Source organism: Amblyomma mixtum, chromosome 1, assembly GCF_055824585.1.
Source record: "Amblyomma mixtum isolate Tamu chromosome 1, ASM5582458v1, whole genome shotgun sequence".
NCBI lineage: Eukaryota > Metazoa > Arthropoda > Arachnida > Ixodida > Ixodidae > Amblyomma > Amblyomma mixtum.
In genome coordinates, this window is record NC_143012.1 from 81,620,762 (window position 1) to 81,692,385 (window position 71,624).

Here is a 71,624-nt window from a genome sequence, read left to right on the forward strand (position 1 = left end):
TCCCGGGTTGGGTTGGGGATGGGGGGAATAGCGGGGTTGGAGGGGCAGGCCCACACCATGTGATAGGTGTCAGAAGACACTGCACTACAGTGTGGGCAGCTGCCGCTAAAGGAGGGGTCAAAATGTTTTAGCGCTGCCGGGCACAGCAATGTATTGGTGAGAAGGCGGAGAAGGAGCCGCTCATCCGCCTTCTTCAGGCCTTTACATGGGCTAGGGTAAAGGCGATGACAATTTTGATAATATGTTGTAATACCTTTGAATGTATAGACCGGATTAAAATCGGGTTCCTGATCGGTCGAGGAGGAGAAAACAGCCCGGTGAGAGAGCGCGCGGGCGGCTGCGTCTGCTGCCTCGTTTCCTGCCAACCCCTGATGAGCAGGGGCCCATATGAGGTAACGGTGTGCGTGGTCCGACTGAGGTGACCACTGTCCCAGGGGGCCAGTTGCGCGCCTCTCCTTTGCTTTCGAAGCTCAAGGTCATCTGAATGTCAAATTTTCATGTTCCGCTTGCACTGATGCCCGAAGTCCCGCTTTCTGTACGAAAAGAAAATTTTGAGCCCTTCGTGGTGGGCAGTTCTTTTCAAAACAGTTCGAGAAAGAATTGCGATAAATATAACACACGCAAAGAGGTTTATTGTGTACCGTCAGAGCGCTCTCCCCCCCCCCCCCCCACTTGGAAGGGGTTGATACAAAAGCACTGATAAAAAATTACCGACGATTACGTTACTTCCTAATGCGAAATTTGAGCGCAGCAAATAAGCTGTTTCACCTTTTCGATAGATTGAGGCAAAGAAATCGAGCAACACATGTATGCGCTATCACAGAATTTTTTTTTTTTAGCAGACGGAGGACTTCCATCGGTCGTCTCGCTCATGGCTCAGAAAGAACTGGCAGATAATTTCGCAGTGGCGAACGGCAGCGGCAATTTCGGCTCGGGCGGTGCACATATACAGATCCGCCGCCACCGATCTGGCTCTCTGATTGCCACCGCACAGGGCGAACGGCAGCGGCAATTTCGGCTCGGGCGGTGCACATATACAGATCCGCCGCCACCGATCTGGCTCTCTGATTGCCACCGCACAGGGGTTGCATTGGAGGAGGAGCGAAGAAAGGAATTAAGTTCGAGCCGGCGCTTTGACAACCGGAGACTCGCAGGAAGAGGGGGGAGGGGGGCGGCGTGTACACCCAGCGGCAAACGATGGGGGCAGAAGCGCGCGCAGCAAGCGGACAACACGATAAAGGGAGGAGGTAAGAGATAGCAGCGACTGACTGATGCCGCTGACGCCGATAGTGAGTCAACCCCAGCTGCGGATGAAAGGGGGGCGGAGCTGGTTACGAGGCCGACGCCGACGACAACGCCGATGACGACGACGACGCGAAACCCAGGAACGGACGCCAAAGAGCTGCGCTCTAAAACAGATAGGTACTGCAGATACACAAATCTGGCCTATACACTATACACAATACACTACATATGGCCTATACACAATATGCACGGTAGCACCCAAAGGCTAACAACAACGCAAAGCTGCTAAAAACAAAACAAAAAAATGGAATGCAGCACTCAAAGGCGCAGTTCACACGTCCTGACACAAACTTCAACAAACTAACACATCAAAAAAAGTGTAATTGCTTCACGATTTTGCGTGTCATCCTTATACAACACCACACCAATGGGAGAATTACAGGTCAATGAATGAGAAGAGAAGTTCGACTTAGAGAAAAGCAGTAAAGTAACACACGCTTGTGCCGCAGTGAAGACTACGAAAATGCACGTTTCCTCGGAATACACCCAGGATCAGCAGAGCACTTTAATGCTGTCACGAAGGCAGCAGAATTACGCGCAGTCTTGTTAGTTAATCCGCGAAGAAAGCGCTATTGAAGCTCTTAGCGCACCATGTAGCAGATGGTCATCAAAAAAAAATTGGCTGTGGCTTAGCTAAGGTTAAGCCTGGATATCTCGAAACTAAAAGCTGCGGTAAGGCGGAGGAGGAGCCGCGCGTGTAGTGAATACGGTGCTGTCTTAGAAGGTTGCTTTAGAGACATGTACTGTGGTGTGCATTCCTTTCGGGTGTACACCAAGATATGAGAGACAGGCATTTCCTTTCCTTAACAAAATTTTTCATTTCATTTCACTTGACTTAAGGCCCTTACGGCGCGGTTCAAGGTATCCACCGAGATATGAGAGAGACAGGCGTCGTTTTCTTTACTTAAAACCAATTTTCTTTTCGTTTTCCTTCCCTTACGGCGTGGTTCGGGTATCCACCGTGACGTCACGCAGTTCGCGCATGCGCACCTGTGGCTTTTTCTGACGACGGGGCCCACGCCAGCCTCAGTGTTGACTAGCCTAGTGAAGCTTTTCGCTTCAAAAGCGTTGACCGGTGGACGGTCCTTTCGGACGCGTAGGGCGACGTTCCTACTATTGCGGAATTTTGCGAGTTTGTTTTTGTTGCGAAGATTGGCCGCTAGGGGGCCGTGTAGTACAGACGCACCCCACATCGGCTCCGCACAAAGACAGCGGCATTCGCCAATCGCCAGCATCATGCCAAAATTTCACCACCCACGGATCTGCGAATGTGAGCGCTGCACGCCATCAATTTTTGGCCTGCCTACGCCATTTTTCGGGCACCCACGGCCCTTTCTTCTCTGTGACCTCTCCGCCTGAGCGAGGCCTCGCTCCGCTGGGAGCTAGGCCTACTCCGACGGACGCTTCCGCCACCAACGCCATCATGGAGGTGCAGGTGCAGGGAGAGGTTCTTAACCCCAACGACTACGACCCAAGGGACTGGACGCACATTCTAGTGTGCCTGCCCGCTCCAAGGACGTCCTTTCAACAACCCGACGCCAGGAGGGCGCAGCCTCTGCTACCGGTACCCCCAAGTGTCCATGCGGCCCCATACCTCCACCGCACTACACAGGACAAGCAAATCCAACACTCGACACCGACATCACGGAGACGGAAGTCAGAGCGGCCCTCCTGACTCTCCGCGCCAACTCCGCACCTGGTGCAGACCAAATCACAAACTCCATGCTCCGTAATCTGGATGATCAATCGATCACCCACATTACGAAATACTTCAACCAGTGCTGGAGGGAGGGTAACCTCCCGCAGTCCTGGCGCCACGCGAAGGTAATATTCATACCTAAACCCAACAAACCACTTACACTTCAAAACCTTCGCCCTATTTCGCTAACCTCATGCCTTGGGAAGCTCTTAGAGCATGTTGTGTTAGCGAGGCTCACAAGTCACATGGCGGACAACAATCTTTACCCGCATAGCATGGTAGGATTTCGCCCCCATCTATCCGCACAGGACGCTATGCTGCAACTGTCACACGACATTTTCGACCCGCTTCTTCCGGGTCACACCAAGGCAGTCTTAGCTTTGGATCTCTCCAAAGCTTTTGATCGCATTGAACATCAGGCGATCATGACTGCTCTATCCCCCTTGAATGTGGGTGTGCGCACGTATGCCTACATTCAAGTATTCCTCACTGACCGCACAGCTGAGATACACTTCGGCCCTCTGTCTTCCCCCTCCTACACTCTTCAGAGTATCGGCACCCCTCAAGGGTCCGTCCTTTCCCCCTTTCTCTTTAACATTACCCTCATCCCCCTTGCCCGAAAATTGGCCACTATTCCCCACCTGAAGCACACTCTTTATGCCGACGATATCACCCTGTGGACCACTCACGGCAGTGACGGAGACATAGAGAACACCTTACAGGAAGCAGCCACCCTCACCCAAAATTACGCACGGACCATCGGACTGTCTTGCTCCCCAGAGAAGTCCGAACTCTTCCTCATCCGGCCTAAGAACCACCGCTGCCCCCGCTCCCCCATTGCCATTGAACTGAATGGTGACCCGGTACCTGAGGTTGGAACCCTCCGTGTATTGGGCCTGCACATCCAGAACGATGGCAAAAACACCACCACCCTCAAGAAACTCAAGCAGGTTGTAGGCGCGATATCGCACCTCATCCGCAGGGTTTCTGGACGTCATAGAGGCATGAAGGAGCGCGACCTATGTCCACAATACGATCTGGGAACTGGTGGAGGCCCACCGACAGGCCCAATATATCAGGCTCACACAAACCTCCACAGGTCGGTATATCCTGGACACCCTCGGAATCATAATACCGGCCAACGACCCAACCCTCCTCGCCATCCCACGATCCCTTCACCGAGAGCTCCTCATCAGGCCGCTCCCGAGGAATATGCACCCGTCCCACAATGAGCAGCGCCGCAGAGCCCGTGCGAAGGCACTCCATCGAGCGTACGGCCCCCAGCCGGACGCCGTGTGGGTGGACGCTGCCTGCGCGGGTGATGAAGCGACAGCAGCTGTGGTGGATTCCTCTTTATCCGCCCTCCTCACACTACCTCTCCCTCCAGACACGTCCCCAGAGGCTGCAGAGGAAGCCGCCATTCCCCTTGCTATAACCCGCACGGAAGCCCGGTACATTTTAAGCGATTCTAAAACTGCGATTCTAAATTTTGCTCGAGGCCGAGTCCATGTTCCTGCTTTTCGCATACTGGACTCGCCCGATGCCCCCCCGCCCCGCCAAGTGGAGCTGATATGGGTGCCCGCGCACTCCGGGAATCCCGGAAACGAGGCCGCCAACCTTTTAGCCCGAGGTTCTTTAAACCGGGCTCAGGTGGCCTCGGATCGGGGATTCACGAAGGATCGCATGCACTCATTCAGTGAGCTGACCCAGGCATACAGAGCCTCTCGCCAGCTCTACCCCCCGCCCCACCCCTCAAAAGATAACAGACACGCAACACTCTGGCGCAGATTGCAAACGCATACTCTCCCCTCGCCCCTTACCCTAACCCACTATCATCCCTCCTTCCCCACTCCTGCTTGCGCCCTATGCCCAGAACCCTTCGCTTCTTCCCTCCACATCCTTTCCCTCTGCCTGGCGGACCCTCCCCCGCGGGACCTAGAGAACCTCAAGACCTGGGAGGACTGGGAGACCCTGCTGCGCTCGGAGGACCCGGCCGTACAGACCATCGCCACCGGCCGTGTGCCAGTGTTATGGACCTTCGGAACCTAAACACTTGAGTGCAGTGGGGTCGTGCGGGGACCCTGGGGCGTGCCCCGAATTCCTCTGTAAATAAAGTTTTCTCTCTCTCTCTCTCTCTCTTTTTGTTGCGAAGGAAACACTACGCTAGTCGCGGAGCCATTTCGCGGAGCTCTGGAAAGGCCAAGCTGCGCATCCGCGAGGAGCAGGTGACGTATTTACGTCTCACGCTCACGGAGAAGCATCGCCTGGATTGCCTTATCCGCAGCGGCGTCAAAACAGCCCTTGGTCTTCCTCTCTCTACTCCCAACGACAAGCTCCTCGCCCTTGGTGTCTCCAACACGGTTGACGAGCTCATTGAGGCGGCACTCCTGGCCCAGCGCCAACGCCTCTCCCTAACTTCCGCAGGCCGCTCTATCCTCGAACGACTTCGCATCACTCCCTTCCGTCCGCCATCCTCGGTGGTCAATCTCCCACCTGCCATCAGGGCCAGCATCAACACTCTCCCTCTCCCCCGCAACATGCATCCAACTCATCATCAAGATTTTGATTTGATTTGATTTGATTTATTTGTTTCCTTTCTGATACAGAAAGAGGAGCAAGAGCAAAAGGCGGAACGCCTGACGGTGGCTCTTGCCCCGCATACAGTTTGGCACAAACAGTCATTTAACATAGTTTTACACACAAAAATTACCGACGATTACGTTACTTCCTAATGCGAAATTTGAGCGCAGCAAATAAGCTATTTCACCTTTTCGATAGATTGAGGCAAAGAAACCGAGCAACACATGTATGCGCTATCACAGAATTTTTTTTTTAGCAGACGGAGGACTTCCATCGGTCGTCTCGCTCATGGCTCAGAAAGAACTGGCAGATAATTTCGCAGTGGCGAACGGCAGCGGCAATTTCGGCTCGGGCGGTGCACATATACAGATCCGCCGCCACCGATCTGGCTCTCTAATTGCCACCGCACAGGGCGAACGGCAGCGGCAATTTCGGCTCGGGCGGTGCACATATACAGATCCGCCGCCACCGATCTGGCTCTCTGATTGCCACCGCACAGGGGTTGCATTGGAGGAGGAGCGAAGAAAGGAATTAAGTTCGAGCCGGCGCTTTGACAACCGGAGACTCGCAGGAAGAGGGGGGAGGGGGGCGGCGTGTACACCCAGCGGCAAACGATGGGGGCAGAAGCGCGCGCAGCAAGCGGACAACACGATAAAGGGAGGAGGGAAGAGATAGCAGCGACTGACTGATGCCGCTGACGCCGATAGTGAGTCAACTCCACCTGCGGATGAAAGGGGGGCGGAGCTGGTTACGAGGCCGACGCCGACGACAACGCCGACGACGACGACGACGCGAAACCCAGGAACGGACGCCAAAGAGCTGCGCTCTAAAAGTCCCACAGCAAGGTCTTCGGGGGGAAGCTCGCAGAGAAGCTCGGGCCGCGTCACTCCAGCAGCGATATGCTGGCCGACTTGACGTGCTTTACACAGACGCGGCAGACCATCCTACTCGGACTGCTGCAACAGCGGTTGCAACAGATGAGAACATGACTCTTCATGCCTCCTGCTCCGTACGCACTTCACATATCACTACAGCGGAGGAAGTAGCTATTGCTCTCGCGCTCTCCACTTCTAAAGCTAGAGTAGTCATAAGTGACTCACAGCGCGCCATTCTTAATTTTACTCATGGCCGTATTTCAGTCGAAGCGTTTCGCGTACTCGTATCAAATCCTCCTAAACACGTGACCCTATTGATATGGGCTCCAGCCCACGTGGGTCTGAAGGGTAATGAGGGAGCACATGAGCTAGCTCGAGGGCTCACTTTCCGAGCAGCTAATCACCCCGCCAATCACCCCGCCCCCAACATGCCCGCCTTGGTCAGGAAAGACACCATAATCACTTCACGCGATCTGCTCCAGCACTATCGTCTTTCTCGCCAACTCTATCCAGGTCCGCACCAAGAACTTACAAAGACAGAGGCCGTCACATGGCGCCAACTCCAGACGGACACTTTCCCCAATCCCAAAAGATTCCATAATATATTTCCTGAACGGTATATGCCGATGTGTAAACACTGCAATATCCACGCAGACCTCCTTCATATGGTCTGCGCTTGTCCACGACAACACATGCCAACACCCACACAACATACCTGGGAGGCTCGTCTACGCAGCTCTACCCTAGACGACCAACGAACGCTCATCGGTCTCGCTCTAGAGGCTGCCAGATTCCAAGGAGTCTTGGCCGACCCCTAGATCTGGGCCTTCGGCCCCTTGACTGTTTTAATAAATGTTTACCAACCAACCAACCTCCCACGGCTGTGACAACCTCGCGAAATACTTGCACAGACCTCGTCTTTGAGAAACAGGCATGGGTGCAGCAATTCGATCATATATCCTTCTATTTCTCTGACCACGAAGCTTCCTTAAAGACAATCAAGAACTGTTAGTGGAGTGTTTTTCGACGAAGGAATATGTGTGAAAATTAACAAGTTGTCTGTAATTGTACATACATGCCTTGCTCTAATTCTTTGCCTCAATCTATCGAGAAGCTGAAAGAGCTGACTGATTGAAGCCACGTTTATTCCACATTAGAATGCTCCGAAGGGGCTCCGGTGATGAGCTACGCTCAAATTTTGCATTAGGAAGTAACGTAATAGACTCCAATTTCTTTTAAGCGAAAAGCTTCACTAGGCTAGTCAACACCCTGTCTGGCGTATGCTCCGTGATCAGAATTAGCCACAGCTGCACGTGCGCAGAACCTAGTGACGTCACAGAAGAGGCGCAGGTGGTCGGAGCGGCCGCCGCCGCAACCGCCGCCGCGACTCCACCGCCTGACTTTTCGGCGCAGGCGCGCGCTACTGCGCATGTGCGCCGCCTCCTCACCGCCGCTACTACTGCGCGCTCGCCTCCTCGCCACCGTTTGACCTTTCGTGGCATTTGCGTGTTTACCACAGTTACTACTGTTTACCACAGTTACTACGCATGCATTTGGGACGTTAAACCCCATAAAACAAACAACAAACAAGAATGCCGAAGGAGGGCTACATAACGCGCTTGCCTACCGCTATCGTGGTGCTTCCGGTGAATTGTGCGCGAACTGCGACAGCCATGACGTCAAACAAAGCATAACTGCAGCTTTTCGCTTGTATATCCAGGCTTAACCAGAGCTAAGCCACTGCCAATTTTTTATGCGAAACATACTACTTTAGCCACCACTTCAGCCCTTCACCGTTATGCGCCTCCAAATCACGTGATACATGACGTCACACCACGTGACACGATGACGTCACGACAGTAGAGAAACGAGGGCCCACCTCGCGCCGTCGTTGTGGTTGTGCGCCTCCAAATCACGTTATACATGACGTCACACCACGTGACACGATGACGTCGCGGCAGTGGAGAAACGGGGGCCCACCTCGCGCCGTCGCTGTGGTTGTGCGCCTCCAAATCACGTGATACATGACGTCACACCACGTGACACGATGATGTCACGACAGTGGAGAAACGGGGGCCCACCTCGCGCCGTCGCTGTGGTTGTGCGCCTCCAAATCACGTGATACATGATGTCGCACCACGTGACTTGATGACGTCACGACAGTGGAGAAACGGGGGCCCACCTCGCGCCGTCGCTGTGGTTGTGCGCCTCCAAATTACGCGACACGATGATGCTTCGCATTCTCCAGGCTTAACCAAGTTAAGCCTCAGCCATTTTTTTTGTGACCGTCTGCTACATGGTGTGCGTTTCACGAGCTTCAACAGCGCCTTCGTCGTGAATTAATTAACATAATTACGCGTAATTCTGCTGCCTTAGACAGCATTCAAGTGCTCTGCTGCATCCAAGACGAATCCGGAGAAAACAAGCATTTTCTTTGTCTTCACTGCGGCACAAGCTTGTGTTCGTGTACTACTTCCCATTTGCCTGGTTTCGCGCTTTTCTATTCCTTTGTAACGCTAGGATTGAGTTCACGACCCGGGTTGTTATCATATTTATCGCAATTTTCTCGAAGTGTTTTTTTTTTCTCGCCAGAAGCGCCGTTTCGCGGTGGCTCAAAGAAACACCCACCGCGAAGGGCTGAAAATTTTCTTTTTGTTGTACCCGGGCTCGAACCCGGCCGCGCTTCGCTGGAGGCGAAACGCAAAATAAAAGTGCCCGCGCACTCCGGGCATCCCGGAAACGAGGCCGCCAACCTTTTAGCCCGAGGTTCTTTAAACCAGGCTCAGGTGGCCTCGGATCGGGGATTCACGAAGGTGGTGGTGGTGGTGGTGAAAAACATTTATAATGCAATAAATATTTACAGAGAGGTGATTGGGGTAGGCCCTATTGGCCCTTTCCCCTAACAATACTAGGTGGAGCCCCTATTCCGGGGCCCCATTGGCAAGCAACACCGCCCGCGTCCGGTGAACCAAGGCCTTTTGGGTCTTTAGGTCCTGACAGCCGAGCAGGGCCGCCTCCCAGTCCTCTCTGGTGGGGTTGGGGTTGGGGGGGATAGATGGGTTTGATTGACACGCCCAAACCATGTGGAAGGTGGCAGCTACCTCCCCACAGAACTGGCACGTGCCATCAAAGGATGCGTTGAAATGTTTCAGTACCGCCGGGCACAGTACAGTGTTAGTAAGAATTTTGATGAGGAGGCGCTCGTCAGCGCGATCCAGTCCCTTACAAGGGGCCGGGTAGCGCCGGTGCTCCTCCTTGTAGTAATCGGTGATGTGTTTGAATGTAAGGGCCAGATTGTCTGATTGGGAGTAGGCGCCCAAGGACAGGGAGATAGCCCGGGGAGAGAGTGCGCGGGCGGCCTGATCGGCCTGTTCGTTTCCCTGGAGGCCCTGGTGACCGGGGGCCCAAATCAGGTTGCGTGGAGTTGGATCTTCGCATCGGCAGCTATATTCCAATATGCGCCAGGCAAGCGGGGGAGCCCAGCCCAACTCATAGTTCCGACAGGCCCCTCGCGAGTCGGTGATGATGCGTTTCGACTTGGGAGTAGTGAGAGCAAGAGCAATGGCAATCTCCTCCGCGTGTGTTGCGCTGTAGGCTTTGAAAGATGAGCACGTTGACTGTGTTTGTGTTGTGTACGACTGCGGCCGTGTACCACACCCTGTGGTGTGGGTGGTGGTGGTGAAAACTTTTAATTACTGGAATAGAGTTTGGGAGCCACAGAGTGGCCACGCTACATGGTCGGCGTCCCTAGTCCGGGACACCGCATGACAATGCCCCGTCTCTAGCCCGTTTCACCAGAGCCCTTTGGGACTCAAGCGAGGAGCAGTTGAGAAGGGCAGTCTCCCATGCCTCTCTGGAAGGGGTAGGGGAAGGGGGGAGGTGAGGATTTTGAGTACATGCCCACACCATGTGGAAGATATCACAGGGTCTTCTCTGGACATGTTGCGGGGAAGGGGTCGGACCCGGAGGGCGCGTCTCCAGGGTTCTGGCACTCTCTCCCTTTCCTCAATATGGTAGTCATGTTTGATGTGTAGCCGGTCCAAGAGGCGGCGACCGGACGTGGTCTGTGCAAGACGCGTGTATTGGTTAACTAAGTGGGCTTCTCGAAGCTCCCGGAATGTGTTTACCACGCCCAAGGCCAGAAGTCGCTGGTTGGACGTGGTGACCGGGAGGTCGAGAGCCCGCTTGATGACTTTCCGGTGGATGACCTCCAGTTGGTCATCATCATGTTTGCGCAGGTGCAAGTAGGGGGTTGAGTAGAGGATTCTACTCCTTACGAAAGCATGGGCAAGCCGCAGTGCATCCTTGCTTCGTAATCCGCCCCGCTTGTTGGACACCCGGCGGACCATGCGGCCCACCTGGTCTCCCACCGTGCGAAGTTTGGCTAGGGTGGTGTCGACTCTGCGTTGGTGGTGTATGAAGAGACCAAGGACGCGGATCTCCTTGGACTCCCGGATCGGTCCCGAGGGGAGACTGATGCAAAGCGGAGTTGTGTCCCGAGGGGAGGGACGTATGTGCACAAATTCTGATTTAGATGGGGCGCACTGGAGTCCGCAGTAGGCCGCGTAGTCGTCGACTAGGGTCGCCGCTGCTTGCAGGCAGGATTCCATGTGGCCCAGGTTACCTTGCGTGGCCCAGATTGTAATGTCATCCGCATAAAGAGCGTGATGTATCCCGGGCAAAGAGGACAATTTGGAGGGAAGATGAAGCATTGCCAAATTGAAGAGGAGGGGAGACAGGACCGCGCCTTGAGGTGTTCCCCTCGAGCCGATGGTGTATGGCCCGTGTTCCGCATCTTGTATGCGTATGTAGGCTTGATGGTCTGTAAGAAATTGTTTTATGTAGTTGAATGTTTTGTGGCCACAGTTGGTGTTACTGAGGTGGTCCAGGATTACTTCGTGTTTGACGTTGTCGAATGCGCCTTTAAGATCCAAGGCCAGGACCACCTTGTCGTTGTGGGGACATTCGACAGGATCTAAGATGTCGTGGTGAAGCTGCAGAAGTATATCCTGTGCAGACTTGTGAGGGCGAAAACCGAACATTGTGTCCGCGAAAGTGTGCTGTGTTTCGAGAAAATCGGAGAGTCTGTCGCGCACCATCGTCTCCATCAGCTTGCCGACACAAGACGTGAGGGAGATGGGGCGAAGGTTCTCCACATCAATAGGCTTGCCGGCCTTCGGAATAAAGGTCACGAGAGCCGATTTCCAATCGAGAGGGAGAGGAGTCTCTCCGTCCCAAATGCTATTGATGTATTTGAGGAGCGCGGCGTAGGCTGCGTCGGGAAGGTTGGCCAAGAGCTTGACCGTAACCTTGTCGCGCCCGGGCGCAGTGCCCCGCTTCATTTTGCTTAAGGCTGCCCGGAGGTCGTGGAGTTGGAAAGGCTTGTCCAGCTCCGTGTTCTCTTCGCCTGCATACGAGTACGCCGCCTGTACTCATTCAGTGAGCTGACCCAGGCATACAGAGCCTTACGCCAGTTCTACCCCCCGCCCCACCCCTCCCTAGATAACAAACACGCAACACTCTGGCGCAGAATACAGACACACACTCTCCCTTCACCCCTTAACCTAGCCCACTATCATCCCTCCTTCCCCACTCCGGCATGCACTCTATGCCCAGAACCCTTCGCCTCTTCCCTCCACATCCTTTCCCTCTGCCCGGCGGACCCCCCCCCCCCCCCCCCCCCCCCCCGCGGGACCTAGAGAACCTCAAGACCTGGGAGGACTGGGAGACCCTGCTGCGCTCGGAGGACCCGGCCGTGCAGACCATCGCCACCGGCCGGGCTGCCAGTGTTATGGACCTCAGGAACATAAACACTTGAGTGCAGTGGGGCCGTGCGGGGACCCTGGGGCGTGCCCCGAATTCCTGTGTAAATAAAGTTTTCTCACTCTCTTAAAGATCCCCAGGTGGTGGAAATTATTCCGCAGACCTCCGTTTCATCACCTCTTTCTTTCTTCTTTCACTCCCTCCTTTATTCCATCCATTGTCGCGGTTACCCGCCGTGGTGTCTCAGTGGTTAAGGCGCTCGTCTATCGAGCCGGAGTACCCGGGTGCAAACCCGACCGCGGCGGCCGCATTTCTATGGTGGTGGTGGTGGTGTAAAAGATTTATTTATACTATGTACAAGAGGTGTTGCTTGAACCGTGCCTGAAGGGCCCGGCCCTCACAATCACTAGGAGGGATCCCTAGTCCGGGACCCCTGTGGCCTCCGCGGCGGCCCGGGCTCTTGTCACCAGGGCTCGTTGGTCCTGGAGAGTTGAGCAGCCGAGCAGGGCAGCCGCCCAGTCCTCTCGGGTGGGGTGAGGTGGGAAAGCAGGATTGGCAGGGCATGCTGACACCATGTGATACGTGCCCGCAAACACTTCCCCACAATGTGGACACTCGCCCGTAAAGGCCGTAAAGGCACGATAAAGATCCCCAGGTGGTCGAAATTATTCCGGAGACCTCCACTACGGCGTCTCTTTCTTTCTTCTTTGACTACCACCTTTATCACTTTCATTACGGCGCGGTTCCGGTGTCCGCCGAGATGTGTGAGACAGATATCGCGCCATTTCCTTTCCCCAAAAACCAGTTTATGGCGCGATTCGGGTGTCCATCGAGATATTTGAGAGTTACTATGTTATTTACTTTCGTGCAAAAATAACTTTTCAATTTTATTAACCCAAAATTGGTTCGAAATGACGCAGTAAAAGTCTTACTCATCTTGGTGGACACCCGAACCGCGCATGATACGATTTTTTTTACGCAGCCCCCGATTAGTGGTCGCCGGTCCGAATCCCTGTCACGAGCTAGGCTGTAACTGAACAAGTAAGTTTATGCTGCACGAAATGCTGAATCGTACACTATCCGGAACATTCTGCGACAATTTTTACGAAGCACCCCATTATTCCTGACACGCGGTGCCAACCACTACTATTACGCCGAGGGCTTTTCGACTGAAAGAGCTGTATACGCTGTCGCGTGAAAGGAAGAAGTGTCGTACTGGAGGGGTCCGAAACAATTCCCAGGGGATTATTAACGTGCACCGACATCGCACAGCACACGGGCGCATTTTGCGTTTCGCCTCCATCGAAACGCGGCCGCCGCGGTCGGGTACGAATCGCGGGATACTCCGTCTCACGATTTTGCTTTTTGTCGGCAAAGCTTTGGTTTCTCATTTCCGATCTAGGGTGCTCTCGAAAGTTGGAATAACGCGGGGGAGGACGGCCATTGTGGAATCTGACGTCTTAAGTCAACACTCTGACGCAGAGTACTGACAGACACACACTCTCCCCTCACCCCTTACCCTAGCTCACTGTCAACCCTCTTCCCCACTCCTGTCTGCACCCTATGCCCAGAACCTTTCGCTTCTTCCTTCCACATCCTCTCCCTTTGCCCCGCAGACCTTCCCCCACGGGTTCTAGAGAATTTCTAGCCACCCTATAGAGAACCTGAGAGGACCGGGAGACCTTGCTGCGCCCGGGGGACCCGGCCGTGCAGACCATCGCCACTTGCCGGGCTGCCAGTTATGAACCGAGTGCAGTACGTTCGTGCGGGGACCCAGGGGCGTGCCCCGAATTTCTTTGTTATGCTTCACTGCTTTCTCCCTTCCTTGGCTCACTCCTCCTTCATCCCTTCCCTTACGGCGCGGTTCAGGTGTCCACCGAGATGTGAGACAGATATTGCGCCATTTCCTGTCCTTAATAATGAATTGTCATAATAGATTAAGTTTTCTCTCTCTCCTCGAAAAACTGGTGCCACTTCGTACGAATAAACTGGAAAATATTTGAAAACGAAAGTTTGGAATTAACTGCCCTTTTGTAATTCAGCAAATCAAACAGGATATTCAATTTGCAATTCGAAAATTTCGCATATTTGCACACCTGCAGTCGACAGTTGAATTCTGGAGAACAAGCTGCAAAACAAGTTACTTTAAAACCGTACAGCTTCATAAAACAACATTGCAGGTGTGCAAATATGCGAAATTTTCGAATTGCAAATTGAATATCCTGTTTGATTTGCTGCATTACAAGGGGCAAGTTAATAATTCCAAACTCTTTCCAAGCATGTAAATTTTAGTTTCCATTTGAATGCGTCTTGTGCATAATTAAGGTAGCAGCCCTCAACTCCATGGGGCCAAAAACCGCTACTGCGCTTCGAGGAGCTCGCGTGGGCCAAGCAGGATAGGGTTTGATCAGAACTTGACTGTGCCTAGTGATGCCGATGCTTCTCTTTTGCAACGAAAGGTGTTATAGCTCTGGTTCAACCATATAGCCCTGCATTCTACCGTTCACTTACAGCGTCAGCCGCAAGACCTTAAAGTAGTAGTAAAAAAATACTCCGCGGTGATTTCCGGTCCAAACGATACCTGTGGCACCGAGCGTTAAAACCAAAACAGCAATGCACGATTAACTGACGTCAGCCTTACCTGTCGCAGGCCATCACCGGCACGGACCGCACAAAAGTGAATGTACGTACTTGGCGTGCTTTTACTTCGTTTTTTATGGGCGTTTAACGTCCCAAAGCATGGATATGAGGGACGCCGTAGTGAAGGACTCATGAAATTTCGACCACCTGGGATTCTTTGACGTGCGCTGACATCGCATATTACACGAGCCTCAAGAATTGCGCCTCCACCGAAATTCGACCCCCGCGGCCGGGATCGAACTCGCGTCTTTCGGGACAGTAGCCGAGCGCCATAACCACTGAGCCTCCGCGGTTGAGACTGTTGTACAGTTCATTCCGTTCGGCTTCCTCGTGTTCATGCTTCAAGATTCTCAGGCCTGCATCTCGTGGTTGTACACATTGGGATCTGACTAACGTGATTCGGTCAGAATTAATCGGTAATCCACATCGTCTGCAGCGACGGTGAACCAAACGTTTCGTAGAGGCTGGTACCGGTAGCGCCATCTCGCACCCACCAGAGGAACGAGCGGGCGGAGATTCCTGAACTCTGTGGCGCTGCTGATTGGTTTATGGGGGTTTCACGTCCCAAAGCATGGAGGAAAAAAAACTGAGGAGGGAGCGTCCGGCGACAACCTTGAAGCCTCGTCTTAACAAGTAAAGATATAGCAAAAAAAAGACAGTGTCCCCCCCCCCCCCCGTGATCACTCCACGTGATAGCGTTCGGTAGTCTAGCCCCGCTGCACGCGCGCATGCGCCGATTAGCGCGGCAGACTATCTGTAGATCAACTTCCTTGCTGTAGACGCCCGCGCCGCGGGTCGCGCATACGCGCGCACTAAAACATACCGGAATCAAAACATAAAGGACCGGCTCGGAGAGCGAAAAACTGAGGGAGAAAACGACTTCAAAACACTCGGCTTGCGAACGCTGGCCGCGTGACGTCATGCTTCCTCCTTAGTTTTTTTTCCTCCATGTCCCAAAGCGACTCGGGCTACGAGGGACGCCGTAGTGGAGGTTTTCGGAAATTTCGAACCCCTGAATATCATTCTTTGTATGTTGCATTTCGGCATATGTTTTTTGGAACTGATTGACCTGAGAGATGTGGTGATAATTGCTTCCCACTCGACGCAATATCTTCAAAGGCACATAATACGGCAGTTTGAAATTGATGCTGCCAATAGCACTTTTTGCACCTAATATCACCATGCTCGGCAATCAGCAGCATGAAGCATACACTAAAAATTAAAAAACGCTATATTGTTGCCAATGCCAGATGTAACCCTATCTTCTTTCTCTCTTGTGAAGACGTAAATTTCATTTACGCATAAATAGCCGGTACACAGCGACTACATTGATCAGAATGTTACCTGTAGCTGCGGTAAAAATTCACTTCCGAAATATTGCCATGTATACCCACCTTGCCATATTCAAAATGAGACAGTGCAAAATAGTACAGCCCAGCAGTGCTCACGGTGTTAGGTTCTCGCTCACAACGAATGCAATGCAAAAGGGGCAATACAAGAACACACCGTACTAATGTGTCTCAATAATTCAGCATGACGTTCAACTGGGCTAGTCGGTACAGATGCATGGTGACATAGAGCACAAAACAGAGTTCATCTTTTTGCGCTGTGTGTCACCATGAATCAGTAGGTGTCATAGCTGATTGCTACTAAAACTAAGCACAACAAATGAAGAATGGCACGCTAGTTGCGACCTTTTCTGCAATTGTTTTGACACAACCGTTTAGCAAGGTTTTATTGTTCAGCACATGAATCTTCAAGAGATTTCTGCTGATTGGCACCAGACAGTGCCTGGTTTTTTTTTGCCGATTTTCAAGCCTTGGGAGAAAACGAGAAAAACAGTTTTTTCCCGAAGTTCTCTGTTCTTTTCTGAGCATTCCCATCCTTACCGGCAAGCCCTCACAGCTGCCAGCAGAGGACAGACAACTAGCGTGACGTCACGGAGCAAGCGGAGAGGCCTTGAGTAGTCTAGTAGGCTTAGCCAGATTTCACTGATTTGCAAGATCACGGCTAGGCTCCCTCTTAAGGCTGCCGATGTAGATTCCATGGCCGAATAATGCAGGACTAAATGGTTAAACCAAAATCTAGAACAGCTTTCTCTGATTAATGCACTAAGCCTGTAAGCTTAGGTCTACATATTTTATTATTTGTTACCATCCTGCTTGGATGTAATGATGTAATACTGCGGTGCAAAATAAAATCAACTTGAATCGGTCATGTAAAAACACCAGTGACTACACTGTTGCATTGAGAAGTTTTTATTTATTCACATACCCTAAAGGCTTGAGGGAGGCATTACATAGGGGGGGGGGAAGACTAGAAGGCATGAATAAAAGCAATAATCAACACAAATAATGAAAACAAACAATGCGGCAGATGCTTCACATATAAAAAAATTTACCGACGATTACGTTACTTCCTAATGCGAAATTTGAGCGCAGCAAAAAGCTGTTTCACCTTTTCGATAGATTGAGGCAAAGAAATCGAGCAACACATGTATGCGCTATCACAGAGTTTTTTTTTTATTTTTCACACGTATTCCTTTAACAAAGATTCCACTAACAGTTCTTGACAGTCATGAATGAAGCTTTGTGGTCGGCGAAATAGACTGATATATGTTCGACTTGGTACACCAATGCTTGATTCTCAAAGACGAGATCTATACAAGTGCCTCGCGAGGTTGTCACAGCCGTGGGACGCGTTACGAGCGAGAGGAACGGGATGTTCTCCCGCATAAGTGTTAGGAAATTGCTGTTTGTCTTTATGTCAACATTAAAGTCCCCCACTACTAACATCGGTGTGGATCGATGGACGGTTAATGCGAGTTGCAGGAAGTGCACGACGTCTTTCGTGAGTGCGGTAGGGGCGAAGTAGGCAGCTACTACCAGCAAGCCGTTGGGCAACTTTGCGGCGCACAGTTCGCCAAGTTCATGTGACGTGCCAAACATTTCGACTGGTATTGCAGAGAGACCTGTGCGCAAGTAGATAGCGACTCCCGCCGCTCTGTTGTGGTCTCTGCGAGCACCACAGCAGTATAGGAAATCTATGATTTCGAGAGGCTCTTCGGGATCTATCCGGGTTTCAGCAAAGCAAAGTACAGAGGAATGGCGCAGAATGTGATCGTGGTGTACGTCCTTGGCATGTGCGGCAAGGGAGCGTACGTTAAGAATGTGGTTGTGAATGATGAATCAAGTGCTGCCAGCGAATGACGCGTCCATTGGCTGTCTGCGTGTGTTACTGATGTGTGGTTAACATGTTAAGCTTCGCCTGTAAGAGTGGAACGCGACAGCGTCTTGCAACGCTGCCAGGGAGTCCACAGAACGCCATCGCCAATTCGGCTGTACGCCTTGCTGGACGGTAAATTTATTTTTTGAGGAAAGGAAATGTATCTCTCTCGCATATCTGGGTGGGCACCTGCACCTCGCCGTAAGGGGAAGGGGGAAGATGGGAGTGAACGAAGACGCCGTATTAGCTAGACGCGCCTTTGTTCATTCCAAACCATTCAGCTGGCATTACGGAGTGGCTAGCGTGCTCGTATCGCACTCCGGAGACCCTGGTTCGATTCCCAAACTCGACCAATTTCGTTCTCGGTTTTATAGATTTATGCGGTCTAACTAGAAAGGTTAATTAGGCTATTTCATATTTACATTATTGCATTTCTATCCATCGTGTTCTGTCATTAACCTGTCAATTGTTGGAACTGTCTAGGATGTTCGACACAACGTATATGAAACGAGCAACGTCTTACTGAGTGGGGAAGTGCGTGGTGGTGGTGGTGGGAACGCGGCTTCGTACTTAATGTTTTTTTTTCAGCAGCGTCTCCTTCCGCGGACGCTGTTGTCGCTGCGGCGCGCGTCTTTCTTTTCTTTTCTTGTGACCTCTTCATTCTCCTCTATATTAATTCAGGGCTAATTGATTAATTAAGCAATTAACTAAACTCAGACCAACTTAGTTGCAGCATCACTATACGATCCCTTTGATTGTTGCATGGTTACTAGCCAAAGTACAATTGGCCCCATTTGAAATTCGCGCACTGTGACGTCACGAGCATTTCGACCAATTGAAAAGCATGACATTGGGGGCGGAGCTGGTTACGAGGCCGACGCCGACGCCGACGCCGACGCCGACGACGACGCGAAACCCAGGAACGGACGCCAAAGAGCTGCGCTCTAAAAAAACCTTCAGTTCACAAACAAAATTGATCGTGGCTTGTAGTGACGCAATGCTTTCTGGAAGTTTGTTCCAGTGACGAATAGCTATGAAGAGCGGGGAATGGTGAAGTTAGTGTGAGCAAATATGGGCTGGACTTTGAAGTTGTGGTCTAGGTGTGGAAAAATGTGATGAGCAGGTGTGATATCAGTTGCGGAGAACAACAACGGTATGTGATAATACCGATGGAAACTTGACAAAAGAGAAAACCGTTTTCTTTCTTCCAAAAAACAAAGTTAGCAATCTTTTTATTTCCGTAACACTAGATGTGCGTGCATAATTTTCTGTGACGTAACGAATGGGCAGCTTTATTTTAAAGAGATTCTAATTTATTGACTAAATACGCCTAATGGGGATTCCAGATTAGTGAAGCATATTCTGTTTTGGGACGAACACATGTTTTGTATGCCAGAAATCTTGCAGATGCGCTAGAGTGATGTAAATTGTGTTTAATGAAACAGAGTCAGTGAAATGCTTTGCTAGCGACTGCGTCAATGTGATGTTGCCAAGTGAGGTTGCTTGATATGTGGACACCTAAGTATTTATGAATGCTGACCGTTTCAATATTTAGACTGTTTATAGAGTAATCCTTGACTATTGCATTAGATGTACAGTGGTAAACCGTAGACTTTGTCTCAGCAACGTTTAGTATTTCCATCTGCCAGCCTTCGCACCAATTAGCAAGTTCCTTAAGGTCTGACTGTAAGGTGGCGACGTCCGAAGGTCCATGTATCTCCCTGTAAATGACGCAATCGTCTACAAATAATCTTATAATGAATTATAACCTTATATTCTTACAGTAGATCTTATAGTAGTTCTAATGAATGCTCAAAAGTCTTCAAGGAACATTTTAATCAAATGTGCCCAAGTTCAGGCAGAACAAACAAGAACAATATACATGAAAGAACTGTGGCAACTGTTGAAAAAAAAATGGTAATAAATGATAAATACAGCTCCTGCTGCCACATTCTGCGGATGAAAGCTGATGAAACTGATGAAACTGATGAAACTGATGAAACGAACTGATGAAACGAACTGATGAAACTGAGTTGCAAACTTGCCTAAAATAATTCCCTTCCTTGATATCACCTGCGCTGCGAAGTTTTCGCTTGGCTGTCTTGCCCCAATCACGTGCACAACTATTCGCGAGCAAAGTCATCCTCAGGGGGCGCTGCCAATTCTGTCAACATCATCATCATCAACATGGCACGAGTGGGGGTACACGCATAGCTCGTTGTATTGAATGTATGGGCATTCTTTGCTTGTGCGGAAAATCAGAATTTTTTTTTTTTTTTTGGGGGGGGGGGGGCATGAAGTCTTTGACACTGTTCACTTAATTTGGACACTCTCTAAGGGCGCGAGAAACTATTAGACCGAATTTTTGGTAACTGTGTGGCTGTCGATACTCTGGAAATCACGGTAGCAGACGAACGTCTTTACGGAATCTACCGGACGTAACTGCTAAGCGCGCAGTTGTGGTGATGAAGGTGAAGATGAAGATCGAAGCTCCTGCCACGCGCGATTTTGCACATGCGGCGCGCCTCCCGTTAGAGGTCAAATCTAAGAGCCAGATGACCTTCAGGCTCAGCATGGGAGGAGTAGAGCTTTTCGCTCTAAAAAATTTCTACTGCTATTTCTGCCCATACAAGATCCTTCGTCGAACAGGGGAACTGGAATGCAAATTTATTCCTTACGGAGTGACCGCATTCCAGTTACGCCGAGCATGACCAGAAATGGGGTGCTGCGTATGAAGCATATTTTTAGTGCATAAGCAATAACAATAAGCGGGCGGAGTTTGTGAGGGAACAAACGTGGGTTAATGACGTCCTAGTCGAAATCAAGAGGAAGAAGTGGGCTTCGGCAGGGCAGGAGGGCGGCACAAAGTTAGGTGGGCGGACGAGATTAAGAAGTTTGCGGGGGACACAGTGGGTGTAGTCAGGCTGATGGTGATGATGAAGCACTAATCCTATGGTTACTGACCACGAACAAAATCGTTCAATGTTTGTGCGCGTTGTCTGTGGCAGTGCCCGCTCATCGTCGCGTTCTACGTAACACAAATCCGTGCTTTCGCACTGTGTAGCTTTGTCTGTATTCTGTTTATTTATTTTTTTGTTGTGAAGTATTGGGCCACTCAATATTAAGAGAGGGGTTATTAATGACTTAAAGCTTTTTAATGGTTGCTTGCTCGGCTGTAAATTAGGCGCTGCTCAGAGCGGCGATGTTCATTTTCATTGATGACTGCCGAACGCGCTTGTTCCTATCGCCACTGGCGCGTTGTTCTGTTCTTTGCCGTGTGAGGATTCGCCCCTTTTCTGTCTCCTTGGTTGTGGGTGTCCAACTATCAAGGCACCCCACCCCCTTGATAGCTGCTCAACTATCAAGGGGTTGGGGTGCCTGCGCTCATCGCCATGTATATATGGTGTGGATGCTGCTGTGCGCTGCGAAGACAAGCCTCTCCGGCCACGGGAACCGCACGGACGTTTCAGCGCGGGCACCGCTCTCCGCTAGAGGTGCGAAGCCCCGTAGGAACTTACCTCGCAGGCTCATCCTGTCCTGCCTCGAAATATCTCCCCTGCCCGGAGAGGTTGAACACTGGCTGGTAGCCTTGCTGGTGAGTCGGACGACCTCGATTCCTTAGCATGTTTTCCTGCTAGCCCGCATTGTTGTTGTAGAAGCAATAAATGCATTTCTATGTAAGTATTGTTTTCGTACCGCCGTGATCGGCTTGCACTCCTTAGCGCTGGCGACCACAGTACCTAGTAGGCGGTTTCAACGGTCAGCCGCGCTTAAGCTGGTAAAACGTATTTATCTTCTCGTTAAACTCGCAGTGGGCAAGCCATTACAGTAGAAAGCTAGTTTAAGTGTCATGTGCGTTTGCTTGTATGTTCACGGCATTGTAACCACCGCGATATGTTTTGTTCCGAATCGCCTGGAGTTTTTTCAATGAGCCCGTAGACTGCTGGGCAATGCATGTGTAAAATGTGTGAAGTTAAACGAGAATACTACTATGCTAGGGAGCCTGATGACTCAAGAAAATATACAGCCATACTTCCACATGAACAGTATCTATTTTTCGCCAGCTATTCGAGGCTAACCAACGAAAAGAAGGTCTGAAAATACCGCCCGACAGATGAGGACGGGTGGATAAAGAAAGGCTGTCTTATGAAATGTACAATGTCATGCAAAAGCCTATGATCAAAGCTACAGACAATCCAGATTACAAAAACTAATAAGCTTCCTTTCCGGTCAATCCAATGAGCATTATTAGCGGAAAAACAACTCCGAGCACTTTCCTCAAAGCCTCAGGTAGTCGGGGCTGTTCTGAGGAGCACTCATCACCTCTTCCCAGAGCGACTTCATAGTCACATTCAGATCCTCTGGGAACGCGTAGAACACCACTGCGCCGGAGGTGTAGAGCATAGTCATGTCGTCATTGACGGACAGGTAGCTTCCCACGTCCGCCGCCTCCAGACCGGATAGAAGGAACATGTCCGCCATCACCGACGCTTTGCTGGCGAATAGGTAGAGCCCCGGCTTCTTCACCATCACCACAGAACTCGTATGGCACAGAGAAGTCGGTAAGCCACCCGTGCTATGACAGTGGATCACCTGCGGTCTGTGGTCCATGTGCATCACCCTGTAGTTGGGCAGGTAGAATGGGTTCGGTATGACATTGTCTTGCATGAAGACCACAAGGTCGACGTGGGGACAGTTATCCAGGATCCAGGGCACGAACTGGAGGTAACTGGAAGAGTTTTTGCCCACTTCCAAATCCAACAGTTCTCCTGTGCTTTCATTCCTGTGGACGACGATGTCTCCGAAAGCCCGGCATTCGGATCGAGCCTTGGGCGCCAGCTCGCCCTTCTGGTCGGTGACGTTGCCCAACATGCGGAACACGGTAAGCCAGTGGATCGGCCTGGCGAAGCTACGCTTGGCGTACGCGTTACGTGCAAATCGCCGGTTGGACTTGTTTTTCAGGGTTGTGTCCACGACGAACAATACCTTGACGAGTTCTCCTTTACCGCAGGCTTTGATGACGCGCATTCCAGTGCAGTTGCTGTCCTTGAAGGCCAGCACATCGGTCAGTCTTCTCCGCAACTGGAACGGGAGCCGTTGAATGTCGTGGTGGTAGAGGTACAGCAGCGCACCGAAGACGAATACCATGAAGATGTTGCCGCGATGAGACGGATTGTAAATGGTCGCCAACATGGCTGGAATAGAAGCAGCAGCAGCGCCGAGAACAAAGGATGAGGTGTTCTATCCTGGCTTTACTCGCTGGCACGCATAGAACGTGAGGGCTCGAGGCTGGCCTCAGATGATGGCGCAGAAGACGAAGTGGAACGAATTGAGTGCCAGAGGAGATCATCATCATCATCAATGCTAAGCGCAGCTTCTGTTTAGTCTAGTCGGATTTGAGAGATATATAATTTCGGGTTATATTTAAGTTTAAAAACGGTGATTCTTTGCCTGCTCTCAAAAGAAATGAAGTGTAGGCCTAATTTAAGGTTTAATTTAATGTTTAATGCTAGGTTTAATTTAAGGCTAGATTTAATTTAGGTTCGAACATCTCTCAGGCCAGTCAGTTTAAAATTTACGCCCTAGGTTAGAGTCTTCCCGACGCCGTAGTGTAGTTGGCAGCATGCCTGTTCAGGATACTGATTTCCATAATGTTTTTGCCCAGCGAAAGCAAAAAATTCAAAAGACAATGACGACAACTGCATGCAGTTATTGACCTACTAATGATTGACTATATTGTTATTTCTGGTTTCGCTCACCTCCGTCTGGCAGCAAAAGACATATTTATCCCTGAGAAACCTGGCATCAGAAATCTTCTCTCCTGTAAGAATAATAATAATAATAATAAAAAAATACCAATTCGCGACATCCTCCCCAAACACAACGGGTTGCCACCGTTTTGGAGGCTTTGGCGGAGTAGCGTAGACTCCGGGATCCGAGAATTAAGAATGTGTTCTAGGCGCCAACGCTGGCTTGACTGTACATGAGGCATACACACAGTGTCGCGGCGTAAAAAGTTCCGAAAGCGACGTGCCGTGCGAGGAGGGATGAGACGCAGCCTCAATGACGTCACACCGTTCATTATGACTGACTGCCGAACGTCGCAAAAAAAAACAAAATGAAAAACAAGCGCTCTCCCGCGCACCACCTGGTGGTACGACAACACACTGCTCAGCACGCAGAAGCCATCTGCTGGTGGCGCATGACACCGCTTAACATTCAGGTCTCCCTTGAGAGACGTACCGTAGAATAGCGTAACAAAGAAAGTGCGGAAATATAAGAGCAAGAAAATGCACAAAGTTTCTTTACAACCTAAGAACGATTATCCGAGCAAGAGCGGGTAATAACTCCTGGAACGCGTTAAAAATGCAGGAAGCTCTGCTCGTTATTACCACCAAACACACTCAAAACCTTTCGCTCCGCTTCCGTAAATTGAACCAAACCGCGCGTCAGTTCGCAAGCAAAGGCGGCAAAAGAGAAACAGCTGGGACAATAAGCCAGAAAAGGATGTCGAAAAGCGGTAAACAAACAAAACAGAATCCCGTAACGCAGTTCTATGCAAAGCCTAGCTGTGGAACTGCCTAGTCTGTAGCAAGTTATGGAACGTGAATGCATGGCTTTTTCTGGATGCAGTGTTTATCATGGTAATGGGCTGATAATTATTGCGCTGAGGCCCACAAAGAGTACTTCATGCACATTCGCTGAACTGTCTAATACTAGGAAGGGTACCTTATTTCCCCACTGGACTGCCGCATTTTGCACCAGACGTGGGGCCAAAATGCATTTCCAACTTTTTATTTCATTAATTGCTACTGTGTTCCGCTTCAGTTGCTTAACTGTGCTTTTCATATCAACGTAGGGGGATGCCTGAATGGAACCAAATTATTCTGGTATTTTTTTTGCTGATACCTATGAATAACAAAAACAGGTTATAGTTAGTAAATTTGCGTTATATTTTGCCCCACTATCCCATATTCTCAATACTTCATTTGCAGTGCTACACCGCTGTGAATGCTCCACTCTTGACTAAGTGATGCCATTCAGAGTATTTACCCCAAGAAACCGCTCCAAGTGATCTCCGTTCAAGGAGAGGAAACCTTGAATTACCGTACGCCGTGTAACTGTGCTTGAATAAAGATTTTTATTGCGGTGCTCACGCATTGTCCCGATTGTTTCTTCCTATACCGGACTAGCAAAATTAAAATACACCCGCAACCGGTGAATTGTGGGATAGTTCGAACCCTGAAGTTCACAAAACATTGTCTGGAATGAAGTTGCGAGAAGGAACGTTTCCCACACACCTGCAATTAGAAGCGCCAGCTGCGGTCAAGATGTAGCGCTTCCATCTCCGGCGTGAACCAGCGCATCTCGACTCACTGCCAGGCCGCAATTTGTGCTGCATTTGGCTGTAAAAAGGACTATGTCCACTCTTGCAGGTGGTTATTACTTCACTGTGGCTGCAACGAGTGCAGTGATTCCCGACAAAAGAATCAAACAACGCACAAGGGTTTACTTCTTCAAAAGGCGTTCCAATCACTGCTTCACATCTTAAAATGTATGTCTTCTTTCGAGCCGATTGAAGAAGGATATTGTCGTCATGCAAAGACTTTGATTTTCACCCTTAAGCTAAGTTCCCCGAGATTTTTGCAATCGCCGCCAGTAAGCGCCACTGAAAGAAGAGAAGTTGAAGATCGACTAACGCCATTAGAGCGGTAGAGATTTCCTCGATAATCCTTTCACATCACTCTTCCAAGACTGCAACTAGGTAAGTAACATCGCTGTGGACAACGTCCCACGGACTTCATAGTAGCGAATCTAATGCGGCCACCGTACCCAATGCTATGACGCTGTTAGACACCACGAGTGGTCTTCAACAAGAGCTCACCCACGTGGTCAATCAGCGACGGGTATTTCCTGTAAGTCAATTCGCTCCATGATCTACGTCGTATGCCGTCTCCAGTTGACCTAGAAATTAATTAGAACTGAATTTTCTTATTGGTCGCAGAGTGCATCACTGTGTATCAAGTTGTGCGTAAAGGCTACCTTTCCTCCATCGGTTGTATGAGCCGTTTATGAGTTTTAGCGCAAGCAACGAACCAGACGGAAGTGCATAGTTTCTGGACTCCACAGTACTATGTCGAGCAACAGCCTTCACTTCAATGGCTCACTCTGACGCCTTTTTGTCGATAGATTTTTCGTTTCGGGTGAGACGCACAACACGGGAGGGGTTTGAAAGACAGCATGTGCATAAACGCAGGACACCGCGCAGGTAGCATAGATAATTTTCAGCGAAAAATTAGGTGATTCACTTATATAAAGGCTTACAACAACAACGACAAAGACAAAAACCTACATACAAGCCGTGCTAAAATGGTAATCACGCTAACCAAACAAACGTAGCCGGCTACTATAAGAATTATGTTTGATTCCAGGCGAAGGAGCTACTGCTGCACGCCGAAGATTTTCCAGGCTATCTCACAATGACGCCAAGCAGTTCCCGCGCAGCGAGCATGGACGCCGCGCTCGAGCAATCGGCGGATCCCACACCCTCGCGTCGAAGTGGGCGAGATGGTAGAACTCCCATTAAGAAAGGAGAGAACGAAAACCATGACCCGGGGAGCCCAACTCCAGCAGCGGTGGTCACGCAGCCATCATCAACTCCGAAGGATGAACCATCACCCAAGAAGAATGATACATCCCCAAAGTACACAACGAAGACAGCAAAAGAGAAGAAGAGAACCGACACCGGAACCACACGGCCCCGTGACCAATCACGCCGCTCCTCAAAAGAACGGAAGCCAGCGAGCAGAGCGACAGCACCATCCAGGCGTCAACATGGCGCCTCCGTCAGCTCTCCCGCGCCTGGTGCTAGAACGCCGGATCCTAAATCATCTCTAAAGACCCGTGAATCCGGTCTGCGCACGCGCAAGTCAAGAAGGGGGGAGGGTGTCGAGGCTAACCGAGTGAAGCAAACGGAACTCGCCAATATGAAACGAACCAAAGCCAAAGCTTCATCAAGAGTGGATGCGTCTCCTAGACATGCATTGCAGACGCCCAGCCGAGAACTACCTGCTCTGGCCTCGCCGACAAACCATACGCTAAGAGGAAGTGCAGGGGAAAGCAAACAGGAAGAACGGCAGCATAAGGAAGGAGCGGATTTTCTTCTTACGGGAGCAGAGCAACTGGAGCAAGCACCCGGGAACACAGACGAAGACCGGCTTGTGGCCTGCCAACGTCCTCTATTGTCCTCCGCCATGTACGATATTCAAGAGTCTAAAGATAGCGCTCGCAACAAAGGCAGTGCAGCTGCAGCCACAGTGGACTGCAACGTAGAAGGCAGTGCTCGTGCAAATGAAGATGATGCTCCATCCGCTGGGGCAGGTGGAAAAGCGGACGCTGAAGGAGGACTCGAATCAAGACGTGGAGTAGGGGTGAAGCAGGGCGTGAAGGAAAGCGGCAGAGCAAGCGAAGCGGTTCCGGCGGCGTCGTCGGAATCGGAAACCTGGCATGAAGGACAGGAAAAGCCTGCAACAGCCACCGCGACGAAAACAACGACAAAGACCCCAGCGTACCAGTATGCTGCGCTACAGGAGCTGGCAAGTAACATTATTCTCTGTGCGGAGCTTTTGTGGTTGCTTGCGATTCTAGTGCCCCTATGTTATACGTCTTAAGTTAAACTTATGCCAACCATGAAAAGGCGAGATGTGTTGGAGTGAGGAGCTTTAAGGACTACAGACACCTAATTTTATTGCGTGTTTCTTTTGCTGTCGCTGTTCAACAGCATTATCTCAAGCGGCATGATCCCGGTGAACATGAAAGCGGCTATAGTTACCCCAATTCACAAAGGTGGTGCACGTAATAGGTATGAGAATTATCGTCCTATTTCAGTCTTGCCCTGTTTGACTCAAATATTAGAAAAACATCTGCTGTTTACAATGACAAGTTTTTTAGATAAGCACAAAATCCTGTCACCGTGTCAATATGGTTTTGTACAAGGTAAAGGGACGGAAATGCTTTTGGAGGATTTTTCTGACATGTTAAATCGCTCTTTTGAACATAACCAAGTGGTGTGTGCACTGTTTCTGGATGTCAGCAAGGCTTTTGACAGCGTGTGTCACAGTGTGTTATTGTGTAAACTGCCCAAGTTAGGCTTCCGTGGAGCGTTTCTTTCGCTTTTGGAAAATTTTTTACTGCAGAGAACGCAATATAACTCCATTGGCCGGGCGAAGAGCGCTTCTTTGTTAATTAAAGCTGGCGTCCCGCAAGGTTCTATAATTAGTCCCCTGTTATTTAACGTCTACGTGAATGACCTTTCAAACTTTGTTCCTGTAGGCCTGTACCAGTACGCTGACGATACTGTACTTGTAACCCAGTCACCGAACTACTCTGACTCAATTTCTTCTCTTCAAGCTGCAGCAATAATTTCTATGGACTGGTTCTCAAACAACCTAATTAAAGTTAACAGCTCTAAGACTCAGCTTATATACTTTCACAGCCCGATGAAGAAGGTAGATTTAAACCATCACCTTTTCTTGCACGGATCTGATTGTTCCCAATGTCAATGTGTACCCTTGAGCTATACAAATACAGTTAAATACCTAGGATTATACTTTGACAGTGCTCTTTCATGGAATGATCACTTGTCCCACGTTTGTAAAAAGCTCCGAACCGTCTCCTGTGTGCTTTACAACATCAGGTACTACATGCCGCTTTCAATACGCAAAGTTATCGTAAACGCCCTTGGTTATAGCATACTGCGCTATGGCATAACGATTTATGGTCACTGTGCAGTTCGCTGGAAGTGCAGGATTAATTCTCTCCTACGATTTTTATTAAAAAATATCGGCTATGATTTAGGCCTTCCCTCTGATTCTGATCTCTTTAAGGTATTTTCTCTACCTGATTTTGATCGCCTTTTGATGGAAACGATCGTCCTGAAACATTTTGGGCTTAGTGACTATAAGATTCCGTATGTTCCCACACGGTCTCTTCGACCGAAGGAACCTTTTTGTATTCCCCGACGGTCTACAAGATATGGAAGGCGTGTAAGAGATTATTACGTTCCCTTTCACTTTAACAGGTTACCTCCAAGTGTTCGCCGGGCAAAAACTAAATACAAAATAAAAAAGATGCTGCGATACATTAATTAGAGGGTTTACGACATCATGCATGTGCTTTACCACCTGTCAAGTAAATCTTGTGATTTCATTGGTTACTGCTGTATTTATTGCACTGATCTGAGGTATTGTCATACCACTTTGGTTTTTCTTCCTTGCGATTTAATCTGATGAGGATTTTTTTTCCTTCATGTAACATGAGTCTTGTGTCTATTTTGTTCTCACCGTCATACTAATTTGATGTCCGTTATTTTGAATGTGTTTTTTTTTTTGCCTGTGTGTATGTCTGCGCGGTTCCGCTGCCTGTCGGGCTCTGCCGCTCAAGCCCTATGAGGCTTTGGCAGGCCGGATTTCTGTACATTTTTTTAAATATTTGGCGCAATAAAGTATTATTATTATTATTATTATTATTATTATTATTTTTAAAATGATGCATCAGAGATTAGAATACTTGAATCACCACGTGGTTTTCACACACCACCGATAAAGATTTGATAATCTGATTTCTTCTTTCATGCTGTTTCGGTGTAGGCTTCATCAACCGAACGATGGCGTTGACGTGCAGTTGATGTTTAAGTCACATGTAGCGCGAAAAATAAATAGCAGTATAAAGGCTGATAGATAGTTTTAACTCATTACAGCGCACAAATCAGCCTGGAGCGATTGGGCTCTTGACTGGTTCCTTGCCTACGCAGGGTGATACAGCGGTGGTGTGATTCTACGATAAGCAATAACTGATGTACAGATTGATTAAAAAAATAACGAAATCACTGCGGTGACCCGCACTGGAGCAACGCGATAGCAAAGCGTCCACACAATATATTGACGTCCGTGGCTGTTCTCACGTCCGTGTACTATATCGACGTCCAGGGTTATTTTAAGGTCTGAGTATTTTTCCCGTTTTTTTCGCGTTTAATTAACTAATTACACTCCATCAAGAAAATTTTTCCCACGGCAACACTTTATCACACACTGTCTATCACAGCCAAACTTTCACACAGCTATCTTCAGAGAACGACGTAATCCTGCGAACAAAATTTTCGGACAAGTTTTGCGGAGACTTTTTGCTGATGCGACATAGCCATATAATGCTCTCGCATTAATAAGAAACGATTACAATAACATCGACCAAATAAGAGTCAAAAGTGAAAACAACTGCCAAGCAAGGCATATCTAAAAAGCAATTGCATTTACTCGCACAAAATGAAGACGCAGGTTACTTGAGCTGGAAAAACAAGAGTGGAAAAAATTTTATTTCAGAAACTAGAATCACGCCCTCGTCAAGTTACCCATACACAGCGTTACCGTCGAATAAGCAGATGGAAGCCCGCATTTCTTTTCTAAAGCCTTCAGCTTGAAGTCAATGATGCTATTCAAGGTTCGCGGTATGTCAACATTTGGAGCCTTTCGTTGCAATTTTGCGAGCAGAAAGATTCGCGCAGGTGATTAACTGTACAATGCAGGATTAAAGACGTGTCTTACCAAAGCTTCTAAACGGCAACTTTTTAGCCTGACAACCGCAACTTTTCGTTGAAAATAAAGAGAGTTCAGGCTTTGTACGGTTGAGAAGCGAAAACCTGCTGCTCGGTTACTTTTGGCAAAGGATACACCCTTTGCCAAGAGTAACCGAGCAGAAGGTTCTTGCTTCTCAGCCGTATAACGCAGCCTTTACGGCACCTCTAAAGACCCAAAGGTGTCAAAACGTGAGGACGAGGGTGCACCGACTCGGAGTATAAGGGCTGTCATAAGTGGTTCGCCACGCGGCTAAAAAACAAACCACCGTTGCCCGGTTACTTTTGGTAAAGACTGTACGTGTTTGTTTGTCTCGTCGTTTGTGTTTTTCCGCAGTGCGCGCAGTATTCCATGTTGCAAAACCAACTAGCCCCTGTTTTATCTTTGTTTGTTGGAAATAAAGCATTGAACTGAATGGAACATCTGCGTTTTTTTTCCGCTTAGCGACCTCCTTCTGAAGCCAGTTCTCTGCTTTACCAGAGCGAAGGCAGCTTTGGGCTGATGGGTTTAAGCAACAATTCGCATGAGGCTAGTTCTGAAGTTTCGGCGGTCGTTGCAGGCAGCCACGATGAAAACCCGGCCGCCGATGTCACCCCGACCGAGCACCTGGCAGCCCCCGTTGGCGAAACACACTTGCTCCCGGGCGTGGACCCTTGTTTCGTGTATTGGCGTTCTCGCAGCAACGGCCGTCCTCCTCGGATTATTCCTTCGCCGCTCTCGATCGACGGTACGGCGGCATCTCTGCACTTCGACCACCTGCGCCGAGCTGTCGGCGGCCTTCGACGCAGCGCTCAACTACAGCGCCGACCCGTGCGTGGACATGGACAAGTTCGTGTGCTCCAAGTGGCTCAATCAGGGCGTCGAGGGGGGACGCGGGCCCCTCAGTGCCTTCGACCAAAGCATCCAAGAATATCGGTTGCAGATGGTGAATCTCTTCCTCCAGGGCAAGACTACGTTTAAAGCATCCAGGTAAGCTTTGCATACGGACGCGCTTTTGGTACAATGTCACAAGTGCGGAAATTGCGAACTGAGCACGGTGAGTTAAAGCAGATAGACACAAGTAGCAAACACGAGGCAGACAGTGCTTGCTTAGAACTTAACTTACGTGAGTTAACGTCAGTACTTAAGAGAAAATAAAGCGGATAAAAAGAACGGACCATTCTCTCCGAAGGCTAGAAATCTAGAGAGTTTGTCTTATGTCTCACTTTAATGACAGACATTCAGTGATTGATTGATTAAAAACATTTTATTTGCTGAATATTTGTAGAACATGTGGGTGGGCCGCCTAGTCCGGTAGTCCACTGGTTATTGCTGCTGCGCTGGCCCTCCCCACCAGCCAGTGCTGACGGTCGGGATCATCGCTGAGCAGAATAGCCTCCCACTGCTCCTCGGAGGGGTTTGGAATGGGGTCAACTAAGGAACTAAATTGGCATGCCCACAGCATGTGGTAAAGGTTAGCTGCCTCTCCACAGTGTGGGCACTGCGGAGAGTATAGTGTAGGGTATCACTGGTGTAACTTAGCTGGCATTGGGTATGTGTTGGTTTGTAGTCTCCTAAGGGTGTTCTGTTGTAACTTATTGAGGGACTTATGTGGTGTTGGGTACTCTTTCCTGGCTGTTCTGTATGGCGCGAGATTGTCAGCATACACTGCTAAACCTATTAGGTCGCGGGACCCTTCATGGTCACCAGGGGGGAACGCCCAGTATAGAAGAGCTCGATGAAATACTAGAAGCCCGTGTACTGTACGATGTCAATGCACTTTAAAGAACCCCAGGTGGTCGAAATTTCTGGTGCCCTTCACTAAGGCGTTCCTCATAGCCTGAGTCGCTTTGGGACGTTAAACACAATGAACCATTTCTCACTCTCACAATCTTTACCGCCCTGTTTGAGAATGGAAATTTCAAGAAACTTGTCATTCCGCTTTGTGACATATCTCGCTGTTCATTTCGCGTAGCTCATTTATAGTCAGCTAGCATTAAGTAGCCCGTGAACAAATATTATTTGCTCGTTCACCTTAAAGTTGCAAATGTACAATCGTGAGCAATGTTAACGGGCAGAAAATCGTGAGCACAAAATTGCGAATTTTCTAGTTATTTCTATAGTAAATTGGAAAATTTGTTTTCAATTTTATATGCCAAGACAAAGATTTGTTGGAAAAGGAAAAAAAACTTTGCCTGCCACAAATACTTATGGAATAATCAATGTGTGTTCAGCCTTTGTTCCCTCTAATAATGCTCCCGACTGTTCATGCAAATGCACGCCGTCAGTGCTGTGAAGTGATGGCTTGCGCATATTCTGTGCGAGTTAAGCAGTCACGGGTATTCAGACAAACGGTAATCCTTTTCTTTTCTTGCAGCATTCTGAGCGAGTTGTTCACAGAATGCGCGGGCGTATACGAGAAGCCCCCATCTATGGAAAGCTTCCGCGATTTCTTCAGCGCTCTGTCCGTGCCCTGGCCTTTCGACCCCACAGACAAGAAGAGGGACCTGCACCCTCTGGAAGCTGTTTTGACCCTCAGCTTGAGCGGAGGCGTCGACACTTGGTTCCGCGCCTACTTGCAGAAGGCCAGGAAGCGACAATCCGCGTCCAACTCAAGCGCCACGATAGCCTTGTTCATTGAGGCGAGTGGATGCATTATATCATTTACATTCAACCTCATAAATTCAGATGTTAAAACTTGTTATCGCCGGACATGTGGGGGCTGAATCACAGCATGCGTTTGGGGTAATTAATAAGCTTTATATACATATACTGTTTTGAAGAAGACGAAGCTGGCAGTGAAAAGACGCGAGACAGAGCATGAATCTTTAGCAGGACGGCAGTTCTTTCACACTGACGGCTCCTTCACTTCAGACACTAATGACATAGAGGTTCACCTTCCAATATTTCTCTTTCGGTGAGGTGTATGAGATCACTTTACGAAATATGCATGTACAGTGCTCAGAGATCTGTGGGCTGTGATGGAGACAGGGATGTACCCAACAGAAACAATTCTTGCGAATTTGTAATTCTGGATATTATCACGCAGTTCGAGGGATAAATTTATACTGGCCATTTTGGATGCCTTGTATATCTGGGCCTGAGGAGTCTGTTAATCACGTGGCACTAAAGAACGGAGGTACGATTCTACCTTGTTGCCCTACATCATTATGGAAGACGTGAAACTTGGAGAATGTGGTCTTCTTTTTGAGGAAAAAGTCTGCTGCTTAGTTCCGGCCGTTTCTGAGAAAGAGATCATTTGTAGAAAACGTAGGAGCGATAAAATGCGGACAACGATGCCAGCCGCCTTGCGTGGAGGTCAGCAAGGGGACAGGACAGGATGTTGCAGGCAAGTTCTGTCTAGGCCTGTTGTACATCCCAGCTATAATCTAATATGGCGTAACACGGTAGGTAGCCACACAAGGTCAACCTTGGCCGCCAGGGAAAAAAAGGAAACATCTAGAGGGGAGCAGTATTCGGGAGAGTTGTAGGAACAAGATAGGCAAGTGAAATATAGAGGGGAGGATAGGAAAAGCCGACTGCCGGTTTCCCACAGTCTGGTCAGCCTCTAGGTGGAGTATATGGGTAGCTCGGGACAAAGTGGTGTGTTGCCTCCTCCGAGGTACCTGAAAGGTCCAACGCTGGGCATCGGTTCAGCTACCAGGATCCCCTTTCCTCCCGACACGGCTAAGTGAATCGCAGCTAAGCGTACGCGTACTTGAGTACGTGGTGGTGCTTTCCTTTCAACATCCGCGCGCGGGGATATTCGTGCGGATGCATGGGAAACCATGGTGTCACAACTCCCCATCATCTGCATGTTCCAGATGCCCCTGCAGGTTGGGCCATAAACAGGTACCGTGAAATGAGTTCGGACTAGTACGATTGCTCTGCCTATATGAAGCCATCTCGACACCGGCGGTCCAGAGATTCAAATCTGGCTCGAGCGACGATGTTAGCACCAGGTCCCTGTACCGTACGTTGCAGTCACTATATTTGCCAGGATTGTACATTTATTCATTTACGTCAGGCTATTGAGCTGAGCAACGAGAAAAGTGTCCTCGTCTAATGTAACTTTCAGCCACAGATCCGACTAAGCCTAGGAAAGATTCTCACTGAGGCTTCAATGAGACAACACACAGCAGCTATAAGACGAGTGCAAATGCGGTAGCTGTGTTATCTAGTGCTGCTCTTCACTTCGCGTGTGTGACGCTTTCTTGTCGGCTGCGTTGACTTCAAAATATTTTATCGGAAGCTTAACCTATTGCCATCAGTAACTAGGCCGAAGGTACACTTTCAGATATCTTATATATTACTTTAACACTCAGTGCTTCCTCTGTTTAACCCGTAATTAATTGAAAAGCACGGGCTCTTTTATAGAGCTGAGACACGGTACACGTCGTTGTCGTTTCGGCAGCTGATCTCAAAATGCGCTGATACAGAAGGTCCTTTCATCTATGTGCGTCTAGTCAGCACTTCGGCATATGCTACGGAAATTTTGTGCGAGCTAGCAAGTGAAGGTAATAAATTTTGAACTATTTTATGTGCACAGGTCAGCGGACAAGCGTCTTTATGGCTCGACTTAGTGGACTCGCTGAAAACGCCGACCGACATCCGAATATTCTATTTCAAGGAGTTCCACAAGATCTTCAAAGCAGCCCTGCCAGATTTGAATACCATCTCAAGGCGGCTGGACATCGAAAGGGGCATCCTTTCGACTCTCCATGCCGTGCGAACTCCGGGAACAATTGCGCGGACTGCGGTCGCTAGCCTAGCCGAGATCGCCGCCAACGTGGGCAAATCCAGTCTCGATAATTGGATCAGTGCTTTGAAAGGTTCGCCTGGTGGAAGCGCCGCTGACGAGGAGACGCTGGTGTCCGTGGAAGATGTGCGCATTCTGCGGGCTGTGGACGAGCTGTTCTCCAAATATAGCACGGGTGAACTAATGGAGCACTTGTCTTTGTGGGTGGTGCAAATCCTCACGGTGCTTGGTTGGCCGCAAGGTTTCCACTTCATCGCTGGGAGTCAGGAGGTGAGTCCTTTGTTGACCTTGGTCAACCGCTCACACTGGTGTACGAGTGGCTGGGACTATCTGTGCTCAACGTTGCCAAGCTGCACAGCTAATTGGGCCAATATTGGAAACGCATTGGCCAATTCCGCTCCTACAAAGGAGCAGGAAATGAAACCATCCATTCCAATAGGGGGCCCATTACTTGTGCTGCTTAGGGCTATTCGAAGGTCACCTTCAGTGCGCTCTACATCCTCCAGGCGCTGTCATATCTTCGCAGGCCGCCATGAAGCAGGTGAAGGAGGAGTGCCACTCCCTAGTGGCCAGGAGGTTCGGCCTTCTGCTGGCCTCCGAGAGTGCCGTCACCATGTTTACGCGTGACTCGAGACGCGAGGTGGCGGAGTTCTTCGCCAATCTGCGAGGTTTCCTGACGGGCATCATCGCTAACACGTCTTTGCTCAATGACAAGGGCAAGGCCACCGCAGCTGGAAGAGTGGAAGACCTCGAGGTACGCACTGTGGGTTACGAATGTGCGGTTTCATCGCCAGAGACATGGGAGGGGCCTTTGTCCTGCAGCGGGCGTAGTCAGGCTGATGATGATGATGATGATGATGATGATGATTATGTTTAACGGGGGTCCCACGCTTTCGCGGCCACTGACCATTTTTGACAATGTTTGTCCGATCGCTATGTTCCCCGAATTAGAACAGAAAAGAAAGTTTTAGATCATTGGACAGATAAATGCATTCACATTTCATCGGTATGCGATGTTAATAGCAATATTTGTGGGTAAGTGTGGGGTCATCAAAAAATGTAATGCCTAAAACATACTTTTTATACACTTGTTCGCTTGAGTGCATTGTTTCGGAATTCCGACTTCGCCACGAAGAGGGCTGCTTCTGCATTGTTTCAATGAAGTGCTAGCCTCGGTACATTTGTAGCGGTTTTCGACTTCTGTAGATAGTTACTTATAGCCGGTGCTTTAGAAAGCTCAAATATGGCAAAAGTACGGAATATTTGAGGACTACGAGCTTCCAACTTAACGAGTTCCAACTTAAGTTGAACGAGATCTTCACCCTAAACGCTTAAACACTTCTTTCTTTGAAATATCTCGAAGTCCATAAAGCTTAAACCCTTTGCAGGTGGTACTAACATGTTGTTCTCTGCGCCCAAGGTTGTCGTGTGGCCACAGGACGTGGAAGCATCGAACGAGGCGCTGTGGAGGTCGTACGCGAAATTCTTCTCGTCCTCCCTGTTCACCGGTGAGGCATCCACGACAGCGGGATCTCAGTCCGTGACTGTCACCGGGCAGTCTCTCCTCATGGACCACTGGATGCACGTCAGCGCCAGTTTCTGGGAGCTGAGTGACGAGGAGCGCGAATGCATGCAGCTGCAGTGGCAGAACGACGAGCTCGAGCTCCTCAAATACGAGCCGTTGACCAATCGGCTTCGAGTTTCCCACGCTGCTCTGCGTAGCCCACTCTTCTATCCCGGTAGCGCCGAGCTGCGGAAGGCAAACTTCGGAGGACTGGGAGCTGCCTTCTTCCGACACCTGCTGCGGACGTTCGAGCCACCGGTGATTGCGAGGCACTAAACAGGATACACAACACGCTCATGTCTTTTAAACAACGCTACTGCACCACATTGCTTGAGATGCGGGTACCAGCGTTGAGTTCTTACTAGTATGCCGGAGACTTGAACCAGAAGGGAGACGTCATCTCCCTGAGTTGTACTATCGGGCACAAAAGTTATATACTCCACGCGACGGAAGCCGGAGCAACGGAAAACTGCGGCATTTTGGCGAGCTAAAGCACAAAACATTGAAACGAGCCAAGCGACATGCCTGTTGATAATAAAGGCCCCTCATTGGCTGTCTCGAACACAGATGCCGCGTGTATATGGCGTTGCGAATCAATTTTCCGTTGCTCCGCCTCCAGCCGCGTAGAGGCGGAGGCGCGCGCTTTTGTCCCCGATATTACATAAATCAAATACCCGCACATACATCCCTCTTTCTTGATGACAATCCGATGTTTCCTTTGAAAAAAGTACTTGAAATTTTTATCGGAAGTTGGCTTTTTACGAGAAATCTCCTATCGACGCGGGCCTCAGCCCATATCTCTCTCTTGACAGGGCGGCTGAGTTTTTTTAGTTTTTTTTTTGTAACACATCTGGTGCTTTCCCCAGAAAAGAATTGTTTCTGAAAGATTTTTGCCCTTTAAAGCATATACATGTCTCTCTTTTATTGATGAGCAGGTCATTATACGCCGTGAATAATTTTTTATGCCTTATACGCGCCTTTTTTTTATTCCTTCATGAAACTTCACACCCATCACACTTTCTTAACCTGAGTTGACCGTTCACCTTGTGTTTGGCGCTCTTTGGCCTGAGATGCTCTTGCGCCATTAAAACCCACCACCATCATCATCAGGATTAGCGCGGCTTGGTCTCTTTATGAATGGGCTGCTTGATGAAACCTTTTGCCTTTTGTCCTTCACTCGCAAGCGAAATCATGTCGAAGAGTTTCATGACGAAATGGACAATTGCTCTACGGCGGCAGTAAATGTTCAAGTTGTTGAAATCTTTACAGCGACAGCGTCTTGAGGTAAAAGGGCTACCTGTTATTTCTTCTCGGCGTTAATTGCCCCCGCACATATCATTTTCCCCTTTTTGGTTTTTGGATCAAAGGAAGAAGAAAATTAAATTTTTAATTGCCTCATTTCAGTATTCCGCAGTAGCACCGTATAGGAGCAGAACACCCGCTTCGCGTGCAAGGGTTACTTGGTTCGAGTTACGATGCAAGCGCGAATCATCTGTAAGCATATAGACGCTTTACAGCGGCGTATCATGGGGGCTGCCATCTTTGATCACGTGATCATGCCGCCATTACTCGCCCCCTGACCGCTCGGCGCGCGCCTCGTCGCGACGGCTGCTGCGTCTGATGGTTCGGTCCCGACAGGCAGTGTTTCGGCTGATACGGTTGTAAAGTAGCGGGAAGACGACACTGTGTTTGGTCCGAAGCTTCGAAGGACATGTGAGAACCCTAATTTGATCACTTGAGGCGTGAAAGCGTGATCGGGCTTCATGTCGCGAAGAGTCGCTGAGCTCTCCGCCTGTTCGAGGCAACGGGTGGATCGCCTGAATACCGCTGAAGGCTTTGCGTAATATTTTTGTATTGTTATTAACTAAAACGGCAAGGTTTATTGCTCCTGCGGCAGCGCCGGCCGTTGTCGTATTGTGTACATCCATGCAGACACCGGTCTAAAACGCCCACATGCACATCGTACTCATTTGTTCACAACCTGTTAAATGTGCTTAGGAAGCCTGAAATATTTTCTGTTGGTTTCCTAAACAAAGGAAGGCGACAAAAATAAACAAACAAACAAATGTTACCAATCATGTAAGCAGTACCATGCATCAAGCAGCCTTCACAAGCTTGTATACAATCGTTTACAAGGATTCCGCGATATAATTGTTATAACGCGCGCATGGCAGAGCGTTCACTACAAGAAGTTCACAATTATGTCAGCCTCACATAGTACAAAATTGTGGTACGCTCCATGCTCGATATGCGGACATGAAAATGCTCGAGGTCTCGTTGCTTGTAAGTAATCAGCCGGAGTCACTTCTAGTCACTGTCTCGCATGGATCGCGAGTGAGTGACAACCGCAGAGCACAGCAGCCGTAACACAGATGCTTTATTCCGATTGTGGTCCACGAAAACCGCGCTACTTGGAGCGAAGTTCAACAGTAGCACCAAGACGGTGTGTAACACACGAACTGACGGTAAGCGTTGTCCGCTTGCACGGCTGTGCAGTGTATAATAAATGATAGCGGTATGTAGGAACGCAAGTCGTCTTTTTTTTTGTGACGTTTCGGTGGCAGGACAGCTTGTTCATGCGGCTATGTTGCGCACTTACCCTCGCAGATTTTCCAAGATCGAGACCTTTCTTTCTATATTCGCTGTCTTGCGCTGGCGAACATGTGTGTTGCGTTCGCCCGTTCGGAAAGGGTGAATGCCCAACGGGCGCGAACAGGAGCAGTACGTCCTTGTGCAGTTCGGTTCCGTGAAGCTCACAAACGATCGCATCCCGCCCCTTTAACATTTTGTCGCAATTCTTGCCATCCACAACAGAGCATGTATTTTTCTTTCCACATTTCCACTGCTGCGTCGAGGCATACACGCCGGCGACTTACGAGGCAAGTAATGACGCCGTTTATAACGCCGTGTTCCGAGCGCACCTGTGGCGCCATCTGGTCTCAAACGGAAGAACTGTGCGCTGTAAACGGTCTAGATTCGAACTGCTAGGTCTCGGGTGAGATCCCGACTAATAATGCGAAAGACCTGTCGCGCTATGCAAATAAAGGCTGACTGGGTACCAATGAAACGCTTTTGTTGCGAGAAGAGCAGTCGACCACCACTGGTTTGTAAGCTGTTGCTCGCCTCATGTGTATACATATCAATTTCTGCCAGTCTTGGGTCTCTGAAGCGGCTGCAGAGCAAATAACCACTGCGGGGTCAGGTGGTTTAAAAATCACTGTAGATCCGCATAGACCAGCAATACAAAGTAAATTTGGCATTGATTGGAGCAAGAAACTTATTGAGTGTTGCTCGCATTGAAGTGGTGTTCGAGAACCTGTCGGGCTTAACGGCGACGTCATTGAGCTTAACGAGGCTAAAATAAAGGGCAAGAAAGAGTAGCGAAGAATGGGTAAGTATCACGCCATTATTATTTGCTTTAGAGGTGCAAACTAGGTGTAGAGTTTTTTAATGGTGTAAAGGAGTAAACTAGGTGTACAGTTCATTATAAATAGAGATAAAGCTGGTAAGACAAAGGAATAAAGAAATAAGAGAGATAAGGTGACTGCTGCAATCGCAATTAGGCTTAATAAGAGAAACGAATTGAAGGCGGTCATGGCTTATCGACCGACTTTACAGCCCGATGCGGGCTCGATGTCGTTTCGTTAAATCGGCAATGAATGCGAAAATGCGCAACACTCTCTATTGATGGGCGACTTCAGTTATAAAACATACAGGGACAGTGTGTAGGAAACGATGGTATTCGGTTCAGGCATAACACTGCACTTTTAGCAGTATCTGAAGAAAGAAAAAAAAAAGCTATGAGTCCTGCCTGTCAGCTTCCGGAGACGTGCGAACAGGAGCTGGGCCTGGATGAGCCCTAGTGTGGGGACTAGCAATAAACAAGAGTTCTTATTTTTGCCCTTTCGCAGTATTGTGCAGGATATCGAGATGAGGTTCCATAGCGCAAAAAGCATGCAGGAACAAGACAACACAAGTGCTTGTGCTGTCTTGTCCCTGCTCTTGGCGCTATGAAACCTCATTTGAATTACCCACTAGTGCGAACCATCAGCGGTCCAAGTTATGAAGATATTAGGCAGAGTGATGTAAAGGGACTGTAATATGGCGAGGTCTACAATTAGCCTAGATTTTAAAATGGACCGAGAAAATGCAGCGAAAAGGAAGACCGTAAAACTGTTGCCGGTAAGAAAACAAATAGGGGAGCTCAGGATTTTGACTGAGAAAATATGTTCCGCTTTAGCTGAGAAAGGATACCTTAGCCTACACGGTTTAAATGATCACCTTAGGATTTCAATCCCGCAGTGCAATATACAAGTAAAGGAATAAGATAGCTATTTTCACGGCACTGGAAAGCTATTTCAATGGCCAACGATATGATTAGGAAGCGCACCTGGTAGCAGGTGTTTCCAGATGTCACATTTATTCTCTGCTACTCTTTCCTACCCTAACGTCACCTAACTCGGAATCCTGACCCAAGACTTGGCTGTCAAAATTTTTGGTTTGAGAATGCCGTGCAGAGTTGTGTAACTTACAGTAAGAGATCTCAGATAAAGCATGACAGATAGGCCACGTTCTGGTTTCACGTGGACTTTTCCCACTGTGATCGTAGTACGAGGGCATAAATGCTTCCCTTGGCGATGTTCCGTGGCCGGAGCTCGGCGACGTCCGGTCCCGGGCGAAGAGCCTCAGGTGCGGTCCCGAGTTCCTCCCTAACCTGCTGGACATCGCCGCCCTGGGCCTCGCCTGGCGGGCGCTCAACAGTGCTGCCAAAGAAGTTCCACCCTCCGAGAAGGACAAGCGGACACCCGACCCCGCTCTGCTGGCCATCAGGGACGACCAGAAGGGGGAGCACCTGTACACCGGAGACCAGCTTTTCTTCCTCACCTACTGCCGCAGCAGGTGAGGAGGGTGCAACGACTGACAGTGGAGGCTACTGCATATCTGATGCATGTTGGAGGTATCATCGACGACAGAACGTTTTGAATACACTTTCACTACCGCAGTCGAACTTTGTTAGTTGTTTCTATCAAGTACTCCAAGTCTTCCTTGGTGCAGTTTGGTAGACGATTCCAGAAATGATCTTACTTCGTGTGCAAGGATCTTCTGAGAAAGTTTATAAAGATGACTAGGGGACGGGTGCGGGCTATTTGGTAATTCATGAATAAAGACATAGAGCGCAGCATAAAATAGACAAGCACACAGATGAGAGCGGACACACAAACGCTAACTTCCAGATGATGTTTATTGACAGGAACACACTTATGTGGTGAAACCAAAAAAAAAAATATATATATGAGCCATACGGGCCTTAACTCGTAAAAAAATTGCAATTCAGCTTCTGTCAGGGCCACCCATGGAGCACTAATACAGGAATCTTGCAGCATGGCTATCTCAGCAGCCGCCACTATCTCCCGCACTATCTGGTCAGAGTGCATATACACCAAAGAGCAGCTGGTAAGATCTTATTCTTGTAAAGATGCCCGTAAATCTAAACATTGTCAATTGTTTCAGGGAAAACTGTCTAACTAGTTATCGCGGCGTGTAAGACCATTATAGTGCACTCTAGGACTGAATTAGGGCAGGTAGTCGCATTGGGATGAATTTCTATACGATTTTTGTTAAGACAGTATAGAGGACGCATTGTGGTGTCCTTTTCGAAGAAGAGCAGTATTCTGCTTTCCAACATTACAGAGTATTAGCATGTTGTTTCTTGTGCTGTTTCTTGTCAAGTAAATTCTATACATTTGACATCATTGTCATCAGCCTCACTAAGTCCAGTAGGGCAAAGGCCTCTCCCAAGTCTCTCCATTGACCCGGTACTTTTCCAGCTAAGGCCACCGTATCCCCGCTAAGTTCTTAATCTCGTCCGCCCACCTAACATTCTGCCGCCCCCGACTGCGCTTTCTATAGATTAAATAAATTAAACCAATTCTTTAGTAACAATCAAGATCTTACGGCTGACGCTGTACACTTCAAACAACAGAAAGGATTAAAAAGGGATTAAACTGTCCTCTAGCGCAATTTCTTTTATAAAACGGACTGCGCTAGAGGACAGATTACTCCCTTTTTACTCCCACTTAGGCGTATCTGTTTAGAGCGTAGGTTCCACGGTGCAATGCAAGGCTGCATGGCAAAATTAAAGCTTCAACATCTTTGGCTGTAAAAATCTTTCCTAGAAGCCCCTGTATCATGAAGCGGTTATTTCCAAGGAAGAAATTGGAAACAGGTTGGTTGATTGGTTGAGCGGGGTTTAACGTCCCAAAGCGACTCGGACTATGAGGGACGCCGTAGTGAAGGGCTCCGGTTGTCGAAATTTCCGGAGCCCTTCACTACCGCGTCCCTCATAGCCTGAGTCGCTTTGGGACGTTAAACCCCAATCAACCAACCTATTCCCATTTTCTTCCTTACATACTTCTTCCTCTTCTTCCCGTCCTCCTGACTGACAACTTTCGCCCGTGCTTAACTTGCCACGCTTGCTCAGTACACTTTGCTCCTCGCCTATTCTTGTTCGAGCAGGTGCAGGAAGGAAACCGGCGGCAATCGGCGGGACGCAGGCTGCAACGCGGCGGTTCGCAGCATGCGACACTTCGGACGCGCGTTCAACTGCCAAACCGGATCACCGATGTTTCCCCAGGACACGTGTGAAATTTCGGACTTCTTTTGAACTGCTCCAAACCAAGCGAAATTTCGGACTTCTTTCGAGCTGCTCCAAACCAAGAGAAGCCGTCGTGACCGGAACTATTTGTGAACACTCGGCCACTGTGATCTCTTTATGGACTTTGTTCTTACGTTGTGTTTAGCTACCTTTACAGTTGTCAGTTCGAAGATGTTTTTCTATGTTTGTACCTGGTTCGTTTCGTTTCGCCGCTTTGTGCTCTTGTTTACTAACTTACCAGTAACGTTTAAAGCTGTGCCTATGCTAAGCATATCACGGATTCACCGGAGCTGGAGCGTTTTATCTGTATCCGCGTCATGCGGGCGAATTTTCAGTAGCGTGCTCTTCATATGTGAAGGAAAAGACAAAGTCGGACGAGCTGAGAGCACTGTACTTTTCTCATTGAATGATGCCTGAATTTCAGCTTGCAGCCTTTGCGAGGCCACAGAAGCCAACCGGCATACATTTTGTACAGCGTGGTTACGTTGGATGGTTCGCAGGACTGGTATATCCACGCCTATTATGTTCCATGTTCTGAGTTTTGTATTGGCGTAGTACGATTGGCTTCATCATGGGTATGAGTACCATAGCTCCGATGCAATTATTTCCGGAGTGCTTTTTGGCGCACCACCAAAGCAGAGGTGATAGTTATTCCATAGCTAATAACCAACTAAGATGAGTGATCGAAGACCTTGGAAAACGCCACACATTTGCCAAAGGCTGTACGGTCATAGGCGATGCAAAGAGAGTTCTCAACCTTTGATTACTCCCTTTTAATGCATTGTGTTTTAGCAAAATACACCAAAAGTGTTTAACGCGATGAACGTTAATGATGTGCCAGCATTCGCTGTGATGTTTGTTATCGTTTGGTATTCGTCACTGGTTTTCCTGGCTATGATGGCAGAGTTGTGTAAAATTAGCCTTTTAGATACCTTTGTGCTACACTTTGTGTACTTGCTATTAATAGCTTTTGGTGTAGACAGGGTTCGAGAATTTTTTGATCATCGGTTGATATGACGTCCATTTCGAAGACTCAAATATGACGATCGCAGTGGCGGAGCAGTGGCGGAAAAAATAAAGGCTCTCTGCCACTACAGCCTTTAAAGTTTTCTTCTGACACACTGATAGGCGACCGAATTGATGATATCGTCGTTCCTGGTGCGTAACAGTCATTCGTTTAGAGTGAAGACTGCAGTTGGTGGTTTATCGAGGATAAGCTCCGTTTTTCTTTCTTTGTTATTTTTACTTCTCTTTTCATTTCGTTTCGTTCGTTCTTTTTATAAAACTCGCCGTGACGCGACAGCCAGTGTTTTCTTATCCATATCCTTGGTGAACCCGAAAATCACTGCTAGTCAGGTCTCGTAAAGCACATGTCGAAAATTTTTCAAGCGTGAATTAACTTCATTTGTGCAGCTGATGAGACAGACCGAGTGGAGTAAACCGTGATATTGAGAACAACATAGCCGCTTTATCTAACTTGCAACCACCACGGGATGTTTCGAGCGGTATTCATTGAAAGTTGCTTTACGATCTCAACCAGAGTACTCGCAAATTATACCCCTAAAGCTGTACCCGAAACAGCAGACGAGAGGAGAAGGGAACGCTACTGCGATTCAGTACACTGACTTAGAGTTGTTTCGAACGTGCTTACGAGTGCAATAATCCTATTTAGTACGCTCCAAGTTTCAACGTTCAAGCTCCGCCCTATGGTTTACCTTTCCTATTCTTGGTATGACTGATGCTAGAGATCATCGCATACAAGTCAAGAACGCTAAGGTATCGTGGCTGGACGCGTTATAAGTCACCGCTTTATCCTCGGAAGGCTATAGGACAGATATTTATTGGCGCTGAAGCGGCTAGATCAGACATGCAGCAAAAGCACCCTTCAAAAAAATCCATTTTGCGCGTGCGAAGTGCTCGAAGCATAACCCGCTGAGGCATCTTTATGTAGGCCAGTTAGTAAGACCCGGTGTCTCACGTCTTCCGTAATAGACTACAATTGTTGAGTCCTTGTGATGAAATGTCCGCAGTGATAGCAGTAATACTGAAACATGTTCCTCAGCATCAACTGTCAATAGAGTTGCGGTGATGATTAAAATCCTTTAGCCATTATCTACAGCATTTCATTCCACTGAGTGATTTACCTCACTATAAACGGCTCAGACTGCGCTTTTAATAGACGCTGCGCCATAGTCGACGCCCTTTAAAGCCTTAAAAACCCACTCATTGCTTCTTGTTCCTCAGCAGAAGGTGCCTTGCAGTGGGAACCACGCACAGATTACCCTACTGTCACCCCGTCCAGATGATTTTCACCGACGCTGGCAACTGTCTCACCGGATGCACCCGCAGCTTCGCCGTTCACCGTATAATCTGCAGAACTTTCATGCATCATGTTCTCAACTTCGATGCTAGTTCCGTAGGTGTCTGTTATCCTTGAGCTGTTCTCATATCCTGCGGGCGATCCCTTTTCATCAAAGGCAGACACATTGTCATTGTCTAGTTCTTCGGTACTGCCAGCCTCGCGGGGCTCAGTGACTACCGTTTGAGGCCTCGGAGCTCGGGGTCCTTTGGCAGAATGCAGCGACTTGCTCCGGTCAATGCTTTGTTGGTCAGAGATGACTGTGCGCCTTTCCGTCATCGCCAACTCTCTTAAACCATCTTCACTGCCGCATCTTTGACAGGTCCGAGTTCTCCGAAGAGTTCGATCTTTGAAGTTCCGCCTTCGAGAGGACATCATTCTTTTCAAATTCGGCCGCTTATACTCGGCGCTCACACTCCTTTCAGCAGTCTGGTTGGTCGGACTGCGGTCCTTGCTGAGCTGGGGACCAGAAAAGAAATTCTTGCGATGATGCAGAGCTAGCTTTTGCTTGCTTAGGATTAAGATTGGCTCTTTGCTTTCGGTATTACCACTGCGCCCGTGGCCTCCACTAAAGAATGAGGCCAAGGCCCACCCGACCGCTGCGAACATCAAGGCAAGGACAGCGAGAAAGCAGAGGTTCTGGTTCGTCCGCACGTCTTCGAGACTTTCAGATCCTTGCGGTTTACAGCGACCCCGGCGGAGGAGGACGGCGCCCGCGGCACGGCTCGGGGACATGACCAGAAGCGGTGATCCTCCGCGGACTTGTCCGCCGCATGGTTGGGGTATCGGCGGTATCTGTGTGGAAGCGCAGGCATAAGAACCGCAGTGAATATGTCGCCAACATCCTGCGATTTCGAAAGCTTATTTATTCATACTGCTAGTCTCATATGGAATTGAGGCCGGAGGGCGCAGTTAAGTCAACACGAAAACGGTCTAGTATTATAAGACCATTCAAAAGGTTTGGTTTGGTTTATTGAGGTTTAACGTCCCAAAGCAACTCAGTCTAGTGAAGGACTCCCGAAATTTCAACCACCTGGGGTTCTTTAACGTACATACGATTTCAGCAGCGCGAACACGGTTAGGAAAAGACAGTAGGGGCAGGACAGAGCGCTGAACTATCAACTTTATTTCAAAAATGCCCAAGGCCCCGCTCTTATATACACACGCCACAGAACACGCCCACCTGGGGGATTTATCTAAGCACAACACATTCAGAGCGCGAACGAGTAAATTATCACTTTTTCCCGGGTTATCAAGGATACTACGAGTATGATTGTTAACAAAGAAAAGGCTAAAAACCAGTGAAAGACATGTAAAAATCATGGAACAACAAGGCTGAGGGTGCATGAAGGTCTGAAGAAAACACAAGCATAAAAAAGCTAAAAACACAGGAATGACATTGCTACAACAGGATGGGATAACAAAGCCGAGGAAGCGGAGGTTGTTAGATGAAATTCAAATTCTTTATTTCTGCCTTGTAAACATACAGACAGCGGAGGCGCAGAAAAAGCTGAGAAACAGCTTGACTAAGCCGCAGCCCCCTTTCGCTTGGCAGCAGCTTGACAGCAAGACTTTTAATACAGAAGGTGATAACAAGTATACAATACAAGAGAAAACGAAAGAACATTATACAATATTGACACAATATTCACATTGGGTAGACACAGGTAATGAAAGCAAAGGAGAGAGAGAAAAAAAAACACAAAACAAAAATCCTACATGCTAGCATACAAATCACGCAAAGACCTGTTTGACGAACTGAAAAGGTCAAAATTATTATGTATATACGCGTTTAGCAGGGACGGAAGAGTGAACTGCAGGCGTTCTCTACCCGAGTTTAACCGTGGGGTCGGGACTATCCACGTCTCCGCATGCCTTGTTGTGTAGCTTGCATCTCGGGTATGCAGTTCAGCTAGTTTACGTATGTGGTTTACGTTTCTACGTGTTTCGAGTTTAAACCGGACACTCAAGCGATATTTATACAAGTTGTGTATTTTTAGCACACCACTTTGTAGAAAGAGATCTTTGCTTGGCGAGTCCCAGGGGACATTGTAAACATGACGAAGGAACTTTTTCTGAAAAATGTAGATACGCTGAAGACAGCTAACCGTAGCTGTGCCCCACACTAGATGGCAGTAGTTTAAATAGGAGTAGAAAAGTGAATTGTAGAGGAGTAACTTTACTGTTCTTGGAATGACGTATCTGAGCCGACTTATGACTCCGGTTATTTGAGCCAGTTTCGTGACAATATGGTCCGTGTGGTGTTCCCAAGACATGCTGGAAGAAAAAACTACTCCAAGGCATTTAAATTGTTCAACTATGTCTATACGTCGTGAGTTTAGTTTAATCTCGATGGGGGAAGGAAGTACTTTGTTTTTAGGACGAAATATGACAGCTTTTGTTTTCTTCTCATTTATACGCATGTATCTGGATTCGGACCACTTTTGTAATTCACTCAAGGTGTCATTGCATTCCCGAACAAGGAGATCAAGATCATTTCCAGTAAAAAAGATGCTAGTGTCGTCAGCGTAGATAATAAATTTTGCGGCGGAGTTAATGTTGGAGATATCATTTAGGTACATATTAAAAAGTAATGGTCCCAATATACTACCCTGGGGAACGCCAGAAGTAACAAGTTTTAGTTCAGATGTCACATTGTCTATGCTTACAGCCTGTTTTCTATGCGAAAGATATGATTTCAGGATCATTTGAGCCAGTCCACGAATACCACAACGCTCCAAGTTTTTCAGGAGTACACTGTGGTTTACTAAATCGAATGCCTTCGAGAAGTCCACGAAGACACCAATAACAAAGGCCTTATTTTCAAACTGTGTTAGTATATATTCCTTTTGTTCGAGTAGTGCTAACTCGGCAGATTTATTTTTACAAAACCCAAATTGATTAGGTGACAAAAGGTCATGTTTATCAATAAAATCAGACAACCGTGTATAGAGAACTTTTTCAAAAGCTTTCGAGAATATTGGGAGTATCGATACTGGTCTGTAATTTCCTAAATCATTGCGGTCTCCTTTCTTATACAAAACCGTTACTTTGGCTATTTGCATTTTTTTAGGAAATGTGCCCGTAGTAAAGCATAAGTTAAATATATCTGCAAGAACAGGGGCAATAACTCTTATAACATGCTTGACAGGCCTCACTTGAATGCCGTCAATGTCACAGCTATGGCTGTTATTTAGGCTTTGTACGACTGATATAACCTCCTCTGTCGTAACTGGGTTCAGAAATATTGTGTCCCTATTGTAAGAGCTAAAATAGGTGTTGAAATCACTTGACGGGGTGTTATGGGCAAGAGTGGTAAAAAAGTTGTTGAAGGCATCTGCCAACTCTCTGCCGGATACATCTTTGTTATCAAGCTTTAAAGCCCGCGGGGCAGCCTGTGGTTGCTCACGCCTCAGTAAGAAATTCAACCTTGACCACAACAGATCGTGGCAACCATTTTTAATTTCAAGAAATGTCGCGAAGTATTCCGCACGAGCGAGACGTAGCTTTTTTGTTAATCTATTTCTGTATTTCTTAAAAATGCTTAGGTCATCTGTTGAACGTGTGTTTAAAAAGATTTTGTACAGTTTGTCTTTCATTTTAATTTCTTGGCGCAACTCAGAAGATATCCAAGGTTTGCGAGTTTTACGCTTTATTGCACGCACTTTTAGCGGGAAAGAGGAATGGTAGAGCTGTTTAAATACTCGGAGGAACTCATCGTAAGCCTCATTTGCGTCACTGGTAACGTCAATACTATCCCACTCAACTTGTTCTAGTGAACTGTGAAATGAATTGAGGGTAGCATTGGTTATACTTTGGTACTTCGCTTTCTCCTGTCGGTACTTTACCAGTCTAGTCTTATTTATGCATGCAAACACTGGAAGGTGGTCACTGATCGCACATGATATTACGCCCGACTCAACTATCGGTTGGGAAGTGTTCGTAATCAGCAGATCAAGAAGTGACTCACTTTCTTGTGTTACCCTTGTTGGGTCGTTAATAAGATTAATAAATCCGTTCGAGGCCAAGACTGCGTTAAAGTTTCTAGTAGAGGAGTTATCCTTCAACATATCGATATTAAAATCACCTCCAGCTATTAGAGTGTATTTGTTATCTGTTATAAATGAAAGAAAACAGTCGTAAAATTCCAAAAACCTAACCATATTTCCCTTCGGTGGACGATAGCAAACCGAAAACACGAACCTGCCAGTACAGGCTGATAGCACTTCAAAATCTTCAGTAATAAGACTGTACGAGTCCAACTTGTCGCATTCAATGTCATCTGACACCAGTAAAGCCACTCCACCCCCCCGGAGGCCGGAGCGGTTCAAGTAATAAGTTTTGTAATTGGTCATCCTGAAAACGTCGGAATCATCTGTGCTCCAAGTCTCACTGAGCATGATCAAAGAAAAAGGAAATGAAAATTCGCCAAAGAACTCCTCTAAACACAATATCTTGTTTTTTACAGAGCGTGCGTTCAGGTGAATAGCGTTAAGCGTTGTCAGCGCAACACACGAAGCAGTGCGGTTCAAGTCACTCGGCAGATAATACATCTGCTGCATTTCGATTATGTTTCAAGAAGAAACTCGAAAGATACCATGCTGAGTGCTATAGCCGATCCAAATCGCTCTTTCCCTTCACATGAATGGCACTCATTCCCTCACTTCGCCTAACGAAAACCTTTCCATTGACATACCAAGTGAACTTATAGCCTTTTTCTTTGGCACAGACTTTAGTTGCCTGAAGCAGTTCTCTATTTCGGCGTGTTAAATTTTCTTGCATGAAAATGGGCGGGTCGCTATCTTTTAAGTTCTTATTCTTCAACCAGTTTTCTCTTGTAGCTTGCTTCGCAAAACGCACAATGATGCCTGGCGTCTTATCCAGTTTAGCGGGAAGTCGATGAACAGTTGCTATCTCCGATTCCATCAAGCGAGGCACTCGAAGTTTATCAGCCACGTTATTCAATATGACTGTTAGATCCTCATCCTGCACTTCTTGTATGCCATGCAGTTCCAAGTTCAGCTGCCTGCTTCGGAATTCAAGATCGTGTATCTCCTTTTCAAACTGAGCTTGTGCTGCCTGATTTGAGTCATCCTTTTTCTCAAGCTCCGATATCCTCTTCTTTAGGTCCATGATATCAGCCTCTTGATGGCCGACCTTTTGCTCAAATTCATCAAACTTCGAAGATATGAAGCTAAGAGACTCCTCCATGCTTTCAATTTTTTCTGCCAGGGGCATCAGCCGCTCTAACTTTTGGTTAATTGAGAAGAGCGCAAGTTTGATATCTGTTTCAGAGCCACTACTCTCTTTACTACATGTATTGCTACTTCCTGCACTTCTGCATGATGGGCACTGCCACGCTTTCTTTGTGGCCTCATACTTCGATTTGAAGGTCTTTTCAGTAAGACCAGCACATTTTCCAAAGTGATAGTTGCTCTCGCATTTGGAACATTCCACAAATGGCTCATCCTCAGAGATGATCACATCACACGTGCTACAGGAATCAGACATTGCTTGAAGTGTACAGAAGTACTCGCAAAAGGAATCTCAGTAATGCAAAAAGCATAGCAAATGTCAACAAATGGCAGCAAATGGCAGCAGCAGCAGCAGCAGCAGAAATACTATTAAAATAGATATTATGGAAACATACGCTTACTAACCTGCAAAAGAGCAGTTTTTCAAATGGTGTTCACGGCTTGCTGCCGCTGCTGCCAAGTGACGGGCGGCCGAAGATGCTCCGCTTTTTGTTGGGTCGAGCTGGCTGGGTGCGCATGTGCAGATGACTTCTTGCCAGGAAATCCCTCGTCACTGGGGCGGATCCGTGAAATGTAGAGCCAGAAGTCGACGCAGCGCTTCGAATGCACGTTCGGCGGGGCCTCGAAGTAGACGGCACTGCAAAAGAGCAGTTTTTCAAATGGTGTTCACGGCTTGCTGCCGCTGCTGCCAAGTGACGGGCGGCCGAAGATGCTCCGCTTTTTGTTGGGTCGAGCTGGCTGGGTGCGCATGTGCAGATGACTTCTTGCCAGGAAATCCCTCGTCACTGGGGCGGATCCGTGAAATGTAGAGCCAGAAGTCGATGCAGCGCTTCGAATGCACGTTCGGCGGGGCCTCGAAGTAGACGGCACTGCAAAAGAGCAGTTTTTCAAATGGTGTTCACGGCTTGCTGCCGCTGCTGCCAATGGCTAAAACAACTGCTAAAAAGGATAACTGAGGATGAACGCCAACAACTAACACGGTTAAAACGTCAGACACCATGTAAAGGATGCCACTATAACCGGGTAAAATCAAATAAAACCAGAGAGAAAGGCAACTTCTTTCTCGGACAGAGAGATTGAAGGAGTGCTGACGCAACCTTCCCTAGACTTCCTGATGTAGGCAGCCTCGACAATTTCGCTCGTCAACTGGTTTTTATGCTTTTTTAGCACAGATGTTCCTTTGATGTTCCCACCAACTAGCCCGCCAGATTGTGTTATTCTTTACCGTACACTGACATCGCACAGTACACGGGCCTCTAGAATTTCGCCTCCATCGAAATTCGGCCACCGTGGCAGGGATCGAACCCGCGTCTTTCGGGCCAGCAGCCGAGCACCATAACCAATGAGCCACCGCGGTGGGCACATTCAGAGGGTCAACATGTTAAGACAAAAAACAACAATGGTACGAAGTAAATACAACAAAGCTATCACGTAAGAAATAAAATAATATGTGAAATATGGCTATTGTCGGTAACATAATGCAAAGAATAAAAATATGGAAATTACTGCTACTTTTAGTACACATAGACATTAGGTAAAAAAAAATATTATGAACGTACACTGTAAAGGCACTGACATGGAATATGTAGTTGTTTTTGCAACACTGCATAGGCGAAATAAAACGTTTGAACATGAGAAAAAAACTACATCACCATGGGTATAATAACAGAACAGAAGCAATCGAGAGTTGATACCGCCACATGGTGACAACAGCAATACTAAATTTTGTCAGGGATGACAAAGTGAAGATGTCAATGATGTTTCAAGTAGTAGCACATCTTTGTTTCCATTTAAAAAGAACACAAGAAACAGATGTGAATCAATAGTGCTACAGAGCAGAAAGACTGGCATTAGCCCTAAACGAGTTGTTACTTGCTCTGACATTACTAACGCACAAACGTGAATAAAAGCGGTACTGAACATTTACGCATCTTGGTCCTGTGTCTTGTAAATACCCAGCAGAACCCAACATACCTAAAGCAGGCATTACCTCAGGCACAACGACGATAACATCTTCTTTCCTCATAGCACTGGACGATCGGCCAACACACTAGTGAGCGCAGTTTTCAAGAATGAAAACTTTTCAACTACTTGACTTCGAGTCATTCTGACCATCATCATCAACCTGAATACGCCCACTGGAGGTCAAAGGCCTATCCCATGTCTCTCCAATTATCCCTGTCCTTCGCCAGTTGCGGCCACCGTATCCCCGCAAACTTCTCAATCTCATCCGCCCACCTAACTTTCTGCCGTCCCCTGCTAAGTTTGCCTTCTCTTGGAATCGACTCCGTTACCCCTAAGGACCAGCAGTTATCTTGCCTTCGCATTGCACGCCCTGCCGAAGCCCATTTCTTCCTCTTGATTTCGACTAGGATGTCATTAACCCGCGTTTCTTCTCTCCACCACTCCGCTCGCTTCCGATGTCTTAACGTTACACCTATCTTTTTTCTTTCCATAGCTCGCTGAGTTGTCCTTAACTTAAGCTGAACCCTCAAACCTAATTAATGAGCTGCCACGGCGTTTGTCCGCTCCTCAATCTACTCTCACCGTAACGCGATGTTAACATCTCATATTACCTGCACACACAGTGGAGCTGCTGCTGCTGCTTTGCCGGAAACACGATGAGTAGCGGGGCCGACATCTGGCTGCTTCCTGAATAGAACATTCTGCATGACACTTGTAGTGTTGTGGCAGCAGTATGGTGGCCCGTTTTTCTTCTTCCTTTGTTTCCCGTCTTCCGCTACTTCGCCATACCCCGCACTCTCCTACTTCCAGAATAGCCAAGCTAATATTAATGCTGAATGGGAACATTGAAACGAAATTTTAGGAGAGTAATTAATTTGCGCATTTCTGTTTCAGCGTAACAAGTAAAAAGCATTTTTTTTTCTTTTTTGTTGCGAAAGCGACACTACTGGAGCCCAGCTCGGCTCGTCGCGTATGCTTGTGGCGATGTGGCTACTAAACGATCTTGCGCCGTTGCCTAGCAACTCGAGCTTACACGAGTTACTCGGGTAAGCTCGGGTAAGTTCGGACGAGCGTCGTGCCATCTGCGCGAGAGGTTGCTCGGGAAGAGCAACATGGGTCGCACAAATCCCGGCGGGTGGCTGGGATAGAAACAGCCACCTGCCAGTGCAGTGGCACATCGGTTGACCGCTGCGCCACTGCGCTGGTAGTGGTGCATGAGGACTCGCCGCCATCTATGAATCTTAAGTAGGAATTACCAATTCAGCATACATGGGCATTAACCCACTAAAGATATTGTGCACACCCTAAGGCGGAGTTTAAATGCCCCCTCCAATTGAAGAATGAACGCCTCCTTTCGCAGAACTGCTCGGTTTAACAAAGTTAAGCCCCTATCATTTTTTTTTTTCAGACGTCAGCCCCTTTTGAGGCGGCTACTTCTGCAACACGGACTACAAATATTGCGTTATTCTTGACATAGCACATTTTGGAGACTGTAAGAAAGCTTTTAATACTTTTTTTCTTCATTTTCGTTTGGCAAGCTGTGTTCCTTCAGTTGGAAAGCTTAGAAAGACGCTGAGGACGAATATAAATTGGCCTGTATTGATGCGATACCTAATTTAAATCTCAAAAAGACCACCCTAACCGAGAAGTAGTTTTTATAGCCTATGTATGACCAAAACAGAAAAAGTAGTGAGTGCGTGGAGAGTGCGTGGAGTCCGCGCCTAGTAATTTATGCATCGTCCAGATCGCCGCTTGTTCACAGCACAGCTCCTTTCAATCTGTATTGTGTCGTCGCTAGGCAAGTATTAAAAGCTGCATTCGATTCAGCCGTGGTTCTCTGCACCGCCGTCCGCGATTGATTTTGGTGCAGTCGTTCTCTGTTGCTTATTCTCAAAAATATTGATGTAGGTAGTCGTGGCTTCATAGTAGGAAGAACAGTTATTGCAGAAAAGAGTCACTTATTTGCCATCGCACGACCTATAGCGTTCCTTTTAATTGTAGGCACAGTTCACCAAATTAAACATACCTTTTCACATCAGCCTACTTTTTCATACTTTTTATTGTCCTCAAATGGTCATAAACTATCACGAAAATAAAAAGTGTTTTTATTTTAAAGCGACTTTGCGGCCGGGCGCAGGTTCACATGCGTGGTGTAGAAGTTTTTACAAATGCCATTCGTTCGCATTTGCTGAATTTGTTGTAGATCGGAAGTTTTTGTGTTGTTTTATATTATGTGATAAATATAACCGCGGTCCTTCGTACTAGTTTTTTTTTTTGTGAGAGACTAAATGTTCATGAGTTTTTTTGTGTGTGCACTCGTATTTTTATGTAGATATTACAGTGAGAAAAAAAAACCAACCCTTCGTCTTTATATTAAAGCAAAAAAATTACTAAGATACCGTTTGGATCCAGGCTCTCTCTCTTTTTGCTCTCTTTTTTTTACGGTGGCATATAACACCCCCGAAAAATATTTATGGCTACGCCATTGCTGTACACTACCCCATACCTGCAACTATCAAACACGACATAAATGCTTTCGATGCCTTGATCCGCAAGGCATTCAAGATAACACTTCAGCACACCCACAGACATTACTAGGCCTGGGCCTCCACAACACGATCGGAGAACTGGTGGAGGCCCACCGACAGGCCCAACACATCAGGCTCATACAAATCTTCACAGGCCGCTATATCCTGGAGTCCCTCGGAATCAGAATTTAAATTTTGTTTTCCACGAAAGGAAATGACCTAGTATCTGTCTCACATATCTCGGTGGACACCCGAACCGCGCCGTAATGAAAGGAATAAAGGTGGGAGGAAAGAAGAAAGAGAGAAAAGAGGTGCCGTAGTGGAGGGCTCCGGAATAATTTCGACCACCTGGGGATCTTTAACGTGCGCTGACATCGAACAGCACACGGGCGCCTTTGTGTTTCGCCTCCATCTAAGGGCGGCCTCCGCTGTCAGGTTTGAGGCGAGTTCAACAAAAATGGTGCGGTTCAGCTACTGCTGAACCTGGCTACAGATCGAAAGCTATGGCATGTGTATCAACTATAAGCGGCTTGGCGTCTCTAACGTTGAATGCGTTCCGGACACTGGATAGACAGCGCATCTAGCCTGCCACCCTGGCAGGTGGCAGTTAATGGTTGATCGCGAGAGTTTGCTCACCCAATGAACGCTGCGGCCCATTGCAGCAGTGCCGCGTGTCCGACACATCGTTGTCAGCGCTAACGCATGCAGCCCACATCTCTCTCTCGTCACCCCACGTACAGCCCCCGTCAAAAGTATACAGCCCAAGGGGTTTGCTTATGAGGTCCGCAGCATGCCTCGTTATGCATCCTCAGCGACTGTAATCCATCTAAAGAGGAATGAATAGCTTCGCGTCCTCTGTCCTCACAACCTTTGGACTGCTAGATGTGGCAGAGAGCCCCGCTAAACAGCTTAGAAGCAAACTCCTAGGGCTGTATATTTTTGACGGGGACTGTACCTATTAGACCGATTCAAGCGTCCACTGACCCAGGGAGCGTTATGCGACTTCCTTTCCTTAAAATCATCGCGGAGTAAAACGGTTTCAACGCCACCGCCAATGAACGCCGACGGCCTATGGCTTCAGTGTCGCGTTTCTGCCACAACGTTGTCAGAGCAGTGCAGAGGGGGCAAACCCTGCCTCCCCTTACGTGACACGAGGCAACCCTTAGGGGGTTGCCCTTAAAGGGAAAAGGACAGTCCTTGCAGGGATTTTCGCTTCAAGGCGTCGGTAATTATCCGGAGCTGGTCAGCAGCAGCGGAGCTGGCCAGAACTCTCCCAGTATGACTCCACCGTGGTTGGGGATGAAGGGTGTGGGAAGGTGGGGTATGTGAGAAGGATATGAATAAAGTCTCCAGTTTTGCCGTTAACCAAGTTAAGCCTCAGCCATTTTTTGAGCAACGTTCGCTCTGGCGGACGCAGTTGTTGCTGCGACGCGCGTCTTTTCTTTCCTTTTTCTCTTTCCTCTGATCTTTCAACTCTCCTCTGTCTGCACGTGGCAGCGGTGGTGGCTCGGCTCGAGCCAGTAGGCAGGCCCGTGCAATTTCCTTTTCATCCTTCTCTCAGTCACAACAACAAGAACAGAGCCTAATGGGGGAAAGTAACTGATCGGGGTTGCGGGCATGAAGAAGAATCTTTGCCTCTCCCGTAACCGAGAGCAGAGTAAGCATGAAATGTTTACGGGCATAATACATTGGTTGTATATGGTACTAGTCAAAATCTTGAAATGGGCCAAGTGTTCAACTCAACTCAACACACCACACCACACATACTGTGCACTGCTTCATGTAGGCGCAATCGTTTCCTGTGAGTGTCTGGGGAATCTCTTCCGCCCTGCCTCGTCAGCTGTATCCGGATTCTGTTTGCCTTTCATCTTTGTAAAAGGTGTGGGCCTGCCAGTACAATGCACATATAGCCGTTACAAGTCTGTCAACTAGGGAGGGCTGGGAGGCGGCCCTGTCCAGCTCGGACCCAGAGGCCCAGCGCTGCCAGGCAGTCCACGGAACACCACCACCCGTTCGGTGCGATGCCCTGCCCTTTGAACGCAAGGCTTTTTAAGGAAAGGAAATGGCGCAGTAATTCTCTGTCATCTCGGTGGACACCCGAACCGCACCGCACAGGAAGGGAGGCAAGGTTTTTTGAGGAAAGGAATTGGCGCAGTAATTCTCTGTCATGTCGGTGGGCACCCGAACCTCACTGTAAAGAAGGGAGGAACGCCACCACCCGTTCGGTGCGAAGCTACCGGCGCCCCATCTCTCTCACCTCATGTGTGGGCAAACTAATGGAGACGATGATGTGGGATCGGTTATCTACATATCTTGAACACAAACATGTCTTTGCGAGCACCATGTTCGGGTTCCGCCCACACAGATCCGCACAGAATGTCCTCCTGCAACTCAATCGGGAAGTCCTTGACCCCCTCGAATGCCCCCCTAATGACCGGGCAGTACTCGCCTTGAATCTTAAAGGGGCATTTGACAATGTAACACATGAGATCCTACTCACTAACCTAAGTCACACCGACTGTGGCCGCAACACATTCCGATACATAAGCCAATTTTTAATGGATCGTCAATCCTACATTCGAATTCAAGATAGAGAGCATGGTCCTTACCTACTCGGCACGCCGCGAACCCCTCAAGGCGCGGTACTTTTCCCGCTGCTCTTCAATCTGGCCATGATGCACCTGCCGGCGAGCTGAGTGGTGTCGCCGGCGTGCAGCACGCCCTGTACGCCAATGACATCACTCTGTGGGCCACGCAGGGCAGCACAGGGGACATTGAAACCAGCCTGCAAACAGCGGCGACGATAGTAGACCGCTACGCCCGCCGCTGCGGTCTTCAATGTTCCCCTCAAAAATCGGAATTTGTGCACCTCCGCCCCTCACAGACGTGCACTACTAAAATATCTCTTTCTCTTGAAAGTGGTCCCATACACGAAAGTGATGAGATACGGGTACTCGGACTCTACATCCACAAACACAGGCGGCCAGACACTACATTGGCCAAACTCCGTAAGGTGGGGGACCAGGTGGGCCGCATGGTCCGCCGGGTTTCCAACAAACTTGGAGGGTTACGAAGTAAGGATGCCTTGCGGCTGGCAAACGCCTTCGTAACTAGTCGAATTCTCTATTCGAGTCTTTATCTCCACCTACGGAAACAAGAGGAGGACGCCCTTGAGGTCATCCTTCGCAAAATTGTTAAACGTGCCCTTGACCTCCCCATCACTACTTCAAAACAGCCGGCTTATGGCCCTTGGGGTGGTGAATACTTTCCGGGAGCTCCGGGAGGCGCACCTTACAAACCAGTACACGCGCTTGTCGCTAACGGAGTCGGGTCGCCGCCTTCTTGCTCGACTCCATATCCAACACACCCCTCCAATGGAAGACAGGTTTCACATCCCGGAACTGTGGAGACGTGCCCTCCACGTGCGGCCTCTTCCAGCAAACATGTTACATGAAGACCATAATGGTCGGCGTCTGGCACGAGCGGAAGCGCTAGCCCGATATTATGGCAACAAAACAGGTGCATACTACGTGGACGCCTCCGGCCCTCACCACGGGGGATGGTACACGGCCGCGGTAGTTCACAACAGCAACAGAGTTAACGGCCTCACTTTCAGAGCCCGCAGTGCAACACAAGCAGAAGAGGTCGCGATTGCTCTCGCGGCCTCACATTCCAATTCGGTTTGGTTTGGTTTGGTTTATGGGGTTTAACGTCCCAGAGCGACTAAGGCTATGAGAGACGCCGTAGTGGAGGGCTCCGGAAATTTCGACCACCTGGGGTTCTTTAACGTGCACTGACATCGCACAACACACGGGCCTCGAATTTCTCCTCCAAAGAAATTCAACCGCCGCGGCCGGGATCGAACCCGCGTCTTTCGGGACAGCAGCCGAGCACCATAGCCACTGAGCCACCGCGGCGGCACATTCCAATTCAAAAAAAAAATACATAATCACCGACTCGCGAGGGGCCTGTCGGAACGTCGAACAAGGCTGCACTCCCTTCCTAGCCTATCGAATATACCAAAATTCAATACGGGATACGGACCCCGCACACCGTTACCTCATATGGGCCAATGCTCATCAGGGGTTGGCAGGTAACGAGGCAGCAGACGCAGCCGCCCGCACGCTCTCTCACCAGGCTGTTTTCTCCTCCCCACCTGATCAGGTACCCGATTTTAATCCGGTCGATACGTTCAAAAGTATCGCAACCCACTATCAAGATAGCCATCGCCTTTACCCCTATGTAAAGGCCTCAAGAAAGCGGATGAGCGGCTCCTTCTCCGCCTCTTCACCAATACAATGCTGTGCCCGGCAGCCCTAAAACATTTCGACCCCTCCTTTAGCGGCAACTGCCCGCACTGTAGTGCGGTGTCTTCGGACACCTATCACATGGTGCGGGCCTGCCCCTCCAACCCGGCCATTCCCCCCATCCCCAACCCAACCCGGGAGGACTGGGAGGCGACCCTGCTCGGCTGCCACGACTTACAGGCCCAACATGCCTTAGTCGGGCACGCCCGGACGGCAACTACCGCCACTGGGGTCCCAAACTAGGGACCTCCACCTAGTGTTTGTAGGGATCGGTCCCTTACGGGCTGATCCAAACACCTCCTGTCCGTTCTAAATAAATGTTTTCACCACCACCGCTTGTATGCCGGTCCTGTAGGAGGGCTTAGAGAGTCTCGTTAAATCTCGTACGGTGCCCGGATGTTCTCGTTTCAGTGCCCGGATGAGTGGAATTCAGTGCCCGGATGTTGGCTCTGGGTCTCGGCGTGACGTCACCACACTGCTGACAACGGAAGCTAAAAGCATTTCATGCTTATTAGGGTAGGGAGCAGTACGGGTCTGGAGTCGGCGCCAGTGGGAGGCCTGGGTTAGGGTTAGAGAGGGAGCCAGCGGTGCGTAAACTAGTCGGATATCTCGGTAGTTGGTAAGGATATCTCTGAAGGTAAGCAGACGCTCCCGGGATGGCGGAGGGAGTCCAACTCCAGCCCGGCAAGTGAGACCTCGGGCGAGGAAGTGCACCTCCTCGTTACCAGGGAGGCCTGCGTGTGCGGGGGTCCACATAAGGGTTTCAGGGTGGGTGGGGTGCCAGAAGCGTAGAAGCCAAGCCGCGGTGCGGTATATCAGGCCTTTAGCGAAATTGGATCGGGCGGATTTTGATTCGGAGAGGATTTTGGTGGCAGAGGTAGAGATGAGGGCGAGCGCAATGGCTACTTCCTCTCTAATTTCTGATGAGTCTGTGGTGATGGAGCCTGATGCTAGTAATCGGGCCTGATTGTTAGCGACGGCGAGGACCATGCGGGAGCCCGACGAGTACGCTGCCACGTCCACGTAGGCTACCTCTGAATTGTCGCCGTACAGTTTGTGCAGGGCTTTGTTGCGAGCTGCCCTGCGTTCTCCGTCGTGCTTAGGGATGCGATAGATGATGAGATGGGAGCGTAGGTCTGGAGGTTGGGGGGCCTCCTCGGTAGGATGGGTGATCAGGGTCTGAAGGGACCTAGAGAACCACAAGACCTGGGAGGACTGGGAGACCCTGCTGGGCTCGGAGTTCCAGGCCGTGCAGACCATCGCCACCGGCCGGGCTGCCAGTGTTATGGACCTTAGGAACATAAACACTTGAGTGCAGTGGGGTCGTGCGGGGACCCTGGGGCGTGCCCCGAATGCCTGTGTAAATTTTTTTCTCTCTCTCTCTCTCCACTGTTCCAAGAGGGTAGTGATACGCCTTTCCTTTGATTTCCCAGCTCCCGGTCCATTGGTTTCGTAGCTTAAAGCGCGACTGAGGTGGTGGTGGTGGTGAAAACATTTATTACGAATGAGCAGGAGGTATGTTTGGATCAGCCCGTAAGGGACCGATCCTTACAAACACTAGGTGGAGGTCCCTAGTATGGGACCCCAGTGGCGGTTGCCGCCGCCCGGGCGCGCCCGACTAAGGCTTGTTGGGCCTGTAAGTCGTGGCAGCCGAGCAGGGTCGCCTTCCAGTCCTCCCGGGTTGGGTTGGGGATGGGGGGAATAGCGGGGTTGGAGGGGCAGGCCCACACCATGTGATAGGTGTCAGAAGACACTGCACTACAGTGTGGGCAGCTGCCGCTAAAGGAGGGGTCAAAATGTTTTAGCGCTGCCGGGCACAGCAATGTATTGGTGAGAAGGCGGAGAAGGAGCCGCTCATCCGCCTTCTTCAGGCCTTTACATGGGCTAGGGTAAAGGCGATGACAATTTTGATAATATGTTGTAATATCTTTGTATGTATAGACCGGATTAAAATCGGGTTCCTGATCGGTCGAGGAGGAGAAAACAGCCCGGTGAGAGAGCGCGCGGGCGGCTGCGTCTGCTGCCTCGTTTCCTGCCAACCCCTGATGAGCAGGGGCCCATATGAGGTAACGGTGTGCGGGGTCCGACTGAGGTGACCACTGTCCCAGGGGGCCAGTTGCGCGAATCTCCTTTGCTTTCGAAGCTCAAGGTCATCTGAATGTCAAATTTTCATGTTCCGCTTGCACTGATGCCCGATGTCCCGCTTTCTGTACGAAAAGAAAATTTTGAGCCCTTCGTGGTGGGCAGTTCTTTTCAAAACAGTTCGAGAAAGAATTGCGATAAATATAACACACGCAAAGAGGTTTATTGTGTACCGTCAGAGCGTTCCCCCCCCCCCCCCCACTTGGAAGGGGTTGATACAAAAGCACTGATAAAAAATTACCGACGATTACGTTACTTCCTAATGCGAAATTTGAGCGCAGCAAATAAGCTGTTTCACCTTTTCGATAGATTGAGGCAAATAAATCGAGCAACACATGTATGCGCTATCACAGAATTTTTTTTTTAGCAGACGGAGGACTTCCATCGGTCGTCTCGCTCATGGCTCAGAAAGAACTGGCAGATACTTTCGCAGTGGCGAACGGCAGCGGCAATTTCGGCTCGGGCGGTGCACATATAAAGATCCGCCGCCACCGATCTGGCTCTCTGATTGCCACCGCACAGGGCGAACGGCAGCGGCAATTTCTGCTCGGGTGGTGCACATATACAGATCCGCCGCCATTGATCTGGCTCTCTGATTGCCACCGCACAGGGGTTGCATTGGAGGAGGAGCGAAGAAATGAATTAAGTTCGAGCCGGCGCTTTGACAACCGGAGACTCGCAGGAAGAGGGGGGAGGGGGGCGGCGTGTACACCCAGCGGCAAACGATGGGGGCAGAAGCGCGCGCAGCAAGCGGACAACACGATAAAGGGAGGAGGGAAGAGATAGCAGCTTCTGACTGATGCCGCTGACGCCGATAGTGAGTCAACCCCAGCTGCGGATGAAAGGGGGGCGGAGCTGGTTACGAGGCCGACGCCGACGACAACGCCGACGACGACGACGACGCGAAACCCAGGAACGGATGCCAAAGAGCTGCGCTCTAAAACTGCAAGACACAGATAGGTACTGCAGATACACAAATCTGGCCTATACACTATACACAATACACTACATATGGCCTATACACAATATGCACGGTAGCACCCAAAGGCTAACAACAACGCAAAGCTGCTAAAAACAAAACAAAAAAATGGAATGCAGCACTCAAAGGCGCAGTTCATACGTCCTGACACAAACTTCTACAAACTAACACATCAAGAAAAGTGCAATTGCTTCACGATGTTGCGTGTCATCCTTATACAACACCACACCAGTGGGAGAATTACAGGTCAATGAATGAGAAGAGAAGTTCGACTTAGAGAAAAGCAGTAAAGGAACACACGCTTGTGCCGCAGTGAAGACTACGAAAATGCACGTTTCCTCGGAATACACCCAGGATCAGCAGAGCACTTTAATGCTGTCACGAAGGCAGCAGAATTACGCGCAGTCTTGTTAGTTAATCCGCAAAGAAAGCGCTATTGAAGCTCTTAGCGCACCATGTAGCAGATGGTCATCAAAAAAAAATTGGCTGTGAATTAGCTAAGGTTAAGCCTGGATATCTCGAAGCGAAAAGCTGCGGCAAGGCGGAGGAGGAGCCGCGCGTGTAGTGAATACGGTGCTGTCTTAGAAGGTTGCTTTAGAGACATGTACTGTGGTGTGCATTCCTTTCGGGTGTACACCAAGATATGAGAGACAGGCATTTCCTTTCCTTAACAAAATTTTTCATTTCATTTCACTTGACTTAAGGCCCTTACGGCGCGGTTCAAGGTATCCACCGAGATATGAGAGAGACAGGCGTCGTTTTCTTTACTTAAAACCAATTTTCTTTTCGTTTTCCTTCTCTTACGGCGTGGTTCGGGTATCCACCGTGACGTCACGCAGTTCGCGCATGCGCACCTGTGGCTTTTTCTGACGACGGGGCCCACGCCAGCCTCAGTGTTGACTAGCCTAGTGAAGCTTTTCGCTTCAAAAGCGTTGACCAGTGGACGGTCCTTTCGGACGCGTAGGGCGACGTTCCTACTATTGCGGGATTTTGCGAGTTTGTTTTTGTTGCGAAGATTGGCCGCTAGGGGGCCGTGTAGTACAGACGCACCCCACATCGGCTCCGCACAAAGACAGCGGAATTCGCCAATCGCCAGCATCATCAGCCAAAATTTCACCACCCACGGATCTGCGAATGTGAGCGCTGCACGCCATCAATTTTTGGCCTGCCTACGCCATTTTTCGGGCACCCACGGCCCTTTCTTCTCTGTGACCTCTCCGCCTGAGCGAGGCCTCGCTCCGCTGGGAGCTAGGCCTACTCCGACGGACGCTTCCGCCACCAACGCCATTATGGAGGTGCAGGTGCAGGGAGAGGTTCTTAAGCCAACGACTACGACCCAAGGGACTGGACGCACATTCTTAGTGTGCCTGCCCGCTCCAAGGACGTCCTTTCAACAACCTGACGCCAGGAGGGCGCAGCCTCTGCTACCGGTACCCCCAAGTCTCCATGCGGCCCCATACGTCCACCGCACTACACAGGACAAGCAAATCCAACACTCGACACCGACATCACGGAGACGGAAGTCAGAGCGGCCCTCCTGACTCTCCGCGCCAACTCCGCACCTGGTGCAGACCAAATCACAAACTCCATGCTCCGTAATCTGGATGATCAATCGATCACCCACATTACGAAATACTTCAACCAGTGCTTGGAGGGAGGGTAACCTCCCGCAGTCCTGGCGCCACGCGAAGGTAATATTCATACCTAAACCCAACAAACCACTTACACTTCAAAACCTTCGCCCTATTTCGCTAACATCATGCCTTGGGAAGCTCTTAGAGCATGTTGTGTTAGCGAGGCTCACAAGTCACATGGCGGACAACAATCTTTACCCGCATAGCATGGTAGGATTTCGCCCCCATCTATCCGCACAGGACGCTATGCTGCAACTGTCACACGACATTTTCGACCCGCTTCTTCCGGGTCACACCAAGGCAGTCTTAGCTTTGGATCTCTCCAAAGCTTTTGATCGCATTGAACATCAGGCGATCATGACTGCTCTATCCCCCTTGAATGTGGGTGTGCGCACGTATGCCTACATTCAAGCATTCCTCACTGACCACACAGCTGCGATACACTTCGGCCCTCTGTCTTCCCCCTCCTACACGCTTCAGAGTATCGGAACCCCTCAAGGGTCCGTCCTTTCCCCCTTTCTCTTTAACATTACCCTCATCCCCCTCGCCCGAAAATTGGCCACTATTCCCCACCTGAAGCACACTCTTTATGCCGACGATATCACCCTGTGGACCACTCACGGCAGTGACGGAGACATAGAGAACACCTTACAGGAAGCAGCCACCCTCACCCAAAATTACGCACGGACCATCGGACTGTCTTGCTCCCCAGAGAAGTCCGAACTCTTCCTCATCCGGCCTAAGAACCACCGCTGCCCCCGCTCCCCCATTGCCATTGAACTGAATGATGACCTGGTACCTGAGGTTGGAACCCTCCGTGTATTGGGCCTGCACATCCAGAACGATGGCAAAAACACCACCACCCTCAAGAAACTCAAGCAGGTTGTAGGCGCGATATCGCACCTCATCCGCAGGGTTTCTGGACGTCATAGAGGCATGAAGGAGCGCGACCTATGTCCACAATACGATCTGGGAACTGGTGGAGGCCCACCGACAGGCCCAATATATCAGGCTCACACAAACCTCCACAGGTCGGTATATCCTGGACCCCCTCGGAATCACAATACCGGCCAACGACCCAACCCTCCTCGCCATCCCACGATCCCTTCACCGAGAGCTCCTCATCAGGCCGCTCCCGAGGAATATGCACACGTCCCACAATGAGCAGCGCCGCAGAGCCCGTGCGAAGGCACTCCATCGAGCGTACGGCCCCCAGCCGGACGCCGTGTGGGTGGACGCTGCCTGCGCGGGTGATGAAGCGACAGCAGCTGTGGTGGACTCCTCTTTATCCGCCCTCCTCACACTACCTCTCCCTCCAGACACGTCCCCAGAGGCTGCAGAGGAAGCCGCCATTGCCCTTGCTATAACCCGCACGGAAGCCCGGTACATTTTAAGCGATTCTAAAACTGCGATTCTAAATTTTGCTCGAGGCCGAGTCCATGTCCCTGCTTTTCGCATACTGGACTCGCCCGATGCCCCCCCCCCCCCCCCCCGCCCCGCCAAGTGGAGCTGATATGGGTGCCCGCGCACTCCGGGAATCCCGGAAACGAGGCCGCCAACCTTTTAGCCCGAGGTTCTTTAAACCGGGCTCAGGTGGCCTCGGATCGGGGATTCACGAAGGATCGCATGCACTCATTCAGTGAGCTGACCCAGGCATACAGAGCCTCTCGCCAGCTCTACCCCCCGCCCCACCCCTCCCTAGATAACAGACACGCAACACTCTAGTGCAGATTACAAACGCATACTCTCCCCTCGCACCATCTGTCGGGCTAGTTGGTTGCGATCCATATGTATCAGCAGCGCGAACACCACACAGGAAGAAGAAGGAGAAGAAGGTAAAGAGCGCTCTTTACCTTCTTCTCCTTCTTCTTCCTGTGTGGTGTTCGCGCTGCTGATACATATGGATCTCCCCTCGCCCCTTACCCTAACCCACTATCATCCCTCCTTCCCCACTCCTGCTTGCGCCCTATGCCCAGAACCCTTCGCTTCTTCCCTCCACATCCTTTCCCTCTGCCTGGCGGACCCTCCCCCGCGGGACCTAGAGAACCTGAAGACCTGGGAGGACTGGGAGACCCTGCTGCGCTCGGAGGACCCGGCCGTACTGACCATCGCCACCGGCCGTGCTGCCAGTGTTATGGACCTTCGGAACATAAACACTTGAGTGCAGTCGGGTCGTGCGGGGACCCTGGGGCGTGCCCCGAATTCCTCTGTAAATAAAGTTTTCTCTCTCTCTCTCTCTCTTTTTGTTGCGAAGGAAACACTACGCTAGCCGCGGAGCCATTTCGCGGAGCTCTGGAAAGGCCAAGCTGCGCATGCGCGAGGAGCTGGTGACGTATTTACGTCTCACGCTCACGGAGAAGCATCGCCTGGATTGCCTTATCCGCAGCGGCGTCAAAACAGCCCTTGGTCTTCCTCTCTCTACTCCCAACGACAAGCTCCTCGCCCTTGGTGTCTCCAACACGGTTGACGAGCTCATTGAGGCGGCCCTCCTGGCCCAGCGCCAACGCCTCTCCCTAACTTCCGCAGGCCGCTCTATCCTCGAACGACTTCGCATCACTCCCTTCCGTCCGCCATCCTCGGTGGTCAATCTCCCACCTGCCATCAGGGCCAGCACCAACACTCTCCCTCTCCCCCGCAACATGCATCCAACTCATCATCAAGATTTTGATTTGATTTGATTTGATTTGATTTATTTGTTTCCTTTCTGATACAGAAAGAGGAGCAAGAGCAAAAGGCGGAACGCCTGACGGTGGCTCTTGCCCCGCATACAGTTTGGCACAAACAGTCATTTAACATAGTTTTACACAAAAAAATTACCGACGATTACGTTACTTCCTAATGCGAAATTTGAGCGCAGCAAATAAGCTGTTTCACCTTTTCGATAGATTGAGGCAAAGAAATCGAGCAACACATGTATGCGCTATCACAGAATTTTTTTTTAGCAGACGGAGGACTTCCATCGGTCGTCTCGCTCATGGCTCAGAAAGAACTGGCAGATAATTTCGCAGTGGCGAACGGCAGCGGCAATTTCGGCTCGGGCGGTGCACATATACAGATCCGCCGCCACCGATCTGGCTCTCTAATTGCCACCGCACAGGGCGAACGGCAGCGGCAATTTCGGCTCAGGCGGTACACATATACAGATCCCCCGCCACCGATCTGGCTCTCTGATTGCCACCGCACAGGGGTTGCATTGGAGGAGGAGCGAAGAAAGGAATTAAGTTCGAGCCGGCGCTTTGACAACCGGAGACTCGCAGGAAGAGGGGGGAGGGGGGCGGCGTGTACACCCAGCGGCAAACGATGGGGGCAGAAGCGCGCGCAGCAGGCGGACAACACGATAAAGGGAGGAGGGAAGAGATAGCAGCGACTGACTGATGCCGCTGACGCCAATAGTGAGTCAACCCCACCTGCGGATGAAAGGGGGGCGGAGCTGGTTACGAGGCCGACGCCGACGACAACGCCGACGACGACGACGACGCGAAACCCAGGAACGGACGCCAAAGAGCTGCGCTCTAAAAGTTCCACACCAAGGTCTTCGGGGGGAAGCTCGCAGAGAAGCTCGGGCCGCGTCACTCCAGCAGCGATATGCTGGCCGACTTGACGTGCTTCACACAGACGCGGCAGACCATCCTACTCGGACTGCTGCAACAGCGGTTGCAACAGAGAACATGGCTCTTCATGCCTCCTGCTCCGTACGCACTTCACATATCACTACTCGTTTAGCTCGTTTAGTCGAAAAGCCCTCGGTGTAATAGTAGTGGTTGGCATCGCGTGTCAAAAATAATGGGGGCCTGCTTAAAAATTGCCGCAGAATGTTCCGGATAGTGTACGATTCAGCGTTTCGTGCAGCATAAACTTACTTGTTAAGTTACAGCCTAGCTCATGACAGGGATTCGAACCGGCGACCTATAATCGGGGGCTACGTAAAAAAATCGTATCATGCGCGTTTCGGGTGTCCACCAAGATGAGTAAGACTGTTACTGCGTCATTTCGAACCAATTTTGGGTTAGCCAGTACAACAAAAAAATTGAAAAGTTATTTTTGTACGAAAGTAAATGACGTAGTAACTCTCAAATATGTCGATGGACACCCGAATCGCGCCATAAACTGGTTTTTGAGGAAAGGAAATGGCGCGATATCGGTCTCACACATCTCGGCGGACACCGGAACCGCGCCGTAATGAAAGGGATAAAGGTGGTAGTGAGAGAAGAAAGAAAGAGGTGCCGTAGTGGAGGTCTCCGGAATAATTTCGACCACCTGGGGATCTTTAACGTGCCTTTACGGCCTTTACGGGCCTTTACGGGCGAGTGTCCACATTGTGGGGTAGTGTTTGCGGGCACGTATCACATGGTGTGGGCATGCCCTGCCAATCCTGCTTTCCCACCCCACCCCCACCCCACCCCCACCCCACCCGAGAGGACTGGGCGGCTGCCCTGCTCGGCTGCTCAACTCTCCAGGACCAACGAGCCCTGGTGACAAGAGCCCGGGCCGCCGCGGAGGCCACAGGGGTCCCGGACTAGGGATCCCTCCTAGTGATTGTGAGGGCCGGGCCCTTCAGGCGCGGTTCAAGCAATACCTCTTGTACATAGTATAAATAAATGTTTTACACCACCACCACCACCATCGAAATGCGGCGGCCGCGGTCAGGTTTGGAACCGGGTACTCCGGCTCGATAGACGAGCGCCTTAACCACTGAGACACCGCGGCGGGTAACCGCGACAATGGATGGAATAAAGGAGGGAGTGAAAGAAGAAAGAAAGAGGTGATGAAGCGGAGGTCTGCGGAATAATTTCCACCACCTGGGGATCTTTAAGAGAGAGAGAACTTTATTTACACAGGAATTCGGGGCACGCCCCAGGGTCCCCGCACGACCCCACTGCACTCAAATGGTTATGTTCCTGAGGTCCATAACACTGGCAGCACGGCCGGTGGCGATGTTCTGCACGGCCGGGTCCTCCGAGCGCAGCAGGGTCTCCCAGTCCTCCCAGGTCTTGAGGTTCTCTAGGTCCCGCGGGGGGGGGGGGGGGGGGGTCCGCCGGGCAGAGGGAAAGGATGTGGAGGGAAGAGGCGAAGGGTTCTGGGCATAGAGTGCATGCCGGAGTGGGGAAGGAGGGATGATAGTGGGCTAGGTTAAGGGGTGAAGGGAGAGTGTGTGTCTGTATTCTGCGCCAGAGTGTTGCGTGTTTGTTATCTAGGGAGGGGTGGGGCGGGGGGTAGACCTGGCGTAAGGCTCTGTATGCCTGGGTCAGCTCACTGAATGAGTGCAGGCGGCGTACTCGTATGCAGGTGAAGAGAACACGGAGCTGGACAAGCCTTTCCAACTCCACGACCTCCAGGCAGCCTTAAGCAAAATGAAGCGGGGCACTGCGCCCGGGCGCGACAAGGTTACGGTCAAGCTCTTGGCACACCTTCCCGACGCAGCCTACGCCGCGCTCCTCAAATACATCAATAGCATTTGGGACGGAGAGACTCCTCTCCCTCTCGATTGGAAATCGGCTCTCGTGACCTTTATTCCGAAGGCCGGCAAACCTATTGATGTGGAGAACCTTCGCCCCATCTCCCTCACGTCTTGTGTCGGCAAGCTGATGGAGACGATGGTGCGCGACAGACTCTCCGATTTTCTCGAAACACAGCACACTTTCGCGGACACAATGTTCGGTTTTCGCCCTCACAAGTCTTCACAGGATATACTTCTGCAGCTTCACCACGACATCTTAGATCCTGTCGAATGTCCCCACAACGACAAGGTGGTCCTGGCCTTGGATCTTAAAGGCGCATTCGACAACGTCAAACACGAAGTAATCCTGGACCACCTCAGTAACACCAACTGTGGCCACAAAAGATTCAACTACATAAAACAATTTCTTACAGACCGTCAAGCCTACATACGCATACAAGATGCGGAACACGGGCCATACACCATCGGCTCGAGGGGAACACCTCAAGGCGCGGTCCTGTCTCCCCTCCTTTTCAATTTGGCAATGCTTCATCTTCCCTCCAAATTATCCTCTTTGCCCGGGATACATCACTCTCTTTATGCGGATGACATTACAATCTGGGCCACGCAAGGTGACCTGGGCCACATGGAATCCTGCCTGCAAGCAGCGGCGACCCTAGTCGACGACTACGCGGCCTACTGCGGACTCCAGTGCGCCCCATCTAAATCAGAATTTGTGCACATACGTCCCTCCCCTCGGGAAACAACACCGCTTTGCATCAGTCTCCCCTCGGGACCGATCCGGGAGTCCAAGGAGATCCGCGTCCTTGGTCTCTTCATACACCACCAACGCAGAGTCGACACCACCCTAGCCAAACTTCGCACGGTGGGAGACCAGGTGGGCCGCATGGTCCGCCGGGTGTCCAACAAGCGGGGCGGATTACGAAGCAAGGATGCACTGCGGCTTGCCCATGCTTTCGTAACGAGTAGAATCCTCTACTCAACCCCCTACTTGCACCTGCGCAAACATGATGATGACCAACTGGAGGTCATCCACCGGAAAGTCATCAAGCGGGCTCTCGACCTCCCGGTCACCACGTCCAACCAGCGACTTCTGGCCTTGGGCGTGGTAAACACATTCCGGGAGCTTCGAGAAGCCCACTTAGTTAACCACTACACGCGTCTTGCACAGACCACGTCCGGTCGCCGCCTCTTGGACCGGCTACACATCAAAAATGACTACCATATTGAGGAAAGGGAGAGAGTGCCAGAACCCTGGAGACGCGCCCTCCGGGTCCGACCCCTTCCCCGCAACATGTCCAGAGAAGACCCTGTGATATCTTCC

General features: G+C 49.6%; 3 protein-coding genes across 3 annotated transcripts; 1 reads left to right on the forward strand and 2 right to left on the reverse strand.

Moving 5' to 3' along the window:
- Positions 1-22,365: 22,365 nt before the first annotated feature.
- Positions 22,366-23,280, reverse strand: LOC149366954 (uncharacterized). The gene has a single exon (XM_089566175.1). It carries the CDS (start codon positions 23,278-23,280, stop codon positions 22,366-22,368), a length of 915 nt encoding a protein of 304 aa, XP_089422301.1.
- Positions 23,281-30,570: 7,290 nt separating this feature from the next.
- LOC149366955 (uncharacterized) lies at positions 30,571-43,682 on the forward strand. The gene is made up of 8 exons (XM_089572349.1): positions 30,571-30,589; positions 31,397-31,685; positions 33,073-33,337; positions 35,245-35,724; positions 35,981-36,208; positions 36,875-37,276; positions 41,628-41,917; positions 43,535-43,682. The coding sequence occupies exons 1-8, from the start codon at positions 30,571-30,573 to the stop codon at positions 43,680-43,682; spliced, it is 2,121 nt and encodes a 706-aa protein (XP_089428475.1).
- Positions 43,683-45,951: 2,269 nt separating this feature from the next.
- LOC149366956 (uncharacterized) lies at positions 45,952-53,959 on the reverse strand. Its single transcript, XM_089572360.1, has 2 exons — positions 53,864-53,959; positions 45,952-46,827 (listed from the first exon to the last, which is right to left on the reverse strand). Exons 1-2 carry the CDS (start codon positions 53,957-53,959, stop codon positions 45,952-45,954), a joined length of 972 nt encoding a protein of 323 aa, XP_089428486.1.
- Between the last annotated feature and the right edge of the window lie 17,665 nt (positions 53,960-71,624).

What these genes read in the sequence shown, in the direction of transcription:
- LOC149366954 (XM_089566175.1), bottom strand. Translation starts at nt 23,280, where the DNA reads ATGTTGGCGACCATTTACAATCCGTCTCATCGCGGCAACATCTTCATG.
- LOC149366955 (XM_089572349.1), top strand. An exon ending in CGATAGCCTTGTTCATTGAG is followed by an intron (nt 33,338 to 35,244) that starts GCGAGTGGATGC and finishes TTATGTGCACAG; the next exon opens with GTCAGCGGACAAGCGTCTTT. An exon ending in CTCACCTACTGCCGCAGCAG is followed by an intron (nt 41,918 to 43,534) that starts GTGAGGAGGGTG and finishes TTGTTCGAGCAG; the next exon opens with GTGCAGGAAGGAAACCGGCG.
- LOC149366956 (XM_089572360.1), bottom strand. Translation starts at nt 53,959, where the DNA reads ATGCAGAATGTTCTATTCAGGAAGCAGCCAGATGTCGGCCCCGCTACT. An exon ending in CAGCTCCACTGTGTGTGCAG is followed by an intron (nt 46,828 to 53,863) that starts GTAATATGAGAT and finishes GCTTCCACACAG; the next exon opens with ATACCGCCGATACCCCAACC.